The 72,089-nt window shown below is 38.3% G+C and overlaps 1 long non-coding RNA gene and 1 pseudogene across 2 annotated transcripts; one reads left to right on the top strand and one right to left on the bottom strand.

The window, feature by feature from the left end:
* The first annotated feature begins 26,270 nt into the window (after positions 1–26,270).
* On the top strand, positions 26,271–51,665 carry LOC103694790 (uncharacterized). Of its 2 annotated transcripts, none has more exon segments than NR_190804.1 (4): positions 26,271–26,357; positions 29,343–29,546; positions 45,007–45,999; positions 51,215–51,665. It is a non-coding gene; the product is annotated as an uncharacterized LOC103694790 (long non-coding RNA).
* LOC103694789 (glutaredoxin-1-like) lies at positions 45,655–59,909 on the bottom strand (annotated as a pseudogene).

Raw genomic sequence — 72,089 nt, 5'->3', positions numbered from 1 at the left:
GAGATATCCTCCCAGACCCTGTGGGAAAGAGACCTCACCGCCTGGTCAGGTGGGCACTCCTGAGGCTGCAGAGCAGAAGAGACCACCAACACTGCCCACCACTGCCCACATCCCTGGCCCAAGAGGAAACTGTATAAAGCCTCAGGGCTCCCATGGGGGAGGACCCAGGAGCGGCAGGACCCCTGCCTGAGACACCGCCCGAACCTGAAGGAAACAGACCAGATAAACAATTCTCTGAACCCAAATATCGTGGGAGGGAGAGCTAAACCGTCAGAGAGGCAGACAAGCTTCGGAAACCAGAAGAGACTGCTCTCTGTACATACATCTCGGACGCCAGAGGAAAACACCAATGGCCATCTGGAACCCTGGTGCACTGAAGCTCCCAGAAGGGGCGGCACAGGTCTTCCTTGTTGCTGCCGCCGCAGAGAGCCCGCGAACGAACTTGAGCCTCAGGACCACAGGTAAGACCAACTTGTATGCTGCAAGTGACCTGCCTGGTGAACTCAAGACATAGGCCCACAGGAACCGCTGAAGACCTGTACAGAGGAACAACTACAAGCACGAAAGCAGAAAACTCTGTCCCCATAACTGGCTGAAAGAAAACAGGAAAACAGGTCTACAGCACTCCTGAGACACAGGCTTATAGGGACAGTCTAGCCACTGTCAGAAATAGGAGAACAAAGTAACACTAGAGATAATCTGATGGCAAGAGGCAAGCGCAGGAACCTAAGCAACAGAAACCAAGACTACATGGATCATCGGAGCACAATTCTCCCACCAAAACAAACATGGATTGTCCAAACACACCAGAAAAGCAAGATCTACTTTCAAAATCATATTTGATCATGACGCTAGAGTTTTTCAAGAAAGACGTGAAGAACTCCCTTAAAGAAACACAGGAAAACATTAATAAACAAGTAGAAGCCTACAGAGAGGAATCACAAAAGTGCCTGAAAGAATTCCTGGAAAACATAAATAAACAAGTAGAAGCCCATAGAAAGGAGACACAAAAATCCCTGAAAGAATTCCAGGAAAACACACTCAAACAGTTGAAGGAATTAAAAATGGAAATAGAAGCAATCAAGAAAGAACACATGGAAACAACCCTGGATATAGAAAAACAAAAGAAGAGACAAGGAGCTGTAGATACGAGCTTATACAACAGAATACAAGAGATGGAAGAAAGAATCTCAGAAGTAGAAGATTCCATAGAAATCATTGACTCAACTGTCAAAGATAATGTAAAGCGGAAAAAGCTCCTGGTCCAAAACATACAGGAAATCCAGGACTCAATGAGAAGATCAAACCTAAGGATAATAGGTATAGAAGAGAGTGAAGACTCCCAGCTCAAAGGACCAGTAAATATCTTCAACAAAATCATAGAAGAGATCTTCCCTAACCTAAAAAAAGAGATACCCATAGGCATACAGAACTCCAAATAGATTGGACCAGAAAAGAAACACCTCCCATCACATAATTGTCAAAACACCAAACGCACAAAATGAAGAAAGAATATTAAAAGCAGTAAGGGAAAATGGTCAAGTAACATATAAAGGCAGACCTATCAGAATCACACCAGACTTCTCGCCAGAAACTATGAAGGCCAGAAGATCCTGGACTGATGTCATACAGACCCTAAGAGAACACAAATGCCAGCCCAGATTACTGTATCCTGCAAAACTCTCAATTAACATAGATGGAGAAACCAAGATATTCCATGACAAAACCAAATTTACATAATATCTTTCTACAAATCCAGCAATACAAAGGATAATAAATGGTAAAGCCCAACATAAGGAGGCAAGCTATACCCTAGAAGAAGCAAAAAACTAATCGTCTTGGCAACAAAACAAAGAGAATGAAAGCACACAAACATAACCTCACATCCAAATATGAATATAACGGGAAGCAATAATCACTATTCCCTAATATCTCTCAACATCAATGGCCTCAACTCTCCAATAAAAAGACATAGATTACCAAACTAGATATGCAACGCGGACCCTGCCGTCTGCTGCCTACAGGAAACACACCTCATAGACAAAGACAGACACTACCTCAGAGTGAAAGGCTGGAAAACAAATTTCCAAGCAAATAGTCAGAAGATGCAAGCTGGAGTAGCCATTCTAATATCAAATAAAATCAATATTCAACTAAAAGTCATCAAAAAAGATAAGGAAGGACACTTCATATTCATCAAAGGAAAAATCCACCAAGATGAACTCTCAATCCTAAATATCTATGCCCCAAATACAAGGGCACCTTCATATGTAAATGAAACCTTACTAAAGCTCAAAACACACATTGCACCTCACACAATAATAGTGGGAGATTTCAACACCCCTCTCTCATCAATGGACAGATCATGGAAACAGAAATTAAACAGAGATGTAGACAGACTAAGAGAAGTCATGAGCGAAATGGACTTAACAGATATTTATAGACATTCTATCCTAAAGCAAAAGGATATACCTTCTTCTCAGCTCCTCATGGTACTTTCTCCAAAATTGACCATATAATTGTTCAAAAAACGGGCCTCAACAGGTACAAAAAGATAGAAATAATCCCGTGCGTGCTATCAGACCACCACGGCCTAAAACTGGTCTTCAATAACAATCAAGGAAAAATGCCCACATATTCTTGGAAATTGAACAATGCTCTACTCAATGATAACCTGGTCAAGGAAGAAATAAAGAAAGAAATAAAAAACTATTTAGAATTTAATGAAAATGAAGGTAAAACATACCCAAACTTATGGGACACAATGAAAACTGTGCTAAGAGGAAAACTCATATCACTGAGTGCCTGCAGAAAGAAATAGGAAATAGCATATGTCAGCAGCTTGATAGCACACCTAAAAGCTCTAGAACAAAAAGAAGCAAATACACCCAGGAAGAGTAGAAGGCAGGAAATAATCAAACTCAGAGCGGAAATCAACCAAGTAGAAACAATAAGGACCATAGAGAGAATCAACAGAACCAAAAGTTGGTTCTTTGAGAAAATCAACAAGATAGATAAACCCTTAGCCAGACTAACGAGAGGACACAGAGAGTGCGTCCAAATTAACAAAATCAGAAATGAAAAGGGAGACATAACTACAGATTCAGAGGAAATTCAAAAAATCGTCAGATCTTACTATATAAACCTATAGTCAACAAAACTTGAAAATCTTCAGGAAATGGACAATTTCCTAGACAGATACCAGGTACCGAAGTTAAATCAGGAACAGTTAAACCAGTTAAACAACACCATAATTCCTAAGGAAATAGAAGCAGTCATTAAAGGTCTCCCAACCAAAAAGAGCCCAGTTCCAGGGGGGTTTAGTGCAGAATTCTATCAAACCTTCATAGAAGACCTCATACCAATATTATCCAAACTATTCCACAAAATTGAAACAGATGGATCATTACCGAATACCTTCTACAAAGCCACAATTACTCTTAAAGCTAAACCACACAAAGACACAACAAAGAAAGAGAACTTCAGACCAATTTCCCGTATGAATATCGACGCAAAAATACTTAACAAAATTCTGGCAAACCGAATCCAAGAGCACATCAGAACAATCATCCACCATGATCAAGTAGTCTTCATCCCAGGCATGCTGTCATGGTTTAATATACAGAAAACCATCAACATGATCCATTATATAAACAAACTGAAAGAACAAAACCACATGATCATTTCACTAGACGCTGAGAAAGCATTTGACAAAATTCAACACCCCTTCATGATAAAAGTCCTGGAAAGAATAGGAATTCAAGGACCATACCTGAACATAGTAAAAGCCATATACAGCAAACCAGTTGCTAACTTTAAACTAATTGGAGAGAAACTTGAAGCAATCCCACTAAAATCAGTGACTAGACAAGGCTTCCCACTCTCTCCCTACTTATTCAATATAATTCTTGAAGTTCTAGCCAGAGCAATCAGACAACAAAAGGAGGTCAAGGGGATACAGATCAGAAAAGAAGAAGTCAAAATATCACTATTTGCAAATGACATGATAGTATATTTAAGTGATCCCAAAAGTTCCACCAGAGAACTACTAAAGCTGATAAACAACTTCAGCAAAGTGGCTGGGTATAAAATTAACTCAAATAAATCAGTTGCCTTCCTCTATACAAAAGAGAAACAAGCCGAGAAAGAAATTGGGGAAACGACACCCTTCATAATAGACCCAAATTATATAAAGTACCTCGGTGTCACTTTAACAAAGCAAGTAAAATATCTGTACAATAAGAACTTCAAGACACTGAGGAAAGAAATTGAAGAAGACCTCAGAAGATGGAAAGATCTCCCATGCTCATGGATTGGCAGGATTAATATAGTAAAAATTGCCATTTTACCAAAAGCAATCAACAGATTCAATGCAATCCCAATCAAAATACCAATCCAATTCTTCAAAGAGTTAGACAGAACAATTTGCAAATTCATCTGGAATAACAAAAAAACCCAGGATAGCTAAAGCTATCCTCAACAATAAAAGGACTTCAGGGGGAATCACTATCCCTGAAATCAAGCAGTATTACAGAGCAATAGTGATAAAAACTGCATGGTATTGGTACAGAGACAGAAAGATAGACCAATGAAATAGAATTGAAGACCCAGAAATGAACCCACACACCTATGGTCTCTTGATTTTTGACAAAGGCGCCAAAACCATCAAATGGAAAAAAGACAGCATTTTCAGCAAATGGTGCTGGTTCAACTGGAGAGCAACATGTAGAAGAATGCAGATCGATCCATGGTTATCACCCTGTACAAAGCTTAAGTCCAAGTGGATCAAGGACCTCCACATCAAATAGACACACTCAAACTAATAGAAGAAAAACTAGGGAAGAATCTGGAACACATGGGCACTGGAAAAAGTTTCCTAAACAAAACACCAATGTCTTCTGCTCTAAGATCAAGAATCGACAAATGGGATCTCATAAAACTGCAAAGCTTCTGTAAGGCAAAGGACACTGTAGTTAGGACAAAACAGCAACCAACAGATTGGGAAAAGATCTTTACCAATCCTACAACAGATAGAGGCCTTATATCCAAAATATACAAAGAACTCAAGAAGTTAGACCGCAGGGAAACAAATAACCCTGTTTAAAAATGGGGTTCAGAGCTAAACAAAGAATTCACAGCTGAGGAATGCCGAATGGCTGAGAAACACCTAAAGAAATGTTCAACATCTTTAGTCATAAGGGAAATGCAAATCAAAACAACCCTGAGATTTCACCTCACACCAGTGAGAATGACTAAGATCAAAAACTCAGGTGACAGCAGATGCTGGCGAGGATGTGGAGAAAGAGGAACACTCCTCCATTGTTGGTGGGATTGCAGACTGGTAAAACCATTCTGGAAATCAGTCTGGAGGTTCCTCAGAAAATGGGACATTGAACTGCCTGAGGATCCAGCTATACCTCTCTTGGGCATATACCCAAAAGATGCCCCAACATATAAAAAAGACACGTGCTCCACTATGCTCATTGCAGCCTTATTTTTAATAGCCAGAAGCTGGAAAGAACCCAGATGCCCTTCAACAGAGGAATGGATACAGAAAATGTGGTACATCTACAAAATGGTATATTTCTCAGCTATTAAAAAGAACGACTTTATGAAATTCGTAGGCAAATGGTTGGAACTGGAAAATATCATCCTTAGTGAGCTAACCCAATCACAGAAAGACATACATGGTGTGCATTCATTGGTAAGTGGCTATTAGCCCAAATGCTTGAATTACCCTAGATGTCTAGAACAAATGAAACTCAAGACGGATGATCAAAATGTGAATGCTTCACTCCTTCTTTAAAAGGGGAACAAGAATACCCTTGGCAGGGAAGAGAAAGGCAAAGATTAAAACAGAGACTGAAGGAACACCCATTCAGAGCCTGGCCCACATGTGGCCCATACATATACAGCCACCAATTAGACAAGATGGATGAAGGAAAGAAGTACAGACCGTCAGGAGCTGGATGTAGATCGCTCCTGAGAGACATAGCCAGAATACAGCAAATACAGAGGCGAATGCCAGCAGCAAACCACTGAACTGAGAATAGGACCCCCGTTGAAAGAATCAAAGAAAGAATTGGAAGAGCTTGAAGGGGCTTGTGACCCCATATCTACAACAATGCCAAGCAACCAGAGCTTCCAGGGAACAACCCACTACCTAAAGACTATACATGGACTGACCCTGGACTCTGACCTCATAGGTAGCAATGAATATCCTAGTAAGAGCACCAATGGAAGGGGAAGCCCTGGGTCCTGCTAAGACTGAACCCCCAGTGAACTAGACTGGTTGGAGCAGGGCGGCAATGGGGGGAGGGTTGGGAGTGGAACACCCATAAGGAAGGGGAGGGCAGAGGGGGATGTTTGCCCGGAAACCGGGAAAGGGAATAACACTCAAAATGTACATAAGAAATACTCAAGTTAATAAAAAAAAAAAAAAAGAATCGAGATATCTTTTTGTTTGATTCACCTGAATATATTTTTCAGGCAGTCTACCGCTATCAAATCTGATCAGTATGACTCTGTGAGGTTTCCAGAGTCTAATCACAATTTTTAAATACACAAGGACAAAATCTTTCTCCCAAAATACTCTGTTCCTCAGTCTGAAACCAGAAAAGCTTGTATCTTGCATTCTCTTCCATAGTAATAATATAAGCATAAAACTCAAAATCACACCCATCATGAAGATGAAACAATTTTAAAAAAGGAATTTATATAAACAATGAGGCTGATATCATTCTGCACTTGGTGATATGAGGAAATTAACCCAAAGTTCCCGTGGACCCCATGTTAAGAGAATGTGAGCTTGCTATTTTCGTTAATATCAAAAGTAACCATAAACCATCGCTAGCCGTCATCAACGAGCCATGTAGTGGGGTAATTAGTAAAACTAATCAAATACCTTTTATCAATTCTAATATCAATAAGCAACGCATTAAACTATACCACTCTTACCCTCTTCTGTCTCTCTATATAACCCCACCCTCAACCCTCCAGTACCAACTTTCCCCTCTGGCTACCTGTCATTGGGTCTAGAATTTACTGAACAGTTAAAATGGGGAGAAGATTTATATGTGATCTCCTGAGTCCATAATAGAGGTCTAGTCAGGGCAACCTCCTTTGAGGAAGCAGATAAATATCAGGATACAAATACCATTTCATGGGGTAAGATCAAGTCTGTATAATGACTTTGCATATCTATCCAGTGGATTCTGAGAAAAAGCGGAATATTCTTCCTAAAGACTCAGCTATACAACTCCTGGCCTTATATCTGAAAAGACTTCTGTCATACCACTAGGTCATGTGCTCCATCATGTTCCTAGCTGCGCTCTTCATAATGAGCAGAAAATTGAAATAACCCAGATCCACCTCAACCAAGGAATGGCTACCGATAATGTGGTTCATTCACACAATGAAATACTATTCAGCTATGAAAAATAAGGACATTTTGAAGCTTCAGTCAAGTAGATGGAATGAATGTTTTGTTCTGAATGGGGTAACTGAGACCCAAAATTACTTGTACATATTCACTTAAAAGAGTGTATTAGCCAAAAGTACAGAATTTGCACACTATGTTCTATGGAACCAAAGAGGCTAAAAAAGAAAAAAGGCCTAAGAAAATGCTTGAATTTCACTCAGAATGATGAATAATTTATGAGAGGAGGCAGATGGAAGGAAAGGATTGTGTGGCTGAGAGAATGGGAAGGGAATTGGGGTTTGAGAATCATTTCTTAGGAGAGACAGGCAAGAGGCCAGAGGGCCAAGGGGAAAAAATCAGTGACTGTCCAGGGTGGGTGCTATCTTTATGATTTGCCTGTAATCTGGGATGGGTGAGGCTACCCCGGCATCCATGAGGGTGACTTGAGCTGAGACTCGTAGCAGTGGGGATACAGATACTGAAATGGTCACTTTCCGGAGCCATGGAGGACCCAAGGTGGAAGGATAGGGACCCAAACCCACTCCAAAAATATTGACCCAGAAATTTCCAACTCTATAAGGGACACAGGGACAGAGATGGAAGAGGAAATGAGGGAATGGCGAAATGATAAGTGGCCAGATGTGCGACTTATCCTATAGGCATACGGCAAACCCTGACATTATTAATGGTCCTTCCTTATTTTTGTAGACGGGGGGGGGTAGCATTATTGTCCTCTGCAAGGCTCCACCGAACAGCCGACTGACACAGAAGCAGAGGCACAGGGCTTGATATCAGACGGAATCAGTGAGTCTCACTGAAGAGCTGAAGGAAGGAATGAGAGAGGTAGAGGAGCACAATGGTCCTCACGTGGGTTCACTAAACCCGTCGCCTGTCTGTGAATCCTATTCTCCTACCCGGGCTGCGTTTTCAGGACCTGGTGGGAGACGATGAATCTAGTTCTGCAGAGACTTGATGTGCCAGGGGAGAGGGTGCACCCAGTGGGGTCCTCTACTCTAAAAGAGTAGAAGTGCAGAGGATAGAAGCAAGGACTGTAAATGGTGGGAGGAGTGTGGTGAAAAGGCAGCATTCAGAATGTTACCTGGTGAATATATACAACCATTTTAGCAAGGGGCGGAGGCATGACATCATGGGGATGGGGGCATGACATCATGGTGGTGGTGGATGACATCATAGCGTTGGGGGAATGATATTATAGGGATGGGGGCATGATATCATGTAACTTAAGAGAAAATAGGTGAAACTAGAAAAAATAATCAGCCCAAGAGGGAACTGAGACCTAGAGACACAAACATGGCAGGCGTTCACCTATGCATGGTATCGGCTGTGAGATAAATCTTATTCTATCTACAATCCACAAATGCAGAGAGGACAAAGGAAAGGAGAAGGCCGGTGAGGGGGGAAGCATCGACCTCTCTGAAAGGAAAACTGGAACAGATTCTGTGGGTGAGTGCGGACGACTGAGGACAGGGGCAGATGGTCGGTGGGGATGATGGAGGGATAGCGCGGTGCAGAGAGAACCGGCCAGAAATAGGGGACATACAGGTTAATGCAGAAACTCGATGGATGCACTGGTTAATTCACGGCATCTAGAGGGCAACCTCCCGACGATTTAATATGAGAGAGAACACAGAGTACGAACCTGCAATCCTTTGAAATCAATCCAGTGGTACCTCAGGGGTGGAGATGGGGCACATTCAGTAGAGTCGGTCTCTGAGGAGGTCAAATGAGATCCCTGAACAACAGACCGATGCTGGGACAGAGATTATAAAAGCTCAAGCAAATGAGGCCTTTCTGGTACCTTAAGCCTCCATAGATGTAAATGCAAACGAAAACCCCTTCCCCTTCTCCAAGGTTTGTGTAGCCCTTGTTCAACCTGAGTAAAATATATGCACACAGCGTGTCCCTGAATACCTTCTAACAGAGTTGTGACACTGAATGCCTTAGAGGAACCCCCAACTCACTTGCAGGCAGACCAATATTCTGTTGACCGACTAGTTCCTGGGACCACTTCATCCTTTTGAACCTGGACACTCTAGGAAGCATATATCAGAGATGTGTGTGTGTGTGTGTGTGTGTGTGTGTGTGTGTGTGTGTGTCTATGTGTGTCTCTCTGTGTGTATTTTTATGTGTGTAGGTGTTTGTATGTGTGTGTGTGTCTGTGTGTATCTCTCTGTGTGTATGTGTGTGTATGTGTTTATGTGTGTCTCTCTGTGTGTGTAAGTGTATCTGTGTGTGACTCTGTGTGTGTCTGTGTGTGTCTGTGTCTGTCTGTCTATCTGTCTGGGTCTCTCTGTTTGTGTATTTGGTGTATGTGTGTGTGTGTGTGTGTGTTTGTGTGCACATGTGTGTGTGTGTGTGTGTGTGTGTGTGTTAGTCATGCACAAGCTAACCATCCTCACAAACAGACTATCTGAATTGCTTTTCTTTTTGAAGGTTGGCATATCTTTCTCTTGTCCTAAGTAAAGACCACCCTGGTTCTCAACTCTCTCTGTGAAGTCATGACAGGTTGAGTGATTTTCATGTATGAGGAGTCTGTCCTAGTGAAAATTGCTTTCATGGATACAATAACCATTGAAAAACACATGTCAACATTTACTTTCCTTAGTGTGTGATCCCTTGAGGGTATTACTCCATTATTATTATTATTATTATTATTATTATTATTATTATTATTATTATTATTATTATTATTATTATTATATTTTCATTATATTATTATTATTATTATTATTATTATTATTATTATTATTATTATTACATGATTATTCCATTATATTATTGTCTGTGCTGTTACCAGTGTGCTAATGTTCACTGATGGCAGGAAGACTTTGGTTCTCAGGGGTCCTATTGGACAGCCATGTTTTGGTTCTTGAAACTGAAAGTTTTATTTACATGTTCCCAAGAGCAAATACATGCCAGTACTGAAAGTTTCTTGGTCTTCTACATGAGAGTGACACACTCACGTAGTCCTCTGATCTATTTGAGAAACAGAATTTAGAAGTGCAATGAAAAGGTTGGTGACCAAAGGCCCAAGTTAGGGACAATTAAGATAGTTTTGCACAATGTTTCAGGGGTTGGGAATTGGTAAACATTACATAACCATCTTTTCATTCACAGCAGGAATAGACAAAATTATTAAATAATAGTAGCCAGAAAATTTTAACAACATATGTATGCTGACTAACTTAAATTCCTCTATTTCGTCTCTGGAACATTATATATTTTCTTTCAGGGTCTTCTTGAAATTCTTTAAAGTCGTGACAACCGGTCTGTGTTTTTCTGTACACATTCATAAAGCATGGTTGTCTCTCTAGTGATGGACAGACGACACGACTGCCCAGGCACAGAATGACTTTCTTGCCAAAGGAATAAATATTCATATTCATGGAGGCAGTTTTGGTCTTAGGTGCAAATGTTTAAAATCCCCTGAGAATGCTTCCTTGAGCTACCATTTCCTATATGTGGTAATTTCCTAGTATGTGTGTTGTTCTTCGCATTTTGTTTCAAGATCTACAAGAAAGTTTCTATTCCATATCCTATTTGGAGATGTTGTCTCTTATCTTTTCTATTGATGTATTCTGGGTTGTAGACAATCAGGCATTTTCTGATCCATCTCTCACAGCAGGGACTGCAAATGAGATGAGTCTTCATCAGGAATCAAGAAAAGAAGACAGGTAAGGTAATAAAGAACTCCCTGATGTATTATCCCCTCTGAGTCTGAGCTGACTGTTGTCATCAACCTGTATATATAAACTTTACCTTTACAACAAAGTACACTCATATGAGTTTAAGCCTTTGTACTTTTCATTGTTTAAATATTTGCAATAGAGCTTTCAAAGCAATAAAGTTCTGTGATGTGTGTAACTCTTTTAATAGATTCCCTTGTATAACTTAATGAATATATAAATGGTTTTACTTCATGTGGAATTTAATGAAGACAATGTCTCTTCTAACAATATATGTAGTGATTTTGACCTCTATAAAATTAAATATGTTCATATCTTGCCTAAACATCCACCACAATTACTTATGGGTTACTTCCTAACTTACTCAGTGTTATTTTCCTAAATATTGATTTTAAAATGCATTTAGCAGAACAGATATTGAGGCAGATGGAGGGAGGGAGGAAACTAAATGGGTGGGGAGGTGGAGAAGGGAGTGCGTAGGAGGTATTATGTATAGTGGAGGAATTAGTATAGTGGGTTTGGAGGAGTTTGTTATACTGAATGCAGGGAAAAGGGAATGGAAATCACAAGAGTGGGGTGCACATCTCTAGGAAGTCCCAGAGACCTGGGAAAGGCAAATCCCCAGGATGTCTATTGGGGTGACTCTAGCAGTGGAGATACAGATACTTAATTTGCCACTTCTGTAGCCAAGCATGACTCCCAGTGATGTGACGAGGAAAAAAAAAACACCCACAAAACCTTCAATCCAAAATGAATACAGCCTAAAAATCTTCAGAGAAAATGATAGATAGAGCAGACATGGAAGGAATGTCCAATCAATGGTTAACACATATTGAGACCCACCCCGTGCGCAAGCACTGATCCCTGACAGTATAAAAGATAATCTATCATGCTTGAAGACAGAATCCTAGCATTACTGTCCTCTAAGTGACTCCACCCAACAGCTGAGAGAAACAAGTGTAAAGATTCACCACCAAACATAAGCTGGAGCTTGGGAAGTCTTAAAAAAAAAGGTGAAGAATTGAGGCCCAGATGATTAGAGGGTCTCCACAGACATACCAGTAGACTCAACTCACAGGGACTCTTGGAGGTTACCAAAGACTGAACCACCAACCAGAGAGTGACCATGGACTGAACATGAGCCCCCAGGACATAGGTAGCTTTGCCTTTAAGGGTTCCCCCAACAATGGGTGTTGTCATACCTTGAAGATGGAGCACCAATATTGGGATGTAAAGTGAGTAAATAAATAAATGAATTTTAAAGACACATATGTCCCATCTATAGACAACATGTTTTGGGAAAGGCCAATTCTAGTTGTTCGGTATCCACATGAAGACAAAGCCTATGGAGTGCTATGCCCTTAGAGGCCATAATCCTTTTCATTCTCTTCTTCTATCAGAGTTCTCAAGCTCCACATGTGGTTTGGCTAGTTGATGTCTGCTTCTGTCTGAGTCAGCAGCTTAGTGGAGTCTCTCAGAGGGAAGCCATTATAGACTATTTTCTGTAAGCATAACAGAGTGTCCTTAATAGTGTCAGGGATCAGTGCTGATCCATGGGGTGGGTCTCAATCTGCACTAACCATTGGTTCATTATTCCTCACTCTCTGCTCTATGCACAACCCTTTCATTTCCTGTGGTCAGAATAAATTTTGGGTCAAAAGTTGGTGTCTCTATCATTCCATTTGGTTTGCTCTCTGGCTACAGGACATGGCTTCTTCAGGTCCATATCACTTAGGCTATGGGTCTCAGCTAAGGAAACACTCATTCATTCATGGGCATCTCTTACCCCAGCTCTAGGGCTCTTTCTAGATATGACCTCTACCTCCCCACCCCTATCCATCTAGGCTGCTGTTTCTGGCCTCAGTAGCAGAGGATGTGATCAGCAACACAGAGACTAGATATGCAGGGTATGAGATACATGTGGGGTCCCCTCCTGCTCAGAGGAGAAATGACTGGGGGAAGGATTGTGAAGCGGGGTGAACTGGAGGGAGGCAGTTTCCAGCATATAAAGTGAATAAATAATCAAATAACTATGAAAATAACTAAGTCTCCTTGAAGGTAAGAAGCAATTGTGTGTGTGTGTGTGTAAGTAAGTAAGTAAACTTGAAGTAAAGAGCAGTTGTGCATGTGTCTGTGTTTGTGAATGTGTGTGTGTCTGTGTGTGTATGTGTGTGTGGATATATATGAAGGTAAGAAGCAGGTGGGTGTGTGTTTAATATTAAATTATCACATTTGAGAGAACAGTTGTCTATGCAGAAGACAGGACAGCTTAGGAACTATATTTGCAAAAGAATGGCGTCTGGTGAAGATGAAGAAATGATTCGGTGATTAATAGCATTATCTCTTCTTCCAGAGAACCCTGGGCCGATCCCTAGCTCCCGAGTGACAGCTCACAAGTGGCTGTAATTTCAGCATCACGGAATCTCACACCCTCTTCAACCTCATGGATACTAGGCATGCATGTGTTTCACATGTGACCAAGCACGTAAAATACTTACATATGTACAAACGAAAAGTATAAAAACAGAAGAGGAGTTCCTGGTTGACATAATTTGTTTTTCGTGAATATTCATATTGATGATCGCAGTAAAAAAAAAACACTTTATTGATCTATAATGCAATCAAAGCCACTAAAATTAATGATCACGAGTCACATAAAATCTATTTATTTAAAAAAAGTTGCAATAAAAATTTGCAGTAATGAAATTAAAATTTTATTAATATACAAATTAATAAACATTAATATTCTCATATAGAGCTGAAAATAATACTTTCTACCCATTTGTTTGGCTTTTATAAATATTGCAGTTTGTGTTAGTTTGTTGTTGGTTTTTGTAGGAGTTCATTTCCAGGATTTAGCCCATAAACTCTATAAATTCATGCAGAATACACTACAGGAACCTAGGCTCTCTTGTGTTGAATCCAGGAAGGTTGCTATATGTTTTCCTTCTTGTCTGATCAATATTCTCTGTGTACATTAGAAGGATATTTTTTTCTTGTATTCTTCCACTTTTGTGAAGCTGATAGCTGATAGATGATAAGTGTAGAATATTTAATTTTTGAAGATCATTTTTGAAGTCATTTCCTGATGTCTGCATTTTCAATGTTGTAGATTTTCCAATGCGTGGCCAAATGAACAGCTATTCAGGGACTAAACATGCCTTATAATTACTGTTGTTTTTCTTTTGAAAGAAGAAGTCAGAAAGGGGTTTTGTTTAACGTAAGGGACTCTGTGGGGGAAAACAGGAAGGAGGACAGCATTGGAGACAAAAATAAATTAATAAAATAAATAAATACAAAATATAAAGCATAAATCAACCTATACAGGAAAATCAAATTAAGTTGATAGGAAACAGTATGTTTTTGTATCGTAGCCTACTTCCTGAATTTTATATACTTTAATCAATGACTAATGAATAATTCTCAGAAATCAGAAAATTGAAAAAAAAATGTTACAAGTAACACAGTAGGTTGACCAAATCATAACAACAAAGTTTCTAGAACTGTAAACTTTCTATGCCCATATCCAATCCAGAAATCCAGTTGACATTTAGTTATTACATATCTTATGTCATTCTATTCTGTGATAATTCATTACTATTTTTACCTTCTGTGACCACACCTTTGAAGATAAATACTAACTTTGCTAGAATGTCTCTGTATTTGGATTTGCCCAGTGGTTTTTCTCTTTTAGGTTGAGATTATACCTACCTGACACAGATACCAAAAATTGTTTCTTGTTTTGTTAATCATTAGAAGGATGCCTGTAATCTTAACAACACCCAATTATGGAGCAATGAAATTATTTTAAATTATTTTCTTTTTAGTTAAAGTATTTTAATATATTTTTCTTTTGTATTTCCTTTTAAAATGATAGAAGTAATAGGAAAATTACTTAAAGCTAATGGAAAGACTGTGGGTCTCTTCAAAACTTTAGGATTTTTTTCAGCATCTCAGACAATGCATAGGAATAATGAACAAAATTATGTACCAATTTCATGCTGTAGTTAACTAATTATATTTATTCAATTGTATCTAAGATAATTTCATATTAGCTAGGTATCAAGTGCACAATAATTATGATTAAATTATTAACTAAATATTAAAATAAGCATACTAGATTTACCAACTGGACATGGAAAACAAAATATATTAGAATAATCAAAAATATTTCTTAAAAGCAAAATAATGAAAACATTGTATATATAAAAGCAGCCTGGAGCTATATGTCACCTTTATCTTTTATAGTGTGTTCCAGTGTGGTGGCTGAGCAGACAAAATTTCATGCCATGAAAAACCAAGAACCTAAATTTGATACCTACACATATATGTTTGGAAGACTTCCATATTGACTACATGTCCAGAACACTTAAAAGCTTACACAGAATATTAATAATGGGACTAATTAGATCAATAATAATAAGAAAAAGAAAAAAACACAAAACTCTAGGAACATTTTAAAGAAATAATGTATTGTATTGGCCTTAAAATAGGAAATTCAACACATTTTTTGTACATTAACTATTCAAAGAAAAACTAAAAGGCTTTTACTTCATTCTATATGAAAGAAAAGCACATCAGATAGATTGTGTAAAGAAAGTGAGAAATGAAAACGGTAAAATTAATATAGTCATTGCAGAGGAAAGAAACAGACACTAACCCAAGGTTCTATAAGTAAATATTTGGAGGATTTACTGCCTAGTATTAACATATTTAATCCAACTCATCTTACTATGATAAAGGAAAGAAAGCTGGAAAAATTAAGGCCTGAATGTAGTCACAGGACCTAGAATGTGGCAAGATGTCTCAATTAAAATGATACCCTGAAATACATGAGAAAATTATAAATAGGTTGATTTTATTATGGAATAAGTATTGTAGTATGAGCTTAGTAGTTAGGAGTACTTATTGCTCTTTAGAGCAAACACGTTCAGTTTCCAACATTGATCAAGCCATTTGCAACCAACTGTAAAAGCAGCTCCAGGGGATCTCACATCTTATGGTCTCCACAGGTGCCCGTGTTCACATGCACAAGTCTATACATAGACATTCACAATTAACAGATCATTAAAATAAAAAAAATCCTGAATGTATTATCTGCACAAATTATGAATAGTAAGGAGTCTAGGTATGCAAACACAATTGATGCAAAGTAATAAAAATGGAGAAAATCACAGATAGTATGAAGAGTAAATTAATGCTTACACAGTTCAATAAGCATAAAACGCTAAACTTCACGATTGAATTGCAATGTAGATGTTAAAAAGAAACTACCATTCGAATTTATGAGTGAAACTATTTTAAAAATAATTTTATTTATTTACATTCCTACCTTTGTGCCATGTCCCCTCCCACAGTTCCTCATCCCATTCCACCTCTTCCTTCCCTGAATCCAAGAGGATATTTCCCAGATCCTGCCAGGCACCATAATCCCTGTGGGCTCAAGTCTCTCAAGGATTAGGCCAGACTAGGCAGTCCTGTGCTGTGCATGTGTCAGTGCCTCAGATCTCCTTGTGTATCCTCCCTGGTTGATTTCTCAGTGTCTGGGAGGTCTCAGCGGTCCAGATTAGTTGCAACTGCTGGTCATCCTATAGAGGTTGCCCTCTCCTCAACATCTTCAATCCTTCCCCTAATTAAAGAACTGACAGAATTCAGAGACTGATACCTTTTTAAAATATGTGTCGTTTAATTTTGAATGGTATACTATGGGTTTTCATATAAAATTGATGGCAATATATATTAATTATAGTCTTCTTAGATGGAAATTTGGCAGTATTTATACAAGTATTACATTACTTAACAACCTTGACACCATTCCAACAATCTGTTTTGCAATTTATACAAAATATAATGTAAATAATCACCATTGAGTACAGTGACTGAGTCAGTGTCTAGGCTGATTTTTCTGTAGTGAACTTTAGTTAATGAAAATGAAAATAATCTGAATGCCACAATTAGGTTATTATTTAAACAAATGAGTATACTATCATTTATTAAATGAATGATATTCCATGAAGAAATTCCCCATGCACATGTATTCAAGATATATAATTTTAAATGTAGAACAGATGACTGAATATTGCATTATGTAATCAAACTTCATATACAGAAGACTTACACATATTCTATAATTTTGTCAATGTAGAGTAAATCTGCTAAAACAGCAGGGGAGACAGGAGACAGAACACTGGGAGTTTTAGGTCAATTTGAGCTACACAATGAGACACAGTTTTAAAAACAAATAGATCAGATTTCAAAGAATGACTGCCATACCGTTCTTAGTGGTTACATTTGGAAGTTTTAAGAAAGCAAGTTATTCTTTGACAATTCCATACAAGCACAACACATGTATGGAAGTCCTCTACACTTCCAATCTCCTATCTGCCCCAACCAACATACCTTTTTAGAACAAATCCCCATCACACGTGCATGTCTTTCATTTTTTTTTGCTTCATGACTCCCTGGATTTAACCTGAGCCTCTTCTGTGAACATGGGCATGAAACTATCCACGTAGCAACTGATAAGGCACCCGTGGTTACATCATTTTCTATTCTCTAGCACTTCACTTAGTTCCTTTGAATAGGCAGGATCAAAATTATATAGAGTCTGTACAGATAGATGTAACTATTGTGAGTTCCTGAATGCCACAACTCTATCATGCTCAGAGGACAGCATCTCACATATCTCCTTACCTATTTATTAAACCTTGAAAGAAACCAAGCCCTGCATATCACCTTATCTCTAAACTGGAAGTTATCTCCAATGGGTAATCATTTGAAAATGATAAATTAGTTTTCTCCAAGGGAATTTCACTGGGTACACAAACTAATTTTAAGGGTAGACTGCATATAAAGCACTAAGGGAACTGAACATCATCTTTGGAGGATGCTTGTTTCATAATGGGTCAGGACTTTTTCTTCAGAATATCTTTTTCCTTTTGTTATTCGTTTATTTATCTATTAATTTTTTCTCTATATGTTTTTTGTATATATTTTTCCTGGATTATATTTCCATGGAATAGATGAGTGTGTGAATGGAAGTCTGGGTCTCTGTGTCTGTATCTGATTCTTGTAACTTGTATTGGCTCTTTTCTAACTGCTTGTTTTGTTCTACTCCAGTTCATTAACTTTCATTTTATTTTTATCCTTTAGATGACTTTTGTTTTCTAGTGAGAGTCAGAAGAATGTAGATACAGATGACTGGAGAGGTATAGAAGAAGGGGGAAATAGAGAAAAGGGAAATCATAATTCAAATATATTGCATGAAAATGTCTAATTTTAAGAAAAGTATTTTAAAAACATACTTTCTAGGGCCTGTCTGCCTCCTCTTCTCAAAGTCCTAACTAATTTCATGTTAAAATATATTAAACCCTTTCCAAGGTACAGAAAATTATTTGTTTACAGCCAATCTGGAACAATCGGGTTGACTTTCACCTTTCTATGAGAAGCAAACCAGAAATATCCTGCCCCTACTGCTCTTAGGTCTCTATGCACAGGAGGCCCAGATGGAGCTAGGTGTTTTTTTCTTGAGTCAGGAATATGAGCAGAGTTTTCGTGGTTTCTGCCCCTCTGACGTCTAAGACTTCCCCACACATCACGAGATTTGGGTGTAGAATACTGTTTGGACCAGTTCAGATCCAGGTGCAGTTTGGACTGCAGACCTCCTGCAGCTTGACTGCTCCTATATAAATGTGTCCAGAAGCACTATTCACTTTCCCCTTGGGCTAGGGATGTGGGCACAGGGGAGCAGAAGTGGCAGTCTCTACATCCCTGAGGTCTCGGTATTGCCCACTCTTCTGGGTGATCAGCTCTCTGTCCCACAGATTTTCCAAAGGAATTTCAAATGTTCATTCCCTATCCCACAGGTCTCCACTTTTTCCAATTCTCCTCCAAACTGTTTTGGAGAAGACCCCTGTGGTCAAGGGGATGTACAACAGGCACCGTCAGACAAAGAGGGCTTCAAAACTTCTTCTCTTAAAGGTAATCTCAGCCATATCTCACATTACCCAAATGGATTAAGTCCTGTCCCCTCTCCACACGAGACTTTAATACCTTTGCCAGCAGCCAAAGCAGGGCAGAGACCTTGTCCACTCACAAAGACAGTCAAAAATGTCCCCCATCTCCACCAAACTGCCTTATGCAATCTGCTTGGTGTAATGAGTTTGAAACCTGATTCTGCTGACAAAGGGGATTTCAGAACTTCCCTATTAAACTAAGAGGACCTTCAAAGTCCTCCACTATTGAAAATGGGCTTAATTCATCACTTATCGTCCAAGGGTGACAAAATACAGTCACAAATCCCCATGTGAACCTTATAACACACATACCAGACCAAGCAGAGATAAAACTTTCTGCATGTACACCATTAGATCAAGGACCATTGCCAATTTCAGAAGGGGCTCTTGAGAGTTCCACACCTACACAAGATGTGATAGAAAATTCTGAGTCCACCCAAGGAACCCTTGTGCCTTCTGCACATAAAAAAAATGTGATCTAGCATCCTCACCATCACCCCTATTACTTCTAATGTTCCTATACAACAGATTATTATTCAAATATCCTCCACCACCGAAAAGGACACTCCTGACTTGTCATTTGACACAAAAGAGCAAGTTTATCACAACACACAGTCAATGAGCCACCCAGACTCCATAATTATACAATGTATACAGAAGATAAAATATCCCCTACCTCTGTCCTGAAAGGAGAGTCTCCAAAATTTTCCACATATACATCAGAGATTTTAGAATTTCCCAAAACTGAACAGGATTCTCTGAATAGTACTCTATCTCATAAAGAGACTGTGGGACAAGAAACATTTTCAAAAGAAGTTCTACCGACAGCCACATCTTTAGAAATGGCTTGTGGATGCGACACATGTACAAAAGATGTTTTAGGACAAATTTCATCTGTACAGAAGGTTACGGATCCAACCATATATGAACAAGGAGTGGGGGAACATGATATTCAATCATGAGTGTCTATATCATCCTCGACATCTGAGGATACAGATTCCTTGGATTCCATTTGTGCAAAAGAATGTATATGACCTCCGCAAACTTCAAAGGTGGCTATAGGAACTTCCTTATCTCCTCACAATCAGCCAACTTTTCCAACTACAGAAGATGCTACACACTCTTCCAAATATGCACAAAGGGTTTCCAGTCCTTCTTTATAACCACAAGCAGACCCAGAACATCTGCCAAATATCTTAAAGGCTCTGGATTTTACCTTATCGCCTGAAGAGGACTTGGAACCTGTTTTGCCTATCAAGCAGGCTAGGGAACCTGACACTTCTATACGAAACTCTGTTTCCTCTTCTCCAGCAGAAGAAATTTTTCTTGGAACTTCCTCAATTACACAACAATAACTAGCAGCATCCTTATCTGCTCATGAGACTCTAAACCTCTCACATAAGTCCATGATGCTCTAGGAGAGATCACATCTTCAGATGGAGCATTAATATCTAACCCCCATTCTGACGTTACTCAGGATTTCTACACATATACATGGTACATTAAGGTGTTCCTCATCTGAGAAGGATGTCTTAGGATCTAATGCATCTGAACTGCTTGCTTTACAACTTTCCCCATCAACGCAAGTAGATTTATTTCACATGTCCACTCTGGGGAGAAATAGTCGACATTCTCCCTGTACTAAATGGACCCCAGGCATCCAGTTTCTAGAAACATAGGGTTTGATTTAATCCTTCTAATGGAGTCTTGCGAAATTTCTCATCAAAGGAAGACAGTTTCAATGATCACCCTTCTGATAAAAGGGATCTTGTGCCATCTTCTGCTAACAAAGAGAAACCAAAAGCTACAACTACTCCTTAGGTTTGTCCCACACCTTCTCCATCTGTCCAAAGGGCCTTGGAATTTTCCAAAAATGACAAAGAAATTTTGGAAAGTTGCCAATCCTAACCAGTGCTTCCTGGACATTACATATTGTCCCAAGATGCTCAAGTAACTCCTCCTTCTACAAAAAAGGCATGTTCACCATCTGCCCTAGAATTTCAGGGAATTTCATCACCCTTCTCTAGGGCTCCATAAAGTGTTCTCCATGCTCAAAGTGATTTGTCATTGTGAAAATTAGACTTCAAAAATAGAAAACCTTTTTTTTAATATTTCTAAAGGTCTGTGGGAAAGTGCACATCAAAAAATTTCATTTAGAACTTGTCCCATAAGCCCAAGTATATCAGAAAAATTCCATGTTTTTGAAAGCATCTAAAAATCAATCTGGCACTAGCACTCTACCTGGGAAACATTTACCATCAGCCATACAATCCCCAGGACCATCAAAATCTAAAAAGGGTTATCTAGAAACTTTATCATCTGCCAAAAGGTCTTTAGGATGTTCAGAAACTCCTCCAAGAGCTCGGTTAACCCAGAGAACAAAAGAACTAAAGCCATTTGCCCGTGGTGTTTTCCGAAGTACCACATATCTCTTCTTTTCTTTTATACCAAGAATGAAGGCCAGCTTCCTTCTCCCCATCTCTGATATCTTCATCCTATTTGTTCACCCTCCCAAATGGCTGTTTACTCCGTATTAGAGGCCAATTAGTAAACCCTAGAGGTACTGAAGGAATATCTGAGAGGCAGTTGCAGTCAGGACAACACTTGTGACGTCACAGAAGTGGATAGGGATCCCCAGGATACAAGAGTTTTTCAGGCAGGGCCTAATGATGATGTCACTGGGAACTGCCATGGTCTACCTGCTGAACTGCTTTCCTTACATTGACCAGATTTGGAGGTGCCCTTTCCACGAGTGCCTCCTGTGACACAGTAGAAACCTTTACATGCTACATCTTTCTAAAGCTAGAGACTACTCTCTTCTTCATTAGTGGTTATATGCTCTGAATGAAGAAAGTTAGTCAGGGGCTTGTCATGGGTAGAAAATATCTAGGAACACAGAAGGAAGGAGATTCTTCTGTAGATTAATTTTATTCCCAGGTACAATCCTGGGAGTAAAATTCAATTCCCTAGGTTTTCTCTGTTTCGCAGGTGCCAGTATTTTCCTACAGACCTTTAATTGAGTGAATATTGTTTTACATTTTCTAATTGTAATTTCATTGATAGGGGACATTATATATGTTCCTACATGTGTACTCAAAATTTCATTTTTCCAATTCCATTTTTTGCCATGAATTTGGTATCAAACTGGGCCCAGCTATACAGTGAATATAAGAGTGGAAATATTGGATACCTACTTCAAATGATCAACTCCCAAATCCTTATTTTATCCATAAATTACCAGACCTCAGTAAAGCAAAGGACAGTATGGACTATTGAATTTGGTTCTGAAGTCCTATTAGATATCAGTTCTCTAATCTTTACCTTCTTGTGTTACCAGAGAAAGACTTGAGGGTTTTGGATGTTTTACCATGATTCTTTCTTCAGGCAAAATATCAGTTTCTGGGTGATGCACAACAAGAGGAATGGCTTGAGGTCTGGTGAAACCTCATCTTCAATAGGGTATAAGAACAGGAAGGAGTTTATTTGGCATTGTCATTTGTGGATCCTATATTCTTGACTTAGTTACGTAGAATCCATGTAAATATTGCATCAAAATTCACAGTTGTATGTGTCACCATATATATATATATATATATATATATATATATATATATATATACATATATATATATCACATAGACACACACACACACACACACACACACACACACACACACACACACATATATATATATATATATATATATATATATATATATATATATATATATATCTGGCATCAAAACTAAATAAGATTGTTGAAGCTAAGAAGAGCATGCTGCCAGGAACTGGATATAGAACTTTCATGAGAGACACAGCTAGAGTATGTCAAATACAGAAGTGAATGCTAGTGACAAACCAGAGAACCGAAAATGGAACTCTATTTGTAGATGTTGAGAAAGGATTACAAGAGCTGAATGGGCTGTCAACCCCATAAGAACTACAATTTCAACTAACCAGGGCTTTCTGGTACTAAACCAATATTCAAAGACTGTGTATGGGCATAGCTATGGCTCCATTTGCATATGTGGTAGAGTATGGCGATGTTGGGCATCAGTGGAAGGAGAAGCCCTTGGTTCTCCCTTGCTTTTAGTGCTAGTTAAAGGGAATGTCCAGGCACAGTAAGAGGGTTATAGAAGAAGGGTAATGGGACTGCTTGAGAATCTTAAGGACAGGAAACTGGGATAGGAAATAACATTTGAAATGTAAATATAGAAATATCCAATTAAAGAAGATATAGAATTTGAGAAAAAAGTAAAAAAGGAAATAAAGACAAAAAGAAAATGGCAGCTAGCCAGACCTATTGACTCAGAAACCTAAAGAGTCCCTGTCAGGGAATTGTAGTCAGAATAATACTGGTGGAAAGACTGAGAAGATGAAGTCCAAATTTGAAGCATTTCTCTTTCCCAGATATCAGTCTCAGACAGAAACTGCACTATGGGAATCCAAATCATGGCTGAGTTTACACTGAGCTGAGGACAGAATACTTGTCTTTCGCTTGTTCCTTAGGACCTCTTTCTTCTGGAATAAAGAATCAAAGTCATGAGCTCTCAGGAAAACAACTGGGACCTTTCAAACAATTGGCTTTTAGAATAACGAAATTAATGACATAAACTGTCTGATTTCCAAGAACTGTAACAAGTAGGGAAGTCCAGATGCTTCTAGGAGGCTCTCAGCTCCTGATTCCCATACGTTGAAGGCTCAGATAAAGGTTATTTCTTCAGCAAACCCACTCAACCCCTAACCAGTATTCACTGAGCTTTTCAATTTACCAAGCATTTCTTCATTTTTTATACAGATACAGGACAGCTTCCTTCTCCCCATCTCTGTACACTTTACCCTCTTTCTTCTCCCTCCCAAATGTCTGTGTTTTTCTGAATTAGAGCCTATTAGTAAACCCTAGAGGTACTGAAGGAATATCCCAGAGGCATTTGCTGTCAGGACAACACTAATAATATCACAGAAGAAGATAGCGATCTCCAGGATAGAAGAATATATCAGGCAGGGCCTAATGATGATGTCACTGAGAACTGCCATGGCCTAACTGCTAAACAGCTTTCCTTACATTGACCAATTTCAACGGTGCCCTTTCCAGGAGTGTCTCCTGTGACACAGTGGAAACCTTTAGGTATGACATCTCTCTAAACTTAAGTACTTCTATTTGTTTCATCAGTGGTTACATGTTCTGAATGGAGAAAGTTAGTAAGGTGCTTGGCCTGGGTAGAAAAGGTCTAGAAACATGGAGTGGAGGAGATTTTTCTAGATAATAATTTTATTCCCAGGTCCATTCCTCTGATATACACTTCAATTTCCTAGGTTTTTTCTGTTTCTCAAAGGAAAGTATTTTCCCTACAGATCTTCAATTGAATGAATATTGTATTTAATTTTTTTCTCCCCTCTTGAGTGGGCACATTATATATATATATATATATATATATATATATATATATATATATATACATATATATATATATATATATATATTCCTGAATATGTACTCAAAAATTCTGTTTTCCAATTCAATTTTTTGCATTGATTTTGGCAACAAATTCAGCCCAATTATAGAGTGAGTATAGCAGTGTAAATATTGTGTACCTTCATCAAATGATAAACTCCCAAATCGTTATTTTATCCAAAAATTACCAGACTTCATTGAAATAAAGGACAGCATGGACAATAGAATTCAGTTCTCTAGTCCCGTTTGATATCAGTTATGCATTATCTACCTTACTGTGTTCCGAGGAAGAGACTTGAGTGTTTTGGATGCTTTACCATGATTCTTTCTCCATGCCATACATAAGACTCAGGAGGAGGTGCAGGATGAGGAATAGCTTGAGGTACAGTGAAACCTCAGCTTCATAAGGTTCATAAGAAAAGGAGGGAGTCTATTTGACACTGTCATTTGTGGATTCTACTTTCTTGACCTTGTATACCAGAATCCATTTTAAAACAACATGTAACCTCATAGCTGTATGTTATATATAGATAGAGATAGAGATAGAGATAGAGATAGAGATATAGATGACATAGATATAGATATAGATGATATAGATATAGATGTAGATATAGATATAGATAGATATAAATAGATAGATATAGATATAGTTAGAGATATAGATAGATATAGATAGATAAATGGATAGATAGATAGATACAGATATAGATATAGATAGATATATCAGCCACCAAATCTAGATAAGATTGATGAATCTTAGAATTGCATTATTAGAAGTAACGGATATAGGTCTTTCCTGAGAGACACAGCTAGAACATGTCAAATACAGAAGTGAATGGTAGTGGCAAAGCAGTGAACTGAAAACAGATCTCTTGTTGGTAGATTTTGAGAAAGGATTACAAGAGCTGAAAGAGCTTTCAATCCAATAAGTAAGACAATGCCGATGAACCAGAGTTTCTGGTAATATACGAATATTCAAAGATTGTACATGGATATACCTATGGCTCCCAATGCGTATGTAGCAGATAATGGCGTTGTTGGTCATCAATGGAAGGAGAATCTCTTGGTCTAATCTAGCTTTTATTACCAATTCAAGGGAAAGTCAAAGGGCAGTAAGAGGGATTATACAAGAAGTGTAGGGGACCAATTAGTGATCTTATGTGGAGGAAACTGGGAAAGACAAAAATATATGAAATGTAATATGTAAAAAAAATTAGAAAATAAAAAAATGCTAAAAAATAAAAATAAATAAATAAATATTGAAATGAATGGTATAAACTCTCTGACTTCCAGGAACCATAAGAACAGACAAGTCCAGATTCTTCTGAGAGGACACAAGCTCCTGATTCCCATATGTTAAAGGCTCAGATCAATGCTATCTCTTCAGCAATACCACTCAACCCCTACCATGGAGTCACTGAGCTTTCCCAAGCACACATATTTCTTCCTTTTTTAGACCAAGATGGAAAGGCAGCTTCCTTCTCCCCATTTCTGATCTCTTCATTCTCTTTGTTCTCACTCCCAAATGGTTTTTACTCTCACTTAAATGCCAATTACTAAACTCTGGAGTTACTGAAGGAATACTTGAGAGGCAGATTCATTCTTGTCAACACTTGTGACATCACAGAAGAAGATAAAGCTCTCCAGGTTACAAGAGATTTTTCTGGTAGGACCTAATGTTGTAGGCACTGAGAATTGCCATGCCCTACCTGTTAAACAGCTTTCCTTATATTGACCAGATTTGATGGTGCCATTTCCTGGTATGTGTCTTGTGATTCAATGGAAACCTTTATGTACTCCATCTCTCTAATGCTAGAGACTTCTCTTTGCTTTATTAGTGGTTACATGTTCTGAATGGAAAAAGTTATTCAAGGGCCTGGAATGGGTAGAAAAGATATTGTAACATGGAGTGGAGGAGATTCTTCTGGATATTAATTTTATTCCCAGGTACATTTAGTGAAATACAGTTCAATTTTGTAGGTTTTCTCTGTTTCCCAAAGGCCAGTATTTTCCCTACAGACCTTTAATTGAATGAAGATGTATGTCACTTTCTTATTGTACATTCCTCGATATGGGACTTAATAAATATTGCTGAATGTGTACTCAAAAATTCTGTTTTCCAATTCCATTTTCTGCAATGATTTTGGCAACAAATGTGGCCCAGCTATAGAATGAGTAAAACAGTGTAAGTATTGTGTACCTACCTCAAATGTTAAACACTCAAATCCTTATTTTCTCCCAAACTTAAAAGACATCAGTAAAGCAAAGGATACCATGGACTATAGAATTCAGTTCTCTAGTTTCATTTGATATCAGTTCTGCGTTATCTACCTTACTGTGTTCCCAGGAAGAGACTTGGGGATTGTGAGTGTTCTACCATGATTCATTTTTCAGGAATAATAAGATATGAGAGGAAGGACAGAGAGAGTTCCAGTGGCTTGAGGTCTAGTGAAACCTCAACTTCAATATGTTCATAAGGACAGGAGGATGTCTCTTTGCCATTGTCCTTTGTGGACTCTACATTATTGACTTAGTTGCACAGAATTCATTTGAAAATTCTACCTAAACACACAGCGTTAGGAGCCACCCAAAGGAATATATATATATATATATATATATATATATATATATATATATATATATATATATATATATCACCAAAACGAGATAAAATTGATGAAACTGAGAAGTGCATTATGCCAGGAACCAGATATAGATATTTCCTGAGAGACACAACTAGAGCTTATTATATACAGAAGTGAATGTATTCTTGTAAAAATATAAAAATAAAAAAGTAAAATTTACTTTTACTCTGCTAACACTGGCACTGAAGTGTTTGAAATTCTCTGCTAGATATCGTGATATAAACACCTTCTCACTCCTCAGCTGTGCAGTGTTTCGTACCGCCACACACTTTCCTATACTCAAACCCTCACATAAAATACACACTACACAATAATCTTTGATCAAGTAGATTAGATATAATTGCCCACTTAAACATACAAAGCCGGGTACCATCCATACCATAGGAACATTAATAACAACCTGTAAACACACAGAGCAGAATCTTAAATTCACCTACCATGGCTTCACACTCTGTCATCTTCCTTTCTGTCTTTTTTTCCTCTAGTCTCCTCCTCTTCCTTCAAACATCTCTCCTGCTTATTTTTCCTTCTCCTCCCATGATAATCCTGCTTCTATCCTGTTCCTGCCACTCACATATACTTTACGAATTCAATCAAATTTGCTTCTGTTGAAGTAACCTGAATTCTGAGTACAGGACTATGTAACTGACCTTGGGGCAGTGGAATTAGCATTAAACAGAGATAATATCAGGGCAATCCACAACATGAACCCTAGAGGCAAACCAGTGAACTGAAAATGGACTTCTTGTTGGTAGATTTTAAGAAAGGATTAGAAGAGGTTAAGGTGCTTTCAACATCATAAGAACAACAATGCCAATGAAATAGAGCTTTCTGGTAATAGACCAATATTCAAAGATTAAAGAGCAATAAAATTTGTTAAAAAGTTTTAAAAAATGAAAGAAAAGAAATCTGCCAGCTAATCACACCTATTGACTCAGAATTTTAAGGGGTCACTGTCAGGGAATGGTAGTATGAGTAATAATTGTGGAAAGAATGATATGATGAAGTCTCATCTAGAAGCACTTCTCCCTCCCAGATATCAGTGCCAGACACAAACTGCATTATTAGAATCCAATGCATGGAGGAGTTTACTCTGTGCTGAGGACACAATACTTGACTTACCTTTCTTCCTTAGGACCTTTTTCTTCTTGGCAAAAGGATAAAAGCTATGAGCTCTCAGGAAAAACTATAGTGTCCTACCCACCACCTGGCTTTTGGGATAAAGAAATGAATTATATAAACTATCTGACTTCCAAGAAAAATAACAAGCAGGGAAGTCCAGATGCTTCTGAGAGGCTCCCAATATCTGATCCCCATATGTGGAAGGCTCAGATCAAGGCTATCTCTTCAGTGAACCTACTCAACCCATACCCAAGATTCAAGGAGCTTTCCCATTGACCACATATTTCTTCATTTGTATACCAAGACAGAAGGCCAGCTTCCTACTCCCCATGTCTGATATCTTCATCCTCTGTGTTCTCCCTCCCATACGCCTGTTTACTCTGAATTAAAGGCCAATTAGTAAACCCAAGAGTTACTGAAGGAATATCTGAGAAGCAGTTGCAGTCAGAAGAACATTTGTGACATCACAGAAGAAGCTAGGACTCTCCAGGATATGAGAGATATTTAAGGGAGGGCCTAATGATGCTGTTACTGAGAACTGCCATGGCCTACCTGCTGAACAGCTTTCCTTACACTGACATGATTTGAGGGTGCCCATTCCTCGTAAGTATCCTTCAATTCAGTGGAAACCTTTATGTACTCCATCTCTCTAAATCTAGAGACTTCTCTATGCTTTATTACTGGTTACATGCTCTGAATGGAAAAAGTTAGTCAAGGGCCTGGAATGGGTAGAAAAGATATTGTAACATGGAGTGGAGGAGATTATTCTGGATACTAATTTTATTCCCAGGTACATTTAGTGAAATACAGTTCAATTTTGTTGGTTTTCTCTGTTTCCCAAAGGCCAGTATTTTCCCTACAGACCTTCGATTGAAGGAATATTGTATTTCACTTTCTCAGTGTACATTCCTTGATAAGAGTTTTTATTAATATTCCTGTATGTGTACTCAAAAATTCTGTTTCCAATTCCATTTTCAGCAAAGCAAGGACAAGATGAGTATGGCATTAAGTTCTCTAGTCCTATTGGATATCAGTACTACACTATCTACCTTCCTCTGTTCCCATTGCTAGACTTGAGGGTCAGATGTTTTATCATGATTCTGTGAAGGCCAAAAATAAGATTTCGGAGAATGGGCAGAAAGAAGAATGGCTTGAGGACAAGTGAAACCTCAACTTCAATAGGTAAGTAAGAACAGGAGGGAGTCTATTTGGCCTTTTCATTTCTGAACTCAACATTATTATCCTAGTTTCTCAGAATCCATTTTACCATTCCACCTAACAACAAAGTTGTAGGAGCCACCAAAAGTGGGTATATATATATATATATATATATATATATATATATATATATATATATATATCAGCCACCAAAACTAGATAAGATTGATGTAGCTGAAATGTGAATTCTGCCAGCAACTGGATATAGATATTTCCTGAGAGTCACAGGTAGAGCATGTCAACTACAGAAATGAATACTAGTGGTCACTGGTTAGTGATCAGAAAGAGACCTCTTGTTGGCAGATTTTGAGAAATGACTACAAGAGCTGTAGGAGCTTTCAATCCCGTAAGAATAACAATGTCAATGAACCAGAGTTCTCTGGTACTAGACCACTGTTCAAAGAATGTACACGGACAGAACTATGGCTCAAACTGCATGTGACAGAGGATGGCCTTGTTCTGCACGAATGGAAGCAGAAGCTATTGTTCCTCTCTAGGTTTGTCTCCCAGTTCAAGGGTATGTGAGGGTGCAGTCTGGGGAGTTAGAGAAGAAGGGAAAGCATATGGTTAGGAATCTAATGGGCAGGAAAATGGGAAACAAAATAACATTAAAGGTAAATATAGAAACATCAAGTTAGAAAAGCAATAAAAATTGCTAAAAAATAAAAAAATGAAAGAAATAAAAGAAGAGAAAACTGACAGTAATCATACCTATTGACTCAGAAAATTAAAGTGGTAGTCAGTGGAAATATTAGTGGAAAGACTGAGATGATGAATTCTCAACTAATAGCACTGCTGCTTCCCAGACTGCACTATAGATATCCAAAACATGGAGGAGTCTACTTTGAGCTAGGGGAACAATACCTGTCTCTCCCTTTTTCCTTAGGACCTTTTTCTTCTTCTCAAAAAGAGTAATGACCATGAGCTCTCAGGAAAACAACTGTGCCCTTCCCAACACTTGGCTTTTGGAATAAAGAAATTAATTATATAAACTCTCTGATTTCCAGGAACCAAAAAAACAGGGAAGTCCAGATGCTTCTGAGAGGCTCCCAGCTTCTGATTTCCATAGGTGGGTGGGTTAGATCAAGGCTATCCCTTAAGCAATCCCACTAAATCCCTACCAAGTACTCACTGAGATGTACCAAGGACGACATTTATTCCTTTTTTTTTGTACCAAGACAGAAGGCCAGCTTCCTTCGTTCTCCCCATTTCTGATCTCTTCATCCTTTTTGTTCACCCTCCCAAATTGATGTTTACTCTGAATTAGAGGCCAATTAGTAAACCCTAGATGAACTGAAGGAATATCTGACAGGCAGTTGCTGTCAGGACAACACTTGTGACATCATAGAAGAAGATAGGGATCTCCAGGTTACAAGAGATTTTTCAGGGAGGGCCTAAAGATTATGTATCTGAGAACTGCCATGGCCTACCTCTAAACAGCTTTCCTTAAATTGATCAGTATCGAGAGTGCCTTTTCCATTAGTATCTCCTGTGACACAGGGAAAATCTTTATTTATTCCATCTCTCTAAAGCTAGAGACTTCTTTTTGCTTCATTAGTGGTTTCATGCTCTGAATGGAGAAAGTTAGTCACTTGACATGGGTAGAAAAGATCTAGGAACATGGGGTGGAGGAGTTTATTCTGGATAATAATTCTGTTTCCAGGTCCATTCCTGTGACATACACTTCAATTTCCTAGGTTTTGTCTGTTTCCCAAAGGCCAGTATTTTCCCTACAGAATTATTTGATTGAATATTGTATTTCAATTTCATATTGTACTTTCCTTATTAGGAATATATATTCAGGAATATATATTCCTGAATGTGTACTCAAAAATTCTGTTTTGCAATTCCATTTTGCAATGAATTAGCAAAAACCTGTGCCCTGCTATAGAGTGTATATCACAGTGTAAATATTGTGTACCTAATTTAAATGATAAGCTCCTAAATCCTTATTATAACCAAAATTTATGATACATCAGTAAAGAAAAGGACATCATTGACTATAGAAAGCAGATCTCTATTTCCATTATATATCAGTTCTATAATATCTATTTTTCTGTGTTCCCACGGCCAGACATAAGGGTTTTGGAGGTTTTACCATGATTCTTTCTTGAGACCAAACACAAGACTCAGGAGGATGGGCAGAAAGAGGAATGTTTTGATGTCCAGAGAAACCTCAACTTCAATAGGTTCATAATAACATTAGGGAGTCTGATTGGCATTGGCCTTTGATGATTCAACATTTTTGACCTAGTTGCACAGAAACCAACCTAAAATTCCACCTAACCACATAGGTATAGGATCCACAAAATATATACATACATAGATCTGCCAAAAAACTACATACGATTGATGGTGCTAAGAAGTGCATGCTCCCAGGAAACGGATATAGAACTTTCTTGAGAGACCCAGGTAGAGCATGCCAACTACAGAAGTAAAGGTTATTGTCAAACCAGTCGAATGCAAATGAACCTGTTGTTAGTTAATTCGGGGAAAGGATTACTAGGACTGAATGGACTTTCAAGCCCATAAGAAAAACAATGCCAATGACCTATAGCTTTCTGGTACTAAACCAATACTCAAACGCTGTACATGGAAGAACTATGGCTCCAACTGCTTATGTAGCAGAGAATGGACTTGTTGGACATCAATGAGAGGAGAAGATCTTAGGCCTACCAAAGCTGGACCCCCAGTGTAGGGGTATGTCAGGGGGTGCTGGGAAAGGGTGTGGTTGGTGAGGGGGAACACCTTTATAGAAGAACTGGTGGGGGAAGGGATAGGTGTCTTATGACTGGATAACTGGAAAAGTGAATAATATTTGAAATGTAAACAAAAATATAAAATGTTTATAAAAGAAAACATAAAAGTTTAACAAGCTGAACAGGCAAAGTGAGGAATCTCAATCCCACTTGAGAGGGAGAATAAATGAACCACAGGAAGGAAGAGTGAGGGACCTGGGTGAGAAAGGTGACAGTAAGGGAAAGAGGGGAACATGGTCAAGTATTGGTGGGGAGTAGGACTGAAGCCCTGAGTGTCAGCAGAATTAGAAGAAACAGGCAACATCAGGAACTAAATGGTTGCAGGTGGGGGGTGGCTCTAGAATATACCAGAGACCTGAGAGTTAAGCGACTATCAGGACTTAGTGAAAAGTCCTGGAGTTGGTAGATGGAACTTGTAGAGACTACCTCCATGAGGAAGAGAGAGCATCAAGTGAGGGATAAGGTTGCCATCCACAAATCAAAACGCTGACCCATATTTGTGGCTGTCTGAAAGAACTTCAGGGACAAAACCAGAAAAGAGCCTGAGTGAAAGAAATTCCAGGGTTGGGGATTTGGCTCAGTGGAAGAGTGCTTGCCCAGAAGCACAAGGCCCTGTGTTCGGTCCCCAGCTCCAAAAAAAAAAAAAAATGGAAAAAAAAAGCCAAAAAAAGAAAAAGAAATTTCACTGACCCGCCATATTTGGTAAGCAGATTAAGTAGAGACCCCCAAGGCCTGACACTCTAACTCATGGTTTGTCATGTTCACAAAACGGACCTGAGAAGTCTCCCTTCTGAAAGACCAAACAAGCACCTGAAAGAGTCAGATGCAGACAATTAGAGTCAGTCAATGAACAAAAGCTGCTAAGCCCTGTGGTCGAACTAGGGAAAAGCTGGAGGAAGCTGAAGAGGGGAGAAACCCTTTTGGAGGACCACCAGTCTTAACTAACCTGGCCTCCAGTTTTTTTTTTTTTTTCAGACACTGAGCCATCAATGTGGCATCATGCACCAGCTAATATGAGGCCTCTAAGACTGGAGTGTTGGTTCTGGACACAACAAGAGAAGATACACTTAACCATCAAGAGACTTGAGTTCCCAGGTAGTGGATAGGTCTGTTAGACTGCGGGTGGAGTGGGAGACAGCTTCATGTGACAGTAAGCATAGGAAGAACACTTCTGGAAGAGAAAGCAAAGCTTGCAGAAGACCTCATGCAGGAAAGTGCTTCATGCAATTGTAAACAAAAAGTGTAAAAGACCTGAACTTTCATCTTGAGTGAAAGTTGTTGAAGAATATTTACAAGTGATTCTGAATGGACTATGTAAGTAGGTTTATTTACAAATCCTTGGTAAATACTAGAAAAATGGCTCCAAATTGTAATAGGGCAGAAGAGGAAACAAAGTTAAAAGTTTGTACAGGTTTCAATATAGATATTGTTAATTTGAACATGCTGAAGGTTAGTGGATGATAAAATATGATGAATGACTCAGATATACTAACAATATTGCTTGACCCTATACTGAAATTACACAGAGTCAGAACACTAACAAAAACCAGTTACAAAAATCTGTTCAGGTATGGCTATATTCTTTAAAATTTCTTTTTGAAAACATTCATTTAATAAAATAAAATTCAATAAGGAACCGAAGATAACCCTTTTCATCTCTGACTTATCCTATCTGTATACAGGGGTATAGTTGATGATACAGCATTTGTCTCCTCCGGGTATTATTAATTTAAAATACTAAGCACAGCGGTGTATCATATTTGCAGGCATTCATTACTAAGGCATTCAGAAGGGTATCCATTAAAAGTAACCTAACATAACTTTGTTTCCTTTAAACATAAAAATCATAAATATTGAGCTTGCTCATCATTTTCACACCATAGGACACCATATGTAATTACTTCGTTTTTACATATCAATATCAGTCACTCTACCTTTCTGATTTTGATACATACCAAGCTTAACAAAGAGGAGACTGTATGCTTTTCAGCAATCCTTACATTTCTCCCTTGGTCCACTACATGTGGGCCATATTACAATCAATTAAATTAATATTTTAAGTAAATTATAATGTAATGCAAATGTAGATTTTGATATTTCATACAATAAAAAAATCAAAGATCCAATAAATAAATAGGTACTGAATTTACTTTTATAGGAAGACAATAGGTTAATAATACCTTATAATATCCACACTAATTCATATTGAGTCAGTGCTGGAATATGTGTAACAATGTTTGTAAAAAGAATAAGTACTTTTCTGTATATTTTTAACAACAACTGGACATGGTCAATAAAGAAGTGTCATATTAATATAGAAATAATTCAAAAACTTTTTAAAATTATTCTGAAAGATATTTCTAGAACATCTGAGTTCAGTTCTCAGGCTCCATATAACTAGCTAATATAATCCTGAGCACTTGTATTCCATATGCATACACAATATTTTTCTCCATAGGAAATAAATATTTTAAAATCTAAAAACATATATTATTTAAGAGTAAGATTTTGACGTGTAAGTTTACACTTTTTCCCGTTTTTTCTTAAATTGGGTAATTACTAATTACATTTCAAATTTTATTCCTTTTCTGGGTCTCCAGTTCATCAGCTCAAACCTCTCCCCTCCCCTTCCTTTTTAATGTAGTTGTCTCCTCCTCATCGATTCCCTTCTTTTTTTTTTTTTTTTTTTTTTTTTGAGCTGGGGCTGAACCCATGGCCTTGTGCTTCCTAGGCAAGCACTCTACCACTGAGCTAAATCCCCAACCCTATACATTCCCTTCCTTAAAGCACCCCTCCGTACTTTCCCCTACATGAAGTGTTCAACTTTAGTAGGACCAAGGGCTTCACAATAGTGCTTTAACAAGGCTATTCACTGCTACTTATAGAGTTGAAGCCCACGGTCAGATCATGTATAGTCTTTTGGTTGTGGTTTAGTACCTAGAAGATCTGGTTTGCTGGCAGGTTTTTTTTTTTTTTTGAGTTTGAAAGTTCCTTCAGCTCCTTCAGTCCTTCCTTTAATTCCTCCAAAGGGGGTCCTATCCTTAGTTCAGTGATTTGCTGCTGGCATTCGTCTCTGTGTTCACATGCTCAGGCTGTGTCTCTCAGAAGCTATCTTTATACAGTTCCTGCCAGCATCCACTTCTAAGCTTCATCAATCTTATCAAGTTTTGATATATGTATATATATATATGGGGGTACATGTCCAGCAGACTCTGAATGGCCATTCCTTCAGGTTCCTAAAAACAATGCCTCCCTATGCCTATAATGGATATTTTAGTTACCCTTTTAAGGAAGGAGTGAATCATCTGCAATTTCGCCCTCCATTTTGAGTTTCATGTGGTCTGTGCATTGTATTTTAGGTAATTTGAGCATTTGGGGTAATATCGACCTATCAATGACTGCACATTTTGTGTATTTTTCTGTGATTGGGAAACATCACTCAGGATGATATTTTCTAGGTCCATCCATTTGACTATGAATTTCATGCACTCATTGTTTTTGATAGCTGTGTAGTTTTACTGTGTGTAAATATATGGCCTCTTCTGTATCCATTCCTCTAAGAAGGACATCTGGGTTCTTTCCAGCTTCTGAACAGTATGAATAAGGCTGATAGGAACATAGTGTAACATGTGTGTTGTATTTTGGAGCATCTTTTGGGTATATACCCAGGGAGGTTATAGCTGGGTTCTCAGGCAGTGCAATGTACAATTTTTGAGGAAACTCAGAACAGATTTTCAGAGAGGTTGTACCAGTTTGCAATTCTATCAAGAATGGAGGAATGGTCCTCTTTCTCCACATTCTCTCCTGCATCTGCTATCACCAGGTTTTTGGATCTTAGCCATTCTCACTGATGTGAGGTGTAATCTCAGGGTTGTTTTGATTTGCATTTACCTGATGACTAAGTATGTTTACATAACAGAAAGCATTTTAAGAAAAGATGCTAACCTAACTGTTGGTCTGAATATAGCTGAGTGCCAATTGATCCATTTCTATCTCTTTCTTAAAAGTTCAAGTCCAAGTGCATCAAGGAAATCTATAAAAAATCATATATGGAGAAACCAACCGAAGGGAAAGTGTCAGAAAGTGCCTAAATCACATTTGCACAGGAGAAATTTTCAGGACAAAATACCAAAGAATCAGGCTATAAGATCACCAGTCAATATATGAAATCTCATCAATCTCAAATTTTTCTTTAAAGCAAAGTATACTGCCAATAGGACAAAAGAGAAATCTACACATTTGGAAAAGACTTTAACCAACCTATATCTGGTAGAGTGCCATAACAAAAAACATAGAAATAATTCAGAAAGGTAAACTCCCACACAACCAATTAACCCAACTTTTAAACTGTGTTAGAGAGCTAAGCCACGAATTCTCAACTGAGTTATCCCAGTAGCTGAGAAACACATTAAGAAATGTTCAACATCCTTAGTTATCAGAAAAATGCAAATGTAAATAAACTTGAGAGTCTACATTACACCAATCAGTGTGACTAAGACAAAAAACTAATGCAGTAGCAAAGTAGGCTAGGATGTAGAAAAAGTGGAACACTCCTCCACTGCTGGCGGGATTAGTAGCAGTACAGCCAATGTGGAGGTTCAGAGAATATTGCAAATAGCTTTGCCTGCAGACCTGGCTTTACAACTCACTTCAACGCAAATACTCAAACTGATCTACATATAACAGTGTCATGTGGTTGAACATGTTCATGGCAGCCTTACTTATATTAGTCAAATGCTGGAAACAATCTTGATATACATCAACTCAAATGAGGAATAAATACAGAAAGTGTGCTATATTTAAAAAAAAAGAAATAATACTCAGGTATTCAAAATGAAGAAACCAAGAACTGTGTAGGCAAAGAGATGGACCTGGAAATTAGTGAAGTAACAGAGATAGAAAAGGACATAATATGAGATGTACTTATTGAGAAGTGGATGTTAGCCTCAAAGATCAGTATACCCAATACACAAATCATTTATCACATGGAGGGTAAAATGTTAGACGGCCAACTGCCGATTCTTGCAACCCACTTAGAAGTGAGAACAAAATGATAATGGAAGACAGAGGGATCGAGGGAACTTGTTAGAAGTAGAGAAGGATGGACAAAATGAGGGGAGTAGAAATAATATAAAGCGAAAAGAGAAATCTAGAGGAAAATTGGAATAAATTAAAATAAGCATCAGTGGTGCATGGTGAACTTGGGAATCCCCAGGAAAGTCATAGATGCCAGGATGCAAGAGCTCCCATAAATTTACTGTGATGATGGTAGCTGAAATACTGAGCAACGGGGTTGGGGATTTACCTCAGTGGTAGAGCAATTGCCTAGGAAGTGCAAGGCCCTGGGTTCGGCCCCCTGCTCCGAAAAAAAGAACAACAACAACAAAAAAAAAAAAAAGAAATACTGAGCACCAAAGAGATAGAACCACAAGAGTCTACCTCCTGTGGCTAGATTTGCCCACCTGTGAAGAGCATGTTATGCCCACAAGTTCAAAATCTTTAACCTATAAATGTCCAAAGTCTAAAAAAATAGAAAGACAAAAATGAAGCAGAGACTGAAGGAAAGACAATCCAGAGACCACCCGACGAGAAGAACAATTTCATCCACAGACTCCAAATCCTCAGAGAATTCCTGATGTCAAGATGTGCTTGCAAATAAGATCCTAATATGTCTGTCCACTGAGGGGCTCTAATATCACCTGATAGTGACAGATTCGGATACAGATAATCATTTGACAGACACTGAGAGCCAGAAAAGAAGGGTTAGGGGATTGCCTGAAGGATCTGAAGGGGATTGGAGCCGAATATGAAGAACAACACTGTCAATTAAGTTTACCCTTCAGAGTCTCAGGAAATTTACCACAAACAAGAGTATACTTGGGTCAGTCCATGGCCTCTACTACATAGATCATAGAGCATATGGAGAGACAACTGCCTCACCCTCCATCCCTGGCAAGGGAGTCAATTAGTCGTGTGGAGACGTCATATCCCAGAGAAGGGGGATGGTAGAGGACTAAAGTGGAAGTGGGCATGTAGATGGGGGAGAAACATCTTAGAAACAAAGAGGATAATAAAGGCTTGTGTGACAAATTGACAGACAAATTGGGGAAATGACATTTGAAATGTGAACAAATACATAGATTATTGTATAAATTTAATGTATAAAATATAATACATTTATGTTTCCAAGAGAGACATTCACATCTCACTCCTTACGGACTATACAGTCATTATCTGTACTACAGGTTTACTGAAAGCTGAAATCCATAATTTTTGAGATGTACTTATTATTGAAAATTTACATAGAAAAACCCAATCATTTTTTAACTTCTGTCACTGTACCTATAATAAATTGTTATTAACCTTGATAAAAATTAAAAAAAGTGTTTCTACTCCATTAGGTTTCCATTCTATGACTCAAAGTTCTCTCACTTTTAGCTGTACATCTCTATAATCCCTCCATTGTCTCCCTCTTCCCTGTCTCTTCACATTTAACATTCCTGTTCCTGACAATGTCACTCAGCAATTCATAAGTACAGTTGTACTTGCCAAAATAAAAACAGCGGACACTAAACTGATCATACAGATACACAGTTTGCTGAATTAACATTAAGGTTAAAGTGAATAAGTATCCCATTTTCCCTTTTTGATCTGGGTTAAATCATCTATGATGAAATTACATGCTCTCCTTTTTCTAGTCTGTAAATGCACCATATTTTCCTTATGCATGCATTTGTTAAAAAACAACTTGAATATTTCCAAATTATCAAGAGTCTCTATACTAGAATAAATCAAGATTTGGATATATGTCCTTGAGTTATATCTTTAGATGTATCCACTCCTATATTCTTTTTTTTTTAAATTTATTTACTACTTAATAATAATTCTTTGGTTTCCGGGCAAACATACCCCTCCCCCTCCCCTTCCTTATGGGTGTTCCCCTCCCAAACCTCTCCCCATTGTCGCCCTACCCCCTACAGTCTAGTTCACTGGGGGTTCAGTCTTAGCAGGACCCAGGGCTTCCCCTTCCACTGGTGATCTTAGTAGGATATTCATTGCTACCTATGGGGTCAGAGTCCAGGGTCAGTCCATGTATAGTCCTTAGGGAGTGGCTTAGTCCCTGGAAGCTCTGGTTGCTTGGCATTGTTGTACATATGGGGTCTCCAGCCCCTTCAAGCTCTTCCAGTTCTTTCTCTGATTCCTTCAACGGGGGTCCTATTCTAAGTTCAGTGGTTTGATGCTGGCATTCGCTTCTGTATTTGCTGTATTGCGGCTGTGTCCCTCAGGAGCGATCTACATCCGGCTCCTGTTGGTCTGCACTTCTTTGCTTCATCCATCTTTTCTAATTGGGTGGCTGTATATGTATGGGCCACATGTGGGGCAGGCTCTGAATGGTAGTTCCTTCAGTCTCTGTTTTAATCTTTGCCTCTCTCTTCCCTGCAAGGGTATTCTTGTTCCCATTTTAGAGAAGGAGTGAAGCATTCACATTTTGATCATCTGTCTTGAGTTTCATTTGTTCTAGGTATCTAGGGTAATTCAAGCATTTGGGATAATAGCCACTTATCAGTGAATGCATACCATGTATATCTTTCTGGGATTGGGTTAGCTCACTCAGGATGATATTTTCCAGTTCCAACCATTTGCCTAGGAATTTCATAAAGCCGTTGTTTTTGATAGCTGAGTAATATTCCATTGTGTAGATGTACCACATTTTCTGTATCCATTCCTCTGTTGAAGGGCATCTGGGATCTTTCCAGCTTCTGGCTATTATAAATAAGGCCGTGATGAACATAGTGGAGCACATGTCTTTTTTATATGTTGGGGCATCTTTTGGGTATATGCCCAAAAGAGGTATAGCTGGATCCTCAGGCAGTTCAATGTGCAATTTTCTGAGGAACCTCCAGACTGATTTCCAGAATGGTTGTACCAGTCTGCAATCCCACCAACAATGGAGGAGTGTTCTTCTTTCTCCGCATCTCCGCCAGCATCTGCTGTCACCTGAGTTTTTGATCTTAGCCATTCTCACTGGTGTGATGTGAAATTTCAGGGTTGTTTTGATTTGCATTTCCGTTATGACTAAAGATGTTGAACATTTCTTTAGGTGTTTCTCAGCCATTCGGCATTCCTCAGCTGTGAATTCTTTGTTTAGCTCTGAACCCCATTTTTAATAGGGTTATTTGTCTCCCTGCGGTCTAACTTCTTGAGTTCTTTGTATACTTTGGATATAAGACCTCTATCTATTGTAGGATTGCTAAAGATCTTTTCCCAATCTGTGGGTTGCCGATTTGTCCTAGCCACAGTGTCCTTTGCCTTATAGAAGCTTTGCAGTTTTATGAGATCCCATTTGTCGATTTTTGATCTTAGAGCATAAGCCATTGGTGTTTTGTTCAGGAAATTTTTTCCAGTGCCCATGTGTTCCAGATGCTCCCCTAGTTTTTCTTCTATTAGTTTGAGTGTATCAGGTTTGACGTGGAGGTCCTTGATCCACTTGGACTTAAGCTTTGTACAGGGTGATGAGCATGGATCAATCTGCATTCTTCTACATGTTGAGCTGAAAATGCTATCTTTTTTTCCATTGGATGATTTTGGCTCCTTTGTCAAAAATCAAGTGATCATAGGTATGTGGGTTCATTTCTGGGTCTTCAATTCTTTTCCATTGGTTTATCTGTATGTCTCTGTACCAATACCATGAAGTTTTTATCACTATTGCTCTGTAATACTGCTTGAGTTCAGGGATAGTGATTCCCCCTGAAGTCCTTTTATTGTTGAGGATATTTTTAGCTATCCTGGGTTTTTTGTTATTTCAGATGAATTTGCAAATTGTTCTGTCTAACTCTTTGAAGAATTGGATTGGTATTTTGATGGGGATTGCATTGAATCTGTAGATCGCTTTTGGTAAAATGGCCATTTTTACTATATTAATCCTGCCAATCCATTAGCATGGGAGATCTTTCCATCTTCTGAGGTCTCCTTCAAATTCTTTCTTCAGTGTCTTGAAGTTCTTATTGTACAGATCTTTTTCTTGCTTGGTTAAAGTCACACCGAGGTACTTTATATTATTTGGGTCTATTATGAAGTGTGTCGTGTCCCTAATTTCTTTCTCAGCTTGTTTCTCTTTTGTGTAGAGGAAGGCTACTGATTTATTTGAGTTAATTTTATACCCAGCCACTTTGCTGAAGTTGTTTATCAGCTTTAGTAGTTCTCTGGTGGAACTTTTGTGATCACTTAAATAAACTATCATATCATCTGCAAATAGTGATAGTTTGACTTCTTTCCCAATCTGTATCCCCTTGACCTCCTTTTGTTGTCTGATTGCTCTGGCTAGAAACTCAAGAACTATATTGAATAAGTAGGGAGGGAGTGGGAAGCCTTGTCTAGTCCCTGATTTTAGTGGGATTGCTTCAAGTTTCTCTCCAATTAGTTTAAAGTTAGCAACTGGTTTGCTGTATATGGCTTTTACTATGTTCAGGTATGGTCCTTGAATTCCTATTCTTTCCAGGTCTTTTATCATGAAGGGGTTTTGAATTTTGTCAAATTCTTTCTCAGCATCCAATGAAATGATTATGTGGTTTTGTTCTTTCAGTTTGATTATATAATGAATCACGTCGATGATTTTCCGTATATTAAACCATCCCTGCATGCCTGCGATGAAGCCTACTTGATCATGGTGGATGATTGTTTTGATGTGCTCTTGGATTCGGTTCGCCAGAATTTTATTGAGTATTTTTGCGTCGATATTCATAAAGGAAATTGGTCTGAAGTTCTCTTTCTTTGTTGGGTCTTTGTGTGTTTTAGGTATGAGAGTAATTGTGGCTTCATAGAAGGAATTCGGGAGTGATCCATCTGTTTCAATTTTGTGGAATAGTTTGGATAATATTGGTATGAGGTCTTCTATGAAGGTTTGATATAATTCTGCACTAAACCCGTCTGGACCTGGGCTCTTTTGGTTGGGATACCTTTAATGACTGCTTCTATTTCATTAGGAGTTAGGGGGTTGTTTAACTGGTTTATCTGTTCCTGATTTAACTTCGGTTCCTGGTATCTGTCTAGGAAATTTTCCATTTCCTGTAGATTTTCAAGTTTTGTTGAATATAGGTTTTTATAGTAAGTTCTGATGATTTTTTGAATTTACTCTGAATCTGTAGTTATGTCTCCCTTTTCATTTCTGATTTTGTTAATTTGGACACACTATCTGGGTCCTCTCGTTAGTCTGGCTAAGGGTTTATCTATCTTGTTGATTTTCTCAAAGAACCAACTTTTGGTTCTGTTGATTCTTTCTATGGACCTTTTTGTTTCTCCTTGGTTGATTTCAGCTCTGAGTTTGATTATTTCCTGCATTCTACTCCTCCTGGGTGTATTTGCTTCTTTTTGCTCTAGAGCTTTTAGGTGTGCTGTCAAGCTGCTGACATATGCTCTTTCCTGTTTCTTTCTGCAGGCACACAGTGCTATGAGTATTCCTCTTAACACAGCTTTCATTGTGTCCCATAAGTTTGGGTATATTGTACCTTCATTTCTACATCCTTGAAGAAACATCATAATTATATCTAAAGTTGCTGTAGGAGTTTGTGTTCCCACCAGGAGTATAACAATGTTCTCCTCTCTCCATAACACAGTACAGATAAGTTGGCTCATGTGTTATTAAACTAAGGTTTCTTTAAGGGATAAAATATGTCAGAATAATTTTGATTTTCATTTCTATAATGTATAAGGATGATATATATTTTCCATTAGATTCTTCATCATTGAAGTTTTTTCAATTGTGAGTATTTTGTTTAGATATGTACCCAATTAATTATTTTTTCTGGATATACAGTGTTTTTGTTTTCTCATTATGATTTATAGAAGCCCATTGTTGAACGTGTCCATGGAAAAAACGGTTACTATATTTGAAAATAGCCACTTTAAATTTACTAAGGTCAAACCATATAATGTGGTCTCACTAAACTCACCGAATTGGCAGATCTGTTGTAACCAACTAAATTCATAGAGGTCAGTTTAAGAAACATCCCGATATAATGAAACATTCTCTATGTACATAATATTGAGGAATATACTTTGATTGTTTTATTTTTTGAGTATTTTAACAAAATTATTTTGATGATAATTTTCCAATTTATTTTACCTACATCACTATATTTCTTTGAATCCTAACTTTTTATATCTTCTTCATTAAAATACTGTTTAATACCCCCATGATGACGACTTACAAAAATCGTTCAACCCTCCAACAGAAGACACTAACTGTCCATAGTATGTCAGTTAGGAGTAACAACTTTCAGGCATTTACAATTCATTCTGGACTGTGGACTGGCTTGAAACTGTGCAGGGAACCACAGCTGCTATATTTCATGAGGAAAGAACTCTGTGTTTCCAGGACACAATTTCCCTATGATCACCCCCACATTTTGTGCACCTACAATCTCTTTGCACCTTGTTTTAGGGTGGCTTTTGAGTCTTGTGGAAGGGGTATAACATGTATATCCAACTCATCATGGCAGAAATCAATAAAATGAGGAAAACAATATAATGAATGAAAGGAAGATTTCATTCGTGTAAAGTATTAACAAGATTGTCATAACCTCTGGCCAAGTTAGATCAGGAAAGGGTAGAATTAACAAAATTAAAGAGAAGAAGTACAGGTGCAGAAAATCTTTTTATATTTACATTCCAAATATAGAATAATTTTAAACCATTAATGATTTACTAGATGTAGTGGCTATACCAATATTCAATCACCTCAATATGCATAATTTAAACCCCACTATGCTGAACAATGACACAGGGTTGGACACTTAATATCTCATTCATAAAATATCATAGGACCATATGTATTCAGTTCAAAATTTTGATTATACATCTAAAGAGCATTGAAATTTTCTTCGACGATTCCATAAAATAGACAAAAGGAATGAATGTATTAAAATTCTATTTTGAATCTGGTATTATCCAACAATTGACAGAAAACAAAAAGAGAGTAAGGCAGGGTGAAAATGAGATAAACAGAATGGTACAGAGAAAGGGAGAAAGAATTACAAACGAATGACAGAAAGAGCAGAAGACTGAGTATTACATACTTTTTTACACCGATACAAAAATATTTCAATAATGTCCTTGTGAACAGATTCAAGACGACATTAGAAATAATCTTCAACCAGGTAACCATTCTTAAAATACCAGACATACAAGTCTGATATTTAACACACACACTCACACGCACATGCACACACACACACACACACACTCACACACACACACACACACACACACACATATATATATATACATATATATATATATATATATATATATATATATATATATATATATATATATATATCACACGCTCCTCATTCTGTTGCAGGAAGATTATATCACTGCGTCTGCCTATGAAGACTTTGATTACCTATGAAGACCCAAGGAACTGTTTTCTCTCCAGCGAGCTGTTGAAGTAATCTTGAATTGAACTGGTTTTGTTAGTGGCTGTGATGTATACAAATCTTAGAAGACCATGTAAATATATATATATATATATATATATATATATATATATATATATATATAATTATATATGTCAAATCTACTTCTAATCTGTTCTTTGTGGTAGGATGTTGCATCTTTAACCCGGAACTTTAATCAAGATCTATTCTTTATTTTTATTTTTGTAGTCATCTGCAGATACATCTTTTTTAGGCATGAATCCTTCTCACTGGAGACCAGAGAAGAGACCTGCAGTTCCATGGTTAATACATGTCATTGCAAGACATCAAAGCAAAATGTAAATGTGTGAATGGAATAAATAATTTAGGACAGTGTTGTGCAAGCAACTTATTTCATAGACAGTCTTTGAAGGAGAGCCCTGAAATTTTGCATTTCACATTAGAGTTTTCTGGGACTCTGACTAGAATCAACTCACAACTGCTTGAGATTTTCTTGGCAAATAACCAGTTTGTGAATAGAGCTGAATTCATCATATGCTTTGCTATCTACGTTAATACTGCTACAGTGAGGAACAACTATGCTAAAACTCTTCATCTGATTTTTCAAACAGCATCCTTATATCATTGTGGACTTCTGTGCTTATGGGAGTAAAAGTTGAGAACACCATTTGAGAGCTCTAAATGCTGAAGTGGGAAAGGCCTGTATGTAGATTTTATCAACTTCACAATATCCATTGTTTTAATGATCATTAGGAAGTAGAGTTCTGCAAAATAATTTCAGCAGAACAGAATGGTAGAAAAACAGTTATTGATTTGCTGGAGAGTTAGATCAACTGGATTGCTAATATGGGCTTAGAGGCAGAGACATGTCAGCACATGAAGTATGGATAATCAATTCTGTGTGATCTGCAAACAGCATCATATAAGCATTGAGAAATAGAATAAAAGCCAATATTTTGAAAATCCACGTCACAAGAAAATACTGTCCCCCTCCATGTCACACATCAATTCTCAGGTGTGCTGGCCTTCGGCATGCATGGATGACAGCTGTCAGCATGGGATTTACTGCCAGCCTTTCCATAACAGCAGAGCTCCAGTCTGCTTCAGCAATGTCTTCAGCTCCCCATTCTGTTGCAGGAAGATTATATCACTGCGTCTGCCTATGAAGACTTTGATTACCTATGAAGACCCAAGGAACTGTTCTCTCTCCAGCGAGCTGTTGTAAGTAATCTTGAATTGAATTGGTGTTGTTAGTGGCTGTGATGTATACAAATCCCAGAAGACCATGTTTTAGAAGGAGTTGATTGAGAATACCTTCGGTATTTCTGCAATACTGGTAGGTGGGCTCAATGAACAGGAACATATTCACAGACCGAGTCTTGCAGTTCCCGTACTCCTGAGCCATGCTGTGAGCCTGCAGCTTCCCTGAAAATAATGTTCAGTTTAAGGTACTGGTCTATTGAAAAATGGCAACCTTGATGTATTCTTAACAATGCATTCTATTTGAAGCCCATAGAAAAGATGGAAGAAAGAAGCTGTTCCTTTTTCTAGCTTGCACTCACATTGCTACCAAACCCTCACAGACAATAGAACCTGCCTACTGAGGATTTAACCATATAATAATGACCAGATGAGACATCTAGGCTTGTAGACTGATCAAGTACTGGATTCTTGGACTTTCCAAATATCCATCCATTTTTAAATTATGTGCCCCACACACTGTGATCATTGTGATAAATCCCTTCCCTCTGTACACAGAGATTCATGCTCTACTCTCTGTTAGGTAACCCCGGCTTCTACACCAGGAATCTAGAGAAGACTTTTTACAGCAGTTTTTGTCTAGTAAGTGTTTCAGCTCAGTTACAAATTACCAATGGTCCCATTCTCTTAGTATGATTTTCATATGATGCTTTGATACAGTGCTTCTTATTTCCTATAGTTATTGGCAACAGAATTCAAATAGCAAAAGTAATCTATCAATGAAATGCACAATAGTATATTTGCATAAGTGCATCAGGAAGAAGTATTATAGGATAAACACGAATTGGAAAGCTTGATTTCCATCCTTCTGTGGACCAAGTCCAGGAAATCCCAACCACATAAAAATCTGAGACAAGTTGTCTGATGTTTGTTCTTTTCTTCTATCATGGGGCTCATAGGGAAGGAGCTCAGGTCTCAAGAGTTGGCACAAATTTCCTTAATTGCTGAGCCATGTCAACTGCTAAATACCTCATTCATGGACTTGAAGAAACTCTGTATCCATCCAGTTATAATGTGTATATGTATCATTCATAGGATGGAAACTTTTGGCTTGTGCCTTGAAAGCAATAGTCTGGAGAGACACAGAATTTCTTCATTCACACATTAATTCTCAGGCTGATGGTTGGTCTCAGAAGTTCATTCCAGGAGTTGCTTTACAAGAATCATTCACTCATCGGGAAGAAACACTTTTTAAATGTTGGGAGATCTACAAGAACAATATCAACCATCCTTCTCCCTTCTGATTTTTGAACTGGATCATTCTCCACCAAAGATCTGTGGTCTCTATTGCAGGCTGCATACACACAGACTAGTTTGAATCCTGCTCTTAGCAGTGTATTTATGATACATCAAAATGATTTCCTTACCACTTTCATGCACAGGAGAATTTTTCAATTCTTAATTTAATCTGATGAGTCTAATCTACATCGTAACACAGGATGAGATTTGATAGTTCTGCTCCAACCCTTGCAACAAGATATGCTGAAGTATGATGCTGTATCTACTAATGCCCTCATGGATGATTGGCAGTTTAGACAATAAGCATGCCTATCCCATAAAAGTTTTCCCTTAGTTCTCACAAAACTACTTCCTTTGGTTGAGTTTGTTCCAGTTCAACTCTTACAGTATAAAAGAGAGGATAAAAGTCATGGGCAGGTGCTGGAGAGATAGCTCATCAACTTTTTCACATTTCCTTAACATAGAACCAGGAGGATAACCCAGTTCCAAGTGGAATTCACTGACCTTGACTGCATTCTGGGGGAATTGTATGTATGTGGTGCATAGCACTACATAAAGCAAAACACTTACGTATAAAAGAAATAATAATAGCAATAACAGTGATAATGATAATAAACTAAACCAAACAACTATCCAAAATAGTCACCAAACACATATTCAAGTACAACAACATAAAAACTGACTATAATAAAAAAGGTTTTAAAAAATGTGGAATACATTATCTCTTCTGTGTGGTTCCCACTGAGACTATATTTCAAGAAAGCAGAGAAAGATTAGTTCTGATTTTCCTGATTTTTATTTTTACTCCTTTGATAAATGTTTTCATTTCCTGAAAGTCATTAGAGGAAAACTATTGAGTTTCTCACTAGTTTGTTCTATATGATCATCTCTAAAGTACTACATTTTAGGAGAACCTAGATATATGACCGCAAGGACGCATCATGAATACCTTTCCAATCATGAACTTGGTATCCACATTAGGCCACATTAGGCACATTGAATCTCCAATCCACATGTATACCTCTGGCTTGCTGTGAACAAATTATCAATCACAAGGCCCCTGCAAGTTTCAGTGATCTACCTCTGCATTTGGTTTCTGGGATTACAGGATGGCTACAGCACACATAAACAAAACAAAAACAAAACAAAACAAAACAAAACAAAAAACAAGTTTCTTAAGAGTTGAAAACCACAATCTATTCTGAAAAATAAATATTAATTGTTTGAAAAAGTGATTAAATGATACAATCATAATATAAAATCCATGACCTTAACCATACTTCAAATCCACAAGAACAAAAACTAATAAAGAATGAATAAGAAAAGTTTCACCAAACTGAACAAAGCTAATACCTGAAGAAAACAAAACTCAAACCAGAAACAAAACACAGTCATCAAGCTACTCAGCATTCTTTTGCTGAAGGTTTAGCACCACAGTATTACCCTGTGACTGGCTTTGGCAACATAGCGGGACGGCAGTCACCAAGTGTAATACAGATTTAAAGATGAATCAAGCTATGCCTCTTTGGGCCTTTACAGGTCAAGGTTTCCAAAGCTAAGATGAGACATGTCCAGAATTTGGTTTCAAGGGTTTAAATTTCTCTTGAGCTATTTCCAATAAGAAACTTGGAAATCCCTCATAACAAGAACGAATTAATCCTCTGAGACTCCTCCTGGATAGACAGCAGCTCTTGGTGTCCTTCAACATTTCTTTGAAACCCTCCCATGTTCATGCTAAGCATGAAGGGGATTCCAATGTCTGAACGGAAACTCACTTCACTTTTCTACCTGGGCTGCAGCATTTACTCAGCTTAAATATTCACACTCTTAAGGAGATAATCATTTTGAAAATTCATCCTCTCATGTGTACCACTAAATTTATAGCATAAAATTTCGACCATTCAAAGTCTTCCTCATGCATATTTCCCGAAGCCCTTACTTTCTTCATTTTAGTAACATGTTCTGCACCAAGTAGTGCTTGTTAACATACAATATTTCACCTTGGGTTTGAACCAACTGCTCAGTCTTAGGTACTGGACTTTACCCAAGCACAAGTTTCTCCATTTTGCATTAAGCAGTTGCCAGTATGGATTCTTAGGTTTTCAACTTGAAGAATTGTGAAAGTTCTTACTGTCCCTACACAGTTATGTCTAGTAATGAGCTGGTTTAATCCTACAATCATGAGAACTGAGCAAATACAGGTCCATAAAATCAAAATTGAGTCACGAAACATCTTGCAAATGCTGTTTTAAAAGTAGGACTCAGTTGTTACTCTTTTCAAGTCATCCCTCTTAAATTTAAAATACAAGCATCGCTCATTCACAGAATGCTTTCTCAAGAAAGAAGAGGAATTCTGAATTCTTTCATTGACATTTGGTTTAAATTACTTGTGGAGTATACACTTCATATTTTGGATAAATCCAGCATGCCACACACAGCACAGAGCATGTAAATTGTTTGTAGGATGTGTGTGTGTGAGTGTGTGTGTGTGTGTGTGTGTGTGTATGTGTGTGTGTATGTGTGTGTGTCTGTGTGTGTATGTTTGTGTGTGTGTTTCTAGGTCACTCCACAGTCACTCATGTTACGTGTTGGAAAAGCACTCTTGTTCAAAGATACCATGGCCTCTTTTTTTGCATGCCTCTTTAACATATCTAATCACTTCAAATTGCACCATTTCCTTATACCTCTGGGTCACAGAATAATCTCATAATATGAGCTATTAATTTCTCCTTAGGTATACAGTGCTGAATGATACATAATTTTTGGGTCTTTAGGTTCATATTTTTACACCTAAACTCCTTAAGTATTTATTGTCTTCTAATCTCAAATCTACTGGTATTTTGGAATTTTGAGTTTCATACCTAAACCTCATCCACTATATGCACTCCCTCCACTGTTGATAAGTTCAAGCTATGCTTCCTGAATGTAATGTATGCTATGACTCCCTAGTTATACAGTCATGTGATACACAAGTGAGTTCTCATGTAATTTTCTTAATTCCCAATGGTTCTGATCAGAATCTGTGAAGAGGCAAATCAATCTCTTTGTGCTTAATGTAGGTTGCCAAACTGCCACTGGATAATTTTTGAATAGCATCTTTTATAAATACATGTGATTTTTAGGTGTTTTCCCATTATCTATTAACACTCCACATAGCTCCTCAGCATCATATTATTGTAAGTTTCCAAGCAAAGTGATATCTTTTCCCTCCTGCCTTAGAATTGTGTAGGGGCTCCTTGATCAATCTGTGTAGCCCTAAGGGAATCTTCTTTATATATTATCATCTATGGATGGTGAAGTATCTACAACCTTTTATACACAGACTTTGATACACACTGCTTGGACTGTGTAAAAGAAAAAATATTTACAGCAGATTGATTCTGTAATGTTTTGGCTACTACATGATTCCCTTAGCTAAAATATGACTATGCGCTTATTAAGACCCAGAGACACATGGGGAGACCACCCTGGCTAAAAATGTCAACTTCTACTCCGATGTCCTCTATGTATAGATTCTGAGGAACAGTCACTTCAGTTCATGTGTGGAACTGAAGAACACACAACCATTTTCCAAATTAAAAAAATAACTAAGACAAGGATTGAGGTAATGCTTTCATCTGTGTAGAACTTTAATTTCAGGCTCACATGAAAATGTGTGATGTGAAGTAGTTTCACCACTGTACTGCAGAAGGAATAATATATTTTTGGGTATGGTCTTTCTGGACTAAAGTATGACATCAATACAGTCTCTCATGACAGATTATCAAGTACATATGAACATCTGAGTATTCCAGCAGAATAACACTTGCTAAACAAAATACCCTTCATGTTATTTGTGACCCTCACCGGGACCACTTACTCCTATGTGACAGAGTTCTCACTTACTTTTAAGGTGTTTTTTTTTATTTCATGCTAATTTTTGATGCTTTCTTTCCAGTCAACAGGCCTGTGTACCAGATATCAGCTGCATGACCAGAGTTTGCAATTTACCTAACTGCTGAATTCAAAGCTACAAAGATTCATTTTTTATGAGAAGGCCTTTATCTTCTAGAATGTAGAATGATGTTTTCTGTGGGTTTCCTTGGCTCCCTCCATTCTCTCCAATTCATATCAGTGAAGAAACTGCACAAAGAATGTAAAACACACTTGTTGGGCCACAGGATAAAGAAAATCCACAAATCTTTCCTTGCATGGATTTAGAACATAGTAGACAGGGTATACATTCAGCTTAGTGAATGAAATGCTCCCCTTGTATACCTAATGGGCGAACGTTTACCCACCTAGATTGACTTGTTAGCCATGCTGGCTTACCCTGCTTACCTGATTCCCAGGATGTGAAGAGGAGATTTTTTTCTCACCAAGAAATAAAGTGCTGAACCCACATCTTACCCTTGCTCACTGTTTCCCAGTTTCTCCAAGGTAAGCAGATTCCTCCAAAAGGGGTTCCCATTTCCATAGTCTACCTGGCCTCAGGTCTGAAGCTATGAAACCAGTCAACAAGAAAAATCTCCATAACAAAGGCAAAGTAAAACTTTTCTCTCTTTTAGTTCTGAGGGAAGGGCTGCTGTGATGGTGTCTTCTTTATTGAAAGTACTTCTTGAGACAGGGGAGGGGAAGAGCATTGGAGGAGTATAAGTCTTGATCTATTTAGGGTTACAGTATAATCATCATCATCATCATCATCATCATCATCATCATATCATCATCATGATCATCATCATCACCACCATCACCATCATCGTCCTCAATACAATCAGCATCACCATCAAAAGTAATTTAGGCTGGTAAGATGATTCAGCATTTAAGAGCACTGACTCCTTTTCCATAGGTCATGTGTTTAATTTCCAGCAAAAACGTCGTGCCATACAACAGTCTATTATGGCATATGATGACCACTTCTGGTGTATTTGACAGCTACAATATTCTCATATTAAGCAAATAAAATAAATCTTTAAAATAAATTAAGAAATAAAAAATAAATAAATAAAACTTTCCCTACCTAAGTCTAAGTTACTGTGGTATTGTTGCTGACCAGCTTTCTTTGATTCTCTGAGGACAGGAAATGCATTCTATGTCTATTTAGATCCATGACGAGAGTTCACAAACTACTTGCCATATCTCAAGACTGCTATTCAAACCACAGCTTCTGCTATTCTGAGAAATGAAATAGCTTCCCATCACAGTCCTATCCTGTCTTCATGTTCTACCACTGAGAGGGACGTGATAAAATTAAATTATGCATGGGGACATTGGAGATGCTCTTTCTTGTGATATGAGAAAACTGTGGTTAACACAGCGGGGTCAAGACAGTCAACAAAGAACTGGGCATAATGGCTATCTTTTGTTCAAATCCTGTTGTTACAATGGGTCAGTATTCCTGAGAGTTTACCCAAAACACAGGTCATTTCTGGAGCTCATTAGTTAGTTTCTACAACTTCTAAATCAGCTGTACTAGCTCACTGATGGTGGAATGTTGGGATGATTCCTTCCCAGCAGATCCTGTAGATAAAGACAAGGGAACATGCATAGTAATGGCCCAGGCACAGGAGAGAACATGCTGAGTCCCCCAATGAAGCATGATGAAAGGGGAAATCTACAGACACTTTGAAGCACTGAAAGAGGAGGAAAGCTCTATTAAAGCTGGATCTATTAGCTACTTTCCTGCTACGAACCATGATTGGTAGACATATGCCTCACTCACTTCTGTAGTACCCCTAGCCCTAAACAGCAAGAGCTGGCCAAGACATGAAGAAATGGAGGACATTTTCAATTCATATCTGATGTGATGCCAAACAGTCTTGGGTCAATAGTGCTCAGGACCACAAGCCTTAATCATGTATTTTCAAGACAAAAAGTCAGAGACATTGATACATGTCCAGGGGGGTAGCCCTCTCAGTTCATGTGAAAAAATTCCAATGGCATGTCCAGGAATACTCTGAAGATGAAAGTTAATATTCGTATTGATATTCTTTCTCATTCAGAATGAATGGAGCTCATAGTAGTCCAACTGCTCTCTGCCAAACATTCATCACATGTTCTTGCCTCTGGATTTCTTCTTTAGGAATCCAGAGGCTTCAGATCAAAAATCCTACTCCTAGAAGGCCTGAGCCAAGACCACCTCCTCCAGGTAGCTCCCCAGTACCAGACCAGGGCTTACTCCCTCTGCTTTCCACCAGATCATTTTTTTGCACTTTTATAACAAGAAAGTATAACAAGAAAGAAATCCCAATTTCTTCTCTCTCTCTCTCTCTCTCTCTCTCTCTCTCTCTCTCTCTCTCTCTCTCTCTTCTCTCCATGTTCTCTGTTTTCTCTGTTAATAACTTGATCACCCTGAAACATTGTCTGTGGGTAAACCATTAAGCACTAACTAAATGCCACAAGGACAGTTTCTGTTTCCATAGCATTAGTGACATCACAGAGAATACCAAGGAAATTCCAGCATACATTAGAGTATCCAGGAGTGGTTGCCCTTCAAAAGCATATAACTACCAATTAACTAGATCTTCTCCAAATCAACAAGCGAAGTTGCCCTTTCCAGTAGCTTTGCTTGAGACACAAGGGAAGACTTTCAGTCACTCGCTCTTCTAACCCAGAGATGTCGAATTTATTGAAATTATTCCCACCTTTATGCATGAATACTGAAGACTCAATTTTCAAACACAGCCCAGAGATGGTTCCTCCCCACCTTATGTAGCACAGACAAAATGACAACCAGAAAGGAAGGTGACAACTTAGGTCAGGATGATTGGCAGTGAAGCAATGATTCCACACAGTTTATCAATCTCAGGGGACATCTTCTATAGATAAAGGTCCAATTTCTTCAAATTCCTCATCTATTGGTACTGATAATTAAAATTGGAGGGTTGGGATGCTGCCTTCCTAGTAGGCCAGGTATACGAATAAATACAATTAGGCTAAGACTTGGATAATATCCACAGAGTAGTACAGTTTGTATGGGGGAGTAAAACATAAAGAAAACTTACATAAATTCTGATAAAAACTTCCCTCAGAGCCTCAAAAATAACTTATTTTATTCATGAGGGTGTTAGTGATGTGATCAGCCATTCACACTTCTGGCTACAGGTACAGTTTGAGCCATCAAAACCAAACACTCACACAAAGCATGATGGGACAATCTTGGAATGAACAATTAAAAAGTCAAGCTGAACTATAGACAGGAATAATGTGGAGGAAACAGACAGACCAAGACAAAGACAGACAGACAGGCAGACAGACTGACACACAGACACACACACACACACAACACACACACACAAACACACACACACACACACACACACACACACACACACACACACACACCAAAGCAGCAGTCATAGTAAAAAAGATGTTGCAGATCTTTGGTAAGGAGCTTCAACCAGGGATAAAAAGTCAAATTCTTCTGTTGGGTGCCACATGTGGCATCTTCTATACTCATGAAAGTGTGTCTCTACTACATTTCTGGACAACATCCATTAGGAAAATACAGAAAGGGAATTGTAAAGTAAGGGTAGAGACTAAGTATTCTTAAGCTATACAGGTTTATTAAATTTCCGTGTTACCTTTATCCTGATGCTGGCAGTCCCAGCAAAGAGAAGCTAGGCCATTGTCAGCCTTCCATGCATTTCTTGGATCTCTGAAAATTTACTTTCCATACATGCTTATTGGGCCCTAGCTTGTTGGGAATTGTTGAATATTTTACATCTTCTCAGTTCTTAAAGTTCTAGTCTAGTACAGTTGGATGTCAACTCTATTTCTAATTGTGGTTAGCCAGAGGACACCAAGTTTAGATCACACTGGGGTTTATGAGATAAGAAAGTGCAAAAACTGGCATGAGATATGTTATCATTAGTAAAGACTGTTGTAGGAAATAGGAAAAATTGGACAGAGAGGCAAACAGACAGAGAAAGAGAGATGAGACAGAGGTACAGAGAAAGACACATACCTAGAGAGAGCATGAAAGAATATGCCTTGTGTATAAGAAGCTAAGTAATAATTTTTGAATCTAGAAGCAAGGCATGAAGGATTGCCTGCAAATACTAGTAACTAAGAAAGAAGTCTGGAGCCCGCTGTGTTATTGAGGCTTCATACAGCTTGGTATTTACCTGTGTGAGACATTAGATTTCTATGAGCAAATCCTTACATGGAAAATATAGTTATGGTGGCCCAGTAAATCAAACACAGAACTGTCCCCTCTGTCTGCCTCTCATACTCTGATCTCCCATGTCTCAAGAGGCTGAATGGTCTTCCACATATCCACAAGGTCCAGCACACAAAGGAAAGTGCTTCATCTGAGCCTACCCTTCCCTATGGATGGTACGCAGTAAGTGAACAGACAGGTTAGATTTTGCTTAGCTGGGTGTCAAAGTTCATACATGAGACTCCCACTCTGAGATTGTCAACACTTCCATCTTTTCATTGGGAAGGCAATGTCACAATGTGTCCTGTGCTATCGTCTCGCCAGCAAGAACACATGCGGACACCAGGATCCTTCTGCAGCAAAGCGTTTATTGCATCTTGAAGAGGAGAGACACCGCGGAACAGAGAGCGTTAGCTTTATATCCCCGAAATCAACGGGTTCCTTCCTGATTGGCCGCATAGCTGTGATCTCATTGGCACGCTCTGGGGTGGGCAAAGACTTGACACGAACACATCCTTGCGCATGCGCGCTGCGTCCTTCAGGGTGGACAACAGCTGTGCCCTGTACTAACAGAGAACAGCTGGTAAGGGTGGCTAGCAACAACAATGTCCATCTACTGCCTTTTCACTCCTTTCACATGTGTCATGTGACCGAGTTGACAGCCTCCTCAAGCCAATACACAACACTACAGGATGCACCTTGGCTTCAGAGCTCTCATTTCTGGCCATGGAAGCCAGGAGAACAATGTCACAGTTAATAGTGATAATGTGGACATGCCAGGGTATTTCCTCCAAGTTTTACTGGCAAGTGTATTCTCTTATACCAGATTATGCTACTCTTCTTTGAAGGCCACGTTTTTGTAGAAGATTTGGATTCTATCCCATCCACAGTTTGCAGATTTCTTACAAAGACTCTTTTCCGTGACAAGGTTTAAGTAATCTTGCATGCAAACTAATCATTTAAGCACACAAACAGACACACACACACACACACACACACACACACACACACACACACACACGGTTTGGTATAATAGAGATGTCCTTATTGAAGAAAAGTTATGTCAGTTAATCTAGAACGAAGTTTTGCAATAAAATCTATTACCTTATGAATGAGGGTGGGAAAAATTTTGAGTAATGCTTTTCCCCACAACTTGGCCACATGAACAATGAAGTATGACACAATAGATATGCATGATCAAAGACAAAGAGCAGGAACAATCACAGTCAATTGAATGCAAATAGTTCCTCTAATGGAAGAGGTCAGGTATTTCACACATCTCTCCTGCATAGTATTTCATTGAACCCCAAAGCTAGCACACTGAAGGATATTCAAAAACAAACCTGACAGGTGATCTTTTGACCTAGCTTCATATAGAGATGAAGCAAGATTGTGAGCATTTCCAGAGCTCTGTTGAGCAGGTGGTGCTGATTTCCTCTGGATCATTAACAATGCTTCAGAAATCCAAGGAGACAGCTTTCTCAGGCATATTCACAGCTGCACAGTGTGTATCTTGGCTTCAGCACACCACAGCCTGTAGTTACAGAAGCAAGGATGAAAAATTCGCACTCCATCAGCATACTTTTACTGGGCTGATGCCCAGAATCAATGACAGATCTCTCTAGATCCATGACTGTAGGTAGACATAACTTGTAGGAGTTGAACATGGTTGTTTAGTTTCCACAATAACTGTTCAGGACAACTAGGGAAGTCAGGAAGTGCCAGTCCCCATTCTAGTTTACTAACTTGAGTTCTCAACTGTAGTAGAAAACTGCCTGCCAAAAAACCCTGTCATTAGGACAAAACAGCAACCAACAGATTGGGAAAAGGTCTATACCAATCCTACACCTGATAGAGTGCTATAATCCAATACATACAAAGAACTTAAGAAGTTAGACTTCAGAGAGACAAATAATCCTATTAAAATTTTGTTCCAGAACTAAACAAAGATTACTCAACTGAGGAAAATCACATATCTGGGAAGCATCTAAAGAAATGTTCAACATACTTAGTCATCAAGGCAATGTAAATGAAAACAACCCTGAGATCCCACTTCACTCATGTAAGAATGGCTGAAATAAAAATCACAGGAGACAGCAGATGTTGATAAAGATGTCAAGGAAGAGGAATGATCCTTCTTTCTTGGTGGGATTACTAACTGGTTCAACCATTCTGGAAATGAGTCTGGAGATTAATCAGAAAATTGGAAATTTAACTACCTGAGGCCTCAGATTTACCTAGCCTGGGCTTATATCCAAAAGATGCTCCAACATGCAATAAAGAAACATGGTCAACTATGTTCATAGTGTAGGACCCCCTTACGGGATACCCCACTACAGATGCAAGATGGAACTCCCCAAGAAACATGAGAGACAGGCTCTTGATGTGAAGCACATGAGGCATTTTATTATCAGAGCTCTGAGATGGCTCGCATCTCACACAGGTGACAGAGGAGTCGACAACAAGACTCGAAAATTAAAGCTATTTATAGGGGAAGGCAAGGGGAATCAGCGAGGTTATACTTGATTGGTTGATTTATATATCAGCAAGGGAAATGGGTACAAGGTCTCACCAGCAAGCAGTACGTGTGGGCTGCAGTGTTCACAATTTAGGAGAACGTCTTATCTTTATTTGCAGAGCAGGCAGTTTGGTAAATATTAACTATAGAGGAACAGAGAGTTGCTGGTCCGGATGGCCGATGACTCAGGGGAGATGGTGGCTGCTATTCCTTGGAACAATCTCTTGACCTTGTTTTTAGGCTTGACTGGGCATGTCTCAGGCCCGTTCTGTCCTATCCCCTTATCTGCTGTACTTTTGTAGTTTTTATGAAGTTTTTATATTAACTCCTTCAATAGCAGACTTAATAATGATACCAGGAGTTTGAAGGAATACTTATGGCATTCATCAGAGGAATGGATACAGAAAATGTGGCACATCTGCTAAATGTTGTACTATTCAGCTATCAAAAACAAAGATTTCAAGAAATTCATAGACAAATGAATTGAACTAGAAAGTATAATACTGACTGAGGTAACCCAATCACAGAAAAACATACATGGTATGAAAGCACCGAAAGTGGATATTGGCACAAAAGATCAAAATACCCAAGATGCAGTCCACAGACAACTGGAAGACTAAGAAGGGCACCCAAGATGTGTATGCTTTGGTCCTTTTTAAAAGGGGGAACAAATATATCTATGAATTTAGAGTAGAAACTGAAAGAATCCCATTCAGAGCATTCCGTACACATGGAAATTTATACATACATACATACATACATACATACATACATACATACATATACATACACATACACATACACATACACATACACATATACATACATACATACATACATATATATATAAATATATATACATATATATATATTTATATATATATGTCAACAAAACTAGATAAGATTGATGAAGCTAAGAAGTTCATGCTGCCAATATCCGGATACAGATATTTCCTGAGAAACACAGCTAGACCATGTTAAAACAGAAGTGACCGCAAGTGGCAAACCAGTGAACTGAAAACAGAACCTTGTTTTTAGATTTTGAGAAAGGATTGCAAGATCTGAAGGGGCTTTCATCCCCATAAGAATAGCAATGGGAATTAACCAGAGGTTTCTGTTACTAAGTCAATATTCAAGGACTGTTCATGGATAGACCTATGGCTCCAACTGCATATGTAGCAGAGGATGGCCTCTCTGGGCAGAAGTTGAAGGAGAAGTTTCGGGTCCAAACTAGGTTTGACTCCCAGTTCAAGGGAATATCAAGGTGCAGTAAGAGGGGTTGTAGAAAAAGGTTAAGTGTACCAGTTAGGGCTCTTTTGGACAGAAAACTGAGAAAGGAAATAACTTTTGGCATGTAAATATAGAAATATCCATTTGTAAAACACATAAAATTTGCTGAAAAAATAAAAAAAATAAAGAAATTAAAGAAAATAAAACTGTCAGATAATCTCACCTATTGACTCAGAGATATAAAGGGTCACAGTCAGGGGATGGTAGTCAGAGTAATAATAGTGAAAAGACTGAGATGATAAAGTCTCAACTTGGTAGCACTTCTCTCTCCCAGATATCAGGGTCAGTAACAAACTGCACCCTAAGAATCCAAAGCACGGAGGAGTTTACTCTGAGCTGAGGACAAATTATTTGTCCTTCCGTTTTTCCTTAATACCTTTTTCTACTGGGCAATAAGAGTAAAAGCCATGAGCTCTCAGAAAAACAACTTTACCATGCCCAAAACCTAATTTTTGAAATAAATAAATTAATGATATAAACTCTAAGATTTCCAGGAACCATAACAAGCAGGGAAGTCCAGATGGTTCTGAAGGGCTTGCAGCTCCTGATTCCCATATGTGGAAGGCTCAGATCAAGGCTATCTCTTCAGGGAACCCTCTCAACTCCTATGCAGGACTCACTGAGTTTCCCCATGGACGACATATTTTTTCATTTTTTTTTATACCAAGACAGAAGGCCAGCTTCCTTCTCCACATCTGTGATGTCTTTATCCTCTTGTTATCACTCCAAAATGGCTGTTTACTCTGAATTTTGGGACAGTTAGGAAACACTAGAAGTACTGATGGAATATTTAAGACGTAGTTGCTGTCATGACAACACTTCTGACATCACAGAAGCTAGGGCTTTCCAGGTTAAAATAGATTTTTCAGGGAAGAACTAATGATGATGTCACTGAGAACTGCCATGGCCTACCTGCTGAACTTCTTTCCTTACATTGACCAGATTTGAGGGTGCCCTTACCAGGTCTGACTCCTGTAACACAGTGGAAACCTGTATGTACTACATCATTCTAAAGTAGAGACTTCTCTCTGCTTCACTAGTGGTTATGTGCTCTGAATAGAGAAAGTTAGGGGCTTGTCATGTGTAGAAAACATCTAGGAATATGTAGTGGAGAAAATTTTTCTGGAGAATAATTCTTTTCCCAGATCTAATCCTGTGACAAAGAGTTAAATGTGTTAGGTGTTCTCTGTTTCCCAAAGACCAGTATATTACAAACAGACCTTTAATTGAATCAATATTATATTTAATTTTCTTATTTTACATTTCTTGATAGCGGACTTTATATATATTCCTGAATGTGTACTCAAAAATTCTGTTTTCCAATTCCAGTTTTTGCAATGATTGTGGCAACAAAGTGGGCCCAGCTATAGAGCAAATGCAACAGTAAGTATATTGTCTACATAGTTCAAATGATCAACAGATATCAGTAAGGCAAATGACAACATGGACTGTAGAATGCGTTTCTGTAGTCCTATTAGATATCAGTTCTCTAATATTTACCTTCCTGTGTACCTAGGGTCAGACTTCAGAGTTTTGGATGTTTTACAATTATTATTCTTTCTTCAGGCAAAACATAGATACAGGAGGATGGGCAGGGAGAGGAATGGCTTGAGGACCAGTGAAATCTTGATTTCAATAGATTCATAAGAACAGGAGGGAATTTATTTGGCATTCTCTTTGTCGATTATAAATTCTTGACCTAGTTGCACAGAATCCATTTAGAATTCCACCTAACCCCATATCTGTAGGACTGGAAAAATCATCACATATCTCCTGACTCACGGAGCTTCACTACCACTTGGGACAAACAATGGGTTATTGTTAGTGGATTTAGGGGTTCAGTTCCATTCTCTGATAGGACAAAGAATAGATTTTATGGAAAACTGGAGGAGTAGAATTTGAAGAATGAAATGGTTGAGCAGTTCTTCCAACTGCTAATCTCTGCACATTGGAAGTAATGTGAGGTGTATTCTAAACATACTATTATATGGATGAATCCCTCCATCAAGGAATGTAGCAGGCCCAATAAAAAAATAACAGTCTTTCCATACTTCCCTGGAATGTACTGGGAGTTTCCATAGTGTTTTTTTTTTAATGTCTTGTTCATTGTGTCCACCTGCCCAGAATTCTGAGTTACATATGGACCACAAAGATTGCACACTATTTATAAAATTTGATTATTAATTGAGAGGTTTGGGCTATAAAAACAGGGCTATTCTATGACAGCATTCCTAGTAAGAGAGAAAATAAGGGGAAAATTTCCCAGCAGAGCTTTTTAGTTTCTCTTTCACGAGTTTCTGTCTGTTGGAGAAGCTTCTACTCACCCAGAAAAAGTATGAATAAAAACAAGCACATACTTTTATCCTATCCTAGCAGTCTACATGTCAGTAAATCAGGTTCCAATAATTCATCAAAGTGTTGGCCAGTCATATGGAATTCTTCTTTCAAATGAACTCAGTCTTGTATTTACATAAGTATAAACCTGACATCTGGCTTAGACATATCCTGCCATGCTGTCCAATGTAGGTAGGTATAACATACATTGGTGCTGGCAATTCATAGAGTTCTGTGGACCAAGGACAGGTAGCCTGGTAAAGCTGAGTTACCAGAAAACTGTAAATTGTTTCTGAAAGATTGATCTTTCCCTCTGTTGTTCAGTATCAACCTGTGGCTTCAAGGTATGCATCTGATGCTTTTCCATACTCAAATCATATTTATACCAGGAGGTCTCAGGTAGCAGTGGGTTAGGTATGTAATCAGGAGGTCAGTAGGATCACGGAACTTAGTGATACTTGTTGGGCATCTAGGTCAGTGATTTTGTTAACTTTTTTTTGGGAGCTGGGGACTGAACCCAGGGCCTTGCGCTTGCTAGGCAAGTGCTCTACCACTGAGCTAAATCCCCAACCCCATTAACTTTAGTCTCATTGCAGACATCTCTTTGTTATCCATTGCAATGAAGTCTAGCAAATCATAGGGGAATCCAAATATCCTCTTGGAGAGCCAAGACTCCCTCTATGTTCTTAATGCCCTTTCCTCAGCAACAAGGACAATTTTACCATAGACATGTGGAGTATCCAAAGCATAATGTCTGCCCATGTACAAGATGACAGGCTTCCCTTTTCCCCATTTGACCTCCTGAGTTTGACTGATAAATCAGTTGTGTTCTCTGGTCCTACGTAATTGGTTCTAAGTCTTGTGCGAAAATAATTTCTATTACCGTAACTTTTGAAGCTCCTTGGAAACTCGCTCCATGTTTAATGAAAATGCTCCCACCTGTGTTGACTAATGCATTAGGGTCTTTCATAGGATGGGGTTTGGCAGTAGACCATTAGTTCTGTACACATAAATTGGACCATTGTTTTTACCTCAGGACAGTCAAGGAAGAGCATATGACGGCCTACGCACACAGCAGGGTAACAGGATTTATGTCAAGTGCGTTTTTCAAACTACACTCCAGGATGGTCCAGTAATAGTATCTGTTAGTGTACAAAAGGGACCTATAGAAGCCAGGCTCTCAAGAATACACTTGGGAGGGAATAGAGAGGCAAGTTTAGAACAGAGGCAAAAGGAACACCCATACAGAGCCTGCCCCTCATGAGGCCCATATTCATACAGCCACCAAACTTGATAAGATGAATGAAGCTGCAAAGAAGTGCTGTTTGACAGGAACTGGATGTAGATCTCTACTGAGAAACACAGCCAGAATACCGCAAATACATAAGCGAATGCCAGCAGCAAACCACTGTCCTGAGAACAGGACCCCCATTGAAGGAATCAGAGAAAGGATTGAAAGAGCTTGAAGGCGTTTGAGACCACATATGAGCAACAATGACAACCAACCAGAGCTTCCAGGGACTAAGTCACTACCCAAAGACTATACATGGACTGACCCTGGGCTCCAACCTCATAGGTAGCAATGAATAGCCTAGTAAGAACACCAGTGGAAGGTGAAGCCCTTGTTCCTGCCAAGACTGAAACCCCAGTGAAGGTGATTGTTGGGGGGATGGCGGTAATGGGGGTAGGATGGGGAAGGGAATACAAATATAGAAAGGGAGGGGGAAGGGTTCAGAGGATGTTTGCCCAAAAACCAGGAAGAGGAATAACAATTGAAATGTAAATAACAAATACTCAAGTAAATAAAGATGAAAAAAATAGAAGCCAGGTTGTGGTGTTCCTTGTAGAAAGGATACAACTCTCTGGGACCACAGGAGTATAAAATGCTGACCCAGAATTAACTTCTCTGCTTCTTTCACAGAATAGGGGCAGCTAAGTTAACCTTTAGACAAGTGATCCATCCTGAGGCTACAGGGCCCAGTTATTTGGACAGGTGCACCACAAGGTGTTTTCACATTTCTAAAGTGTGTTTGTAAATCCTTCATGCAGTATCTTTTCATCTGTTTCATGGACAAACAGATAAAAACATTCTGAGGAACTTTGTAATGTTGGGCTGTAACCAAAACAAACTATCAAGTTTCAAACTCCATACCATCTGTCTCCTCCCCGATTCGTCCTAGTACCCTCATGTGTTATGAGGTATTGTGGCTTTGAAATTTCTCCAAAACCCTGGTAGCCAAGCAGAGCAATAACCACCCACACCAAGAATCTCTCACACCTGTCTCATAACCTTTGGAGATGGGACCACTGGGCTTACAACAACCATTATCTGATACAGGTTTCTTTTACCTCTCCCAGATTTTTGACAAGATTGGTGTCCTCTGAATAGAAAAAGGTGAACTTTCCATGCTCACCCTTGCTAGCTCAGTGATTATAATTCTTGGACCAGTGCCTCAATGTCCCTTCTTCAATAATTTTGAGTTTCAGGAGAGAGGAGGATGTTATCTGTATCTTGTAAGAGTGTCAACCTGGGAAACTTCTGAGTCCAGCCACAGACCCGACTGGAGAATTTTGATATCCTTGAATGAATAGGATCTAAACTATTTGCCCACTTTTACATCCCTCTGTAACTGTCATTCAGAATTGAGTTTTGCATCCTCTGCCAAATGGAACCTGAAGAATACATCTTTCAAGTACAAGACAGTCTACATATTTTCCCTGGAGGATTCAGATCTCTGAGTGTATATGAGCTAGGAACTATAGAGTAAGTAGCCTCTACAATCTAATGCAAGTCCCTCAGATCTCGGATGGTTTTTATAATTAATGGTCCCAATTTCTTCTCATGTAATGACAACATCCTCCAGTGAGACTGGCAGGATATCAGGATGCCCACCTCTGTAACTCTCGCTTTGCTTCCAGACTGAAGATTATTTAATCTGCATAAGCACAAATGAACGGGTCAGTTGAACAGTTATGGGATTTTGTTTTCGGACCTGGCCTGGGAGGATAGTTTCTGTTAATACACCTAGGATTCTTCCTACAAATCTGAAAGATAGTCCAACTATCTTTTGTATAGGGAGCAGGATTTTCACAAAAGAGATATTCTTTTGGTAAACAGGAGCAATGTTTTCTTTGTTAGTGTCTGGAAGTCTAACTGTGTCTCATTCTTATAAAAGATGATGGTTGCTTTCAGTTTATGCAAGAGGTCTCATGCCAGAAGGGAACAGGAAAATGGAGACAATCTGACATGACAGTTGAGTTATTATCCCTTGCCAATGTTAATGGAATGTTTGCTGCTTCAGAGACATTAAGGGAGTTTTTCTTTTGCTACTTTGAATGTTATCTTCTGATCTGGTAATTGTCATAGTAGATTATTGAGGACTGAATATGTCAATCCAGTGATCAGTAAGAACTCAATTGGTTTTCCACAATTTTAAGTTTTACTGCAGGCTCCTGGAGTATAGTATCCTGGGCCCCATTACTATTTTAACTGTAGTACTCAATTTACCTTTTATTTCCAGCTACAGGACTTATTTTTTTCAATGTACACTTTATTTGCAGGAGGCATGTTTGTCTTTCTCCATGGTTGCTTGGTAGTCTCCTGACCCTTTTCTTGTTTGTTTCACAAAACTTGTTTAACATTCCTATTTACTGTTAGGATTGCCACTAATGGCCTTGGTAAGTCTCTTCTCCTACTTGTTCTCAATCAAATCTTTATTTTCCCACTCATTTTAAGCTACCACTAACCACTGAGACTCATCAATAACTGCATATCTCTCTAATCTTTTTACATCAAATATCTTGTGCCAACTGAGTGACAAAAACACTTTTGAACATCTGCCTATGTCCAGGGGTTCTGGGACTATTGGTGTAGCTTTATGATAAGACCATAGAAACTATATTAGAAAAGAATGTTGTTCTGAGGTAACCTGTATGAACTCACATACTTTTTACAGCTTTTCTGTCCTCTGAGCTGCTGCGTGGAGCCCAGCCTGAAAGTCTGGGTATAGATGACCAGCACCACAGTACCTTGGTCAAGGTCTGAATTCTAAGGGAGATGTGTGGAATGGAAACAGACTCTCAATACAATTATTGCTATCAGTCAGAGATCCATATATGGATGCAGTACCACGTTTTTACTTTCCAACATTTTTCAGTCCCTCTCTTCTGATATGAACAGGGTGGCCAGTAACTGTTGGCAATTATTGTCATTGTGCTGATGAACATAAAAAACATTTTCTAAGATAGAGATGTGTCTCTGAGTTTTCTCAGAGAAAGGGGGATTCTGTGTGCTCTAGTAGTATTAGTCACTTGTCCTGAAGGAAATACATATCATAACTCAGGATAGGGCCTCCTTACTCAGATCTATTGTTCCCAAATGAGAAAGATCAGAGGCTAACTGGAGGCAAATAATAGCAGAACTGCACAGATTTAAGCCATATCCGTGTGTTCAGGACACAAGAAGCATAGTTGGATCAACTGTAGGTATGCAAGGAGACACCTCAGGAGAAGAAGCGGAAAGGGTACTTGGGCATGGCTGATGCATAGCATGAAGGCACCAATCCTAAAAAAAGGAGGATATGTTATTTCTTCCTCATCTTAATAGATGTGATGAATTTTTAATGTTTTTTTCACTTGAGGTGGGGTTACTGCAAGACTGATATAATTTATTTTTATTTACATTTTAATTGATACTCCCTTTCCCTGTTTCACCTTCTGGAACCAACTATCCTATCCCTATTCCCCTGTTTCTATGAGGGTGCTCCTTATACACCTATCCACCCACTCCCTCCCACCTCCATTTCCTGACATTCCCCTACTATGGGATATTGAGCCTTGACAGGACAAAGGACCTCTCCTTCCATTGATTCCTGAAAAGTCCATCCTCTGCTACATAGGTGACAAGAGTCATGGGTCAATCTCTGTGTAACTTGGGATAGTGGTTTGGTCCCTGTTATTTCCTGGGAAAAGGTTATTTTTAAAGTTATCACAGATACACTTTTCAGGAAACAGGTGCAAGCCAGAGAGGAACCTGTCATTAAACAACTAAGGACATATCTATGTAAGGAAAATAATTAGAATGGCCTGGAGTGCTTATGACACCCAGCAATACTTCTCCTGTTTTCCAGTGGTTTTATGTCCCTGCATGCAGCCATTCAATGTGAAAAAAAACTTTTTAACATATAGAATCCATACACATTTTCTTGTCTTTATAGGTCTTCAGGAAATAGTAAAGATAATATGCCAAAGGAGTGAGCTACTTATTAGATTTAATCGATAATTCTCAATTCACAATGACAAATAACAGAATGATCAGGAGAGACAATAATAGACAACACTTGAACAAAAAATTAATATAAGAGACAAATTAATGGTGGCTACAACACAATCATACACTTGGGTAAAGGGTCATTTGGTGACATCTCACTAGAACCTTTATGTCTTTTACCAGCAGAAAAAATTGACCATCACTATGAGTTCAAACAGAAGGTGCTACATCCAGTATTGCTTCTGGAAGTGAATAAATACTTGGCTATTTCTATAGGAAATTTAGACCATGGTATCACAGGGGACTCAACCACTGAGTTGAGTTTCTTTGCTTGGTTCCTGGTTGAATGCCTCAGGTTGCACTCTTGAAAGAAATCTACACACATCATGGTAAAGTCCAGGATAAAATGTATAAGTTGCTCAAACTGGTTAGGATTTCAAATAGATGATGCTGTGGCTTCACAATATTATAGGGTAAAAATGGAAAGACCACTCAATATGACCAAGGCTTGGAGTGGAACATTTTAATAGACTAACTCTAAATTCAAATTACCATGTTTCATTTTAAAGACAAAATATACAAGAAGAAAAAAAAAACATTCTGGTTGAATGATGCAGGGGGAAACAAGAATGCAGTTTAACAGGTGTAAGAACATGCAGTCAGCAAAGTCATTTTGACTCTCATTTTCTAGAAAAGAGTTTGGTGCTCTCCCACAAAACTTTTCAGGACAAGAGGTAGAAAGCAGAGACAGCTTCATCTGGGAAAAGATGGAGAAATCTTTGCCCACATACTCAATGTAAAAAGAAAATAGCTAAACCCATGCAGAATGACAAAGGGTGCAAATCCATCAGGTATGGAGATTGGTATGTAATGAGGTGCTTCTTATGGGTGAAGAAAATAGGACAGGGTAGTGAAGAAGGTATTTACACAGGGCTGTCTTTATAACCATACCTGTTGTAGAAAAATGATTAATAATTGAAATCAATGATTCCTTGTTAACAAAGTGTCTATAGATTTTTGTGTTTTCTTTCATCAATTTATTTATCATGCAATATAATATCAATTAAGACAATACCAATGGTTTCAAATTCGTTTCAAATGTGAGATACTAAAAGAATGTTCAGTAGAACACATTTCCAAGATTCTAAATATGTAACGTGTTTGAGATTGTAGAATTGATGATTATATCACATCAGTATATCTATGATTTGGTTAAATATATATTGCATTTCTATTTGTATGTAGGATCATTCTATTTTATCAAGGCACCATTATAATCTGGTTACTATTTTCTTTTACAAATTATTCACATCATATGGAAATATGATGTTGCTTCAGGTTGACAAGAAGTAGACTCGTGATGGCTATTTTTTGTTGCCTACTTGACTACAACTGGAATTATCTCAAACCATAAAATAATGCGCATACCTTTGAGGGACTTCCACTTTCATTCAAAGTGAGATGATCTTCTTCTAGTCTGAATTTTTGAAATACAAAAACATTTCTTGAATCCAGGTATTTAATACAGCTACAATGTAGGCAATTCCTCCTATTGGAAGGGTATATAATGCCATGGAAGAAATATGTTTTTGTTCCTATACTGTTTACTCTGTCTTCCTAGCAGGTATATTTCATTACTGGCATTAAATATTTTTTAATCTTTATTAACCTGAGTATTTCTTATTTACATTTCGATTATTATTTTCCTTCTCAGTTTCAAGCCAACATCCCCTAACGCCTCACCCTCCCCTTCTATATGGGATTCCCCTACCAACCCTCCCCCCATTATCACCATCCCCCCCAACTATCACGTTCACTGGGGGTTCAGTCTTAGCAGGACCAAGGGCTACCCCTTCCACTGCTGCTCTTTCTCCGATTCCTTAAACGGGGGTCCCGATCACAGTTCAGTGGATTGCTGCTGGCATTTGCCTATGTATTTGCTGGATTCTGGGTTTGTCTCTCAGGAGAGCTCTACATCCCGTTCCTGTCAGCTCGCATTTATTTGCCTCATCCATCTTATATAATTGGGTGGTTGTATATGTATGGGACACATCCAGGACAGGCTCTGAATGGGTGTTCCTTCTCCCTTTGTTCTAAATTATGCCTCCCTATGCCCTGCCAAGGGAATTCTTGTTCCCCTTTTAAAGAAGGAGTAAAAGGTTTCACATTTTGATCATCTGTCTTGAGTTTCATGTCTTCTGTCCATCTAGATTAATTCAAGCATTTGGGCTAATATCCACTTACCAATGAGTGCATACCATGTGTGTTTTTCTGTGATTGGGTGACCTCACTCAGGATGATATTTTCCAGTTCCATCCATTTGCCTATGAATTTTATAAAGTCATTGTTTTTGATACCTGAGTAGTATTCCATTGTGTAGATGTACCACATTTTCTGTATCCATCCCTCTGTTGAAGGGCATCTGGGTTCTTTCCAGTTTCTGGCTATTATACGTAAGGCTGCTATGAACATTGTGGAGCATGTGTCTTTTTTATATGTTGGGGCATCATTTGGTTACATGTCAAAGACAGGTATAGGTTGGTCCTCACATAGTGTAATGTCCAACTTTCTGAAGAACCTCAAGACTGATTTCCAGAATGGTTGTACCAGTCTGCAATCCAACCAACAATGGAGGAGTTTTCCTTTTTCTCCACATCCTCGCCAACCTTTGCTGTTACCTGAGTTTTTGATTTGTGACATTCTGACTGGTGTGAGGTTAAATTTCAGGGTTGTTTTGATTTGCATTTCCTTCATGGCGAAAGATGTTGAACATTTCTTTAGATTTTTCAGAGCCATAAGGCATTCCTCAGCAATAAATTCTTTGTTTAGCACTAAATCCCATTTTTAATAGGGTTATTTGTCTCCCTGTGGTCTAACGTTCTGAGTTCTTTGTATATTTTGGATATTAGCCCTCTATCAGTTGTAGGATTAGTAAAGATCTTTTCACAACCTGTTGGTTGTTGTTTTGTCCTAACAAGAGTGTCCTTTGCCTTACGGAAGCTTTACAGTTTTATGAGATCCCAATTGCCGATTCTTGATCATAGAGCATAAGCCATTGGTGTTTTGTTCAGAAAATATTCTCTAGTGACCATTTATTTGAGATTCTTCCCCACTTTTTCTTCTATTAGTTTGAGTGTATCTGGTTTGATGTGGAGGTCCATGATCCGCTTGGACTTCAGCTTTGTACAGGGTGAGAAGCATGGATGGATCTGCATTCTTCTTCATGCTGACCTCCAGTTAAACCAACACCATTTGCTGAAAATGCTGTCTTCATTCCATTGGATGGTTTTGGCTACTTTTTCAAAAATCAAGTGACCATAAGTGTGTGGGTTCATTTGTTGGTCTTCAGGTTTATACCACTGATCTGTCTGCCTGTCCCTGTACAAATACCATATAGATTATTTTAGCTATGGCTGTGTAATTCTGCTTGAGGTCAGGAATTGTGATTCACCCAAAAGTTCTTTTCTTTCTTTCTTTTTCTTTTTTTTTCTGGATTGAGGATTGAACCCAGGGCATTGTGCTTCCCAGGCAAGCGCTCGACCACTGAGCTAAATACCCAACCCTCAAAAGTTATTTTATTTCACTCTACTGTTATTTTGTATTACTTGGGATTATTGTGAAGGATGTCCTTTCCTTAATTTCTTTCTCAGCCTTTTTATCTTTTGGTTAGAGGGACACTACTGTTTGTTTCAGTTAATTTTATACACAGACACATTGCTGAATTTGTTTATCAGCTTCAGTAATTCTCTCGTGGAACTTTTGGGGTCACTTAAAGATGCTATCATATCATCTACAAATAGTGATCTTTTGATTTATTCCTTTCCAATTTATATCCCTTTGATCTCCTTTCTTTGTCTGATTGCCCTGGCTAGGACATCAAGTACGATATTGAAGAAGTAGGGAGAGATTGGTCAGCCTTTTCTAGTCCCTGATTTTAGTAGGTTTGCTTAAAGTTTCTCTCCATTTAATTTAATATTATCTACTAGTTTGCTGGTTATTGTTTTTACTATGTTTATATGCACTCCTTGGAAATATTTGCTTTTTTATGTATTCCCATTTGTCTATTCTTCTTCTAGGAGCATAAGCCATTTTGTTCTGTTCAGGAAATTTTTCCCAGTGCTCATGTGTTCAAATTTCTTCCCCATATTTTCTTCTATTAGTTTGAGTGTATCTGGTTTAATGTGGAGGTCCTTGATCCACTTGGACCTAAGCTTTGTAAGGGGCATAAGAATGGCTCAATTTGCATTCCTGTATATGGTGACTTCCAGTTGAACCATTTGCTGATAATGCTATTTTTTTCCCACTGGATGGAGTTAACTCCTGTACTAAAGACCAAGTGATTATAGGTGTATGGGTTTATTTCTGTTTCTTCAATAAATTTCCATTGTTCTTCCTGCCTGTCCTTGTACTGAATTCATACAATTTTTATCACCATTGCTCTGTAATACGACTTGAGGTCAGGGATGGTTATTCCCCCAGGAGTTCTTTTATTCTTGTGGGTAATTTTTGCTCTCCTGTGTTTTTTTTCCAAATGAGTTTGCAAATTGCTCTTTCTAAATCTATGAAGAACTGCGGTCAAATTTTGATGTGCATTTCATTGAATCAGGAGATTGCTTTTGGCAAGTAGCCACTTTTCAATATTAAACCTGCCAGTCCATTTGCATGGGAGACCTTTCATTTTTTGAGACCCCCTTCAATTTACTTCTTTCAGACATTTGAAATTCTTCTAATACAGATTCTTTGTTTGCCTGTTCAGAGTCACACTGTGATTTTTACATTATTTATGACTACTGTGAAGGGTGGCATTTTTCTAACATATTTCTCAGACCCTTTATCCTTTGATAGAGAAAGGCTACTCATTTGTTTGAGTTAATTTTATTTCAAGTCACTTTGCTGAATTTGTTGATCAGGCTTAGTAGTTCTCTGGTTGAACTTCTCAGGTAATTTATTTATGCTATCATACGATCTGACAATAGTGATATTTTGACTTCTTCATTTCCACTTTCTATCCTTTGTACCTCCTTTAGTGGTCTGATTGCTCTGGCTAGGACTTCAAGGAATATATTGAATTAGTAGGGAGAGACTGTGTAGCCTTCCCTATTTATTGATTATAGTGGTATTGCTTCAAGTCGCTCTCCATTTCGTTGAATGTTGGCTACAGATTTGATGTATATTGGTTTTACTATGTTTAGCTATAGGCCTTGAATTGCTGTTGTTTCCTAGACTTTTAACATGATGTGGTGAAGAATATTGTCAAATGC

The sequence above is a fragment of the Rattus norvegicus genome, chromosome Y (assembly GCF_021556685.1).
Source record: "Rattus norvegicus strain SHRSP/BbbUtx chromosome Y, alternate assembly SHRSP_T2T, whole genome shotgun sequence".
Taxonomy (NCBI): Eukaryota; Metazoa; Chordata; class Mammalia; order Rodentia; family Muridae; genus Rattus; species Rattus norvegicus.
This window is presented reverse-complemented; position numbering and strand designations above follow the sequence as displayed.